This window comes from Primulina tabacum, chromosome 5 (assembly GCF_025594145.1).
Source record: "Primulina tabacum isolate GXHZ01 chromosome 5, ASM2559414v2, whole genome shotgun sequence".
NCBI classification, from domain to species: Eukaryota; Viridiplantae; Streptophyta; class Magnoliopsida; order Lamiales; family Gesneriaceae; genus Primulina; species Primulina tabacum.
This window is the reverse complement of record NC_134554.1, coordinates 42,151,146-42,206,500: the sequence shown is the minus strand read 5'-3', so window position 1 is coordinate 42,206,500 and position 55,355 is coordinate 42,151,146. Positions and strand designations below refer to the sequence as shown.

Genomic DNA, 55,355 nt, shown 5'->3' with positions numbered 1-55,355 from the left:
ATACCTCCAAAAATATATAAATTATTATTTTTCGTGTGTGTGTGTGTCTATATATATATATTATATATTATATATAGATAAAATGGGTGAATTCACGTATAGGACTAATGGATACCTCCAAAAATATATAATTTTTTCTTTTGTTTTGAAGAAGAAAAGTTCAACTTTACGGACCCTGCTGGACATATTAAAATGATTAAAAATATATTAGTTTGTTTATAGACCTCGTAATCGTATGTGTGTGTATGTGCGTGTATATATATATATATATATATATATATATATATATTCTGTATATGTAACAAAAGTGTGTCTCATAATACTAAATATGAATCTAGTCCATGAAATATATACACATATAAAATAAAACTCCCATCAATATTTGAGTTAATAGAATAGGTACGTGCGAGATAAATAGTCACGAATTCGATTCTAAATATAAATATTTTTTCAGTCGAATCTATCATAGAAGACTTATCTAGTGAAATTTGTCTGAATAACATAATTTCATGATATTGCTTTAAGCCTGATTTGCACATCCGAAGTCGTGTAGCGGATGTTTTAAAATAACAAAATTAAATATAAAAAAATCAAAATTAAATGTGTAAGCACATTGAAATAAATTGCAAGAATTTCGTGGAATTTTGATCGAAATCTGCATCATTGTTTTTTCGACCACATGAATATTTGTGTGATTCGAGACATTTTTATCTTTCCGTACAACTCAACTTGGATGATCACATCGCAATCATCCACACTGGCGTAATCTTTTAATGGATCTCGTGTGTTGTTTTTATACCGTGAGAATAGATATTTATGAGACGGTCTCACGAATTTTTATCTGTGAGACGAGTCAACTATATCGATATTCACAATAAAAAATAATATTTTTAGCATAATATTTTTTCATAAATAACTCAAATAAGATATTCGTCTCACAAAATACGATCCGTGAGACCGTTTCACACAAATTTTTATCTAACTTTATGAAACATCACATCGCAATGGATAGGTTCAAGGTTTAATCAAATCTGAGACTCGTTCCACCAAAAAAAATATTTAAGCTTTTAACTATTATTAATCGTACCCAGACTCGTCTTATTTCTTTTTTAGATTCATCTAGTCGCAAAATTCAACAAGTTCAACTCGAGTTACACCAATGAATCGTGTGTGTAATATGCAAAATATGTATATGTCTCGAACCGGTCAATGAACGAGTTGACTCAGACCTGTCCCGTCTTGTAATCCGTTCGACCGAGTTTTAATCCGACCGATTAAGAAGATTCTCTGTCACCTAAAATCTCGCATAATAAACCAGACAAATGTATACGACGATGAAAAAATCTTATGGAAATCTTGGTATTTATTTTGAAATGGAAGGAAGTGGCGGCTCCACGCTTTTGGGGACAAATAAATCAGAATCTTTCTTAGTCTTTAATCTTAAGATGATGATTATAAATTGATCGTCCCTCTCCACAATTGCATATTTCCATGCAACGAATCTTTACATGGGAAACAAACCAATCCTATTGATTTTCACAATAAAAAATAATACTCTTAACATAAAAATTAATATTTTTTCATGAATAACTCAAATAAAAACCTCGTCTCACAAAATACGACCATTGAGACAATCTCACGCAAATTTTTGTCTACCGCAAAAAAATGTATAATTTTTTGAATTGATTGGTTTATTAATATTATATTATAGAGCTTAATTATTGATTTATTAATTAATTATACATGTTGGAACACATATTATGAAACATGATTCTTTTATTGAATAAAGTGGAATGGAATTTCATATAAATTTATTCTCAAAAGTTCAACATATTAACATCAAATTTATGGGAAAAAAAATTTCAAATTCTTCATTTAACGAACATCCATACAAATCTATAGTTGTCCAAAAAATAAAAACAAACAGAGCAATAAAACAACTTATTTTCAAGAAGTTGCCACCCAAAATGGCAGGTTTCCAATTACTACACAACCCACCATTTTCATGCCTCCGCTCCTTACAGCGACTCAACATTTGGAACCCGAATTCTTCCGTCCCCGATTCAAAACCCCCTCCGGACTCGTCTTCCTCCTGAGGCGACTCCGTCGTGTCAAGATCCGAGTCAGACTCAGAATCCGTCAGATAACACAGCCTGAGCCTGCCGCCACCCCTCTCCACCTGCAGATAAGAAGAATTCCTCAACGGCCTCTCTACCGCCTCGATAATCAGCCTGCCGCCTTCGCAGTGTCGGCGGACCTGTATCGAACCTGTCCCACTCATCGTCGTCAGCGGCGGCGGGAATTTCCGACACAAACTTGCCTCTTCGTATCTCGGCGGCTGCTTCACTTTGTTCTTCAACTTTTCTTGGTCGCTTCCTTTAGAGCTCAACGAGTTCTCCTGATCGAAAGACGAACTAGAAGACGAGAAAATGCTGCCAACATCGGGAATGGTATCAGTGCCCGTTTCGCTCCCCAAATTTTCCGTGCACATTTCGAGGCTTTTTGCACTGAGCCTCGCGATCGAGGATTTTTCACTTAAAGGGTCTGGATAAAAACTATAATCGTCCAGTGATCCTTTTTTGTTCGTGGGATCATCACAGAAGATCCGGCGACAACCCCAGCTAGTGAACTGCAAATCCGACGTCGGCGTGGGAGGCGCCGCCTTTGAAACACTGAGCTTTATAGTGGTGGCGGCTGTTTCCGCCATGAGTTGAGGTTCAAAGCAAGAAAAAACAATATTTTGACAGTGTGTGGCTGACATGTGTAATTTGTTTTGGGTATTTCTTATTTTTTTTTTTTCTTGAAAATGAATCAAGGTTTTGGGAAACAGAGGAGAAGAGAGGAGAGGACGGAGGGTGGTGAAAGAGAGAGAGAAAGAATGAATGGACAGATAAGTGAAGGGGATCAATGTGAATTTATAGTCCACAAAAGTGCCGAGCAGATCTTGTGTGTGCTGTGGAAAAAGGTAGGCTTTTTGCACCACTTGATTTTCTATAATCATTAATCCTCCACACACACGCGTTTGGGAATAAAAGGAAAATAAGAGGAAATATTGCATTTTTTGTTTTATTTCCATATTTGTTTTCGATTTTTCGATTCTTGAGTTGATTTGGTACTAATCTAATCTAACTCCCTTGAGTGGATAGGAAAAATTCTTTAGATAAGGATGTTTAATATTGGGATTGGGATATCTTTTTAGATATATATATATATATATATATATGTATGTATGTTTGTGTGTGTGAAATATTTTTGTCCTCTACAAAATATGATTCATAAAAACTAGTGCCACACATGCAATGCATATCCTAGAACAATATAGAGGGAAACGAGCCTGTATTATAGGTATAAAGAGAGAAGTTATGTGTTTATAAAATAGTATTTTGATAAAAATAAGAATTATAGATTTGATGGTTGCAAAATTTGAAGAAGATAAAAAAAAGACGAGGAATACGAAATGTGAGCATTGTGGAGTGTAAGAAGTTGATAGCTTTTTTTTTAATTTTAAATCGGAAGTAAAAGTGTGAAAACGATATAGTTAAGCAGTTCAGCTCACAACATGCTCGACCCACCTTTTAGGCTAGTTAGAAAAACATCAACCTAACCCACTTATTTCAGGTGACGACACGAGTTAACCTGACATGATTATATGTAATTTGGCGGGTTGGGGCGAGCCAGCCCGCAACCCATTAGAAATCCAGAATCCATCATTAGGTGGAACGGGGTGGGTCGGGGTTAAGAAATTGTCGACCGACTTCGACGAGTCTAATTTATTTTGACATCTATATTATAATGAATTCAATCAGATGGTGGAGTGATTGTAATTTTGATTTTGACATCTTTATCCTTTAACAATCTTAGTGGATGTGCAACTTTCGAGTTAGATATATATTTTGATGTTGGTGTCATATTGACGGACAAAATCTGTTGTTACATGTCATAGATGCCTCAAGTTTAACAAAGTAATAGATAAGGAAAAATGATTTTCGACTGTTAATCTATCCAATTTTGGAATTTTGTTTGAGTAAATCAATTTCCAATTTTCGACTATTTTTGTCCAATTTTTGACATGACATCTGACAAGTCAAAAGTTTTAGATGTCACGTCAGTATTTTTCATTGTCACATCAGAATTAGACCAAAATAGCTGAAAATCAAAAGTCAATGTATTAAAATTAGAAACAAAATTTGAAAATTTAGTAGATCAAAATTCAACAAGTTAGTAGTAAAAAAAATCAATTTTCCCTTATAATATATATAGTCTAAATAAATTTACAATAGATCCACATAGATAGTATTTTATGTACAACAATGAAAGCTTATATTTGGAGGGATTGAAGTGACAAAATAATTCATTAGGCCATTTAATATAGAAATATCAAAAGTGTAAATCATTAACCTTAATTTAATATATATAAAAATAAAGTGACCTGTGTATATTATTTAATCGAGAAATTGAGATTTTCTCAGTCCCTAGAAAGATAAAAATTAATAATAGTTAATTTAGTGAAATAATTTTTTAATGGTTTATATGATCACGACGAGGATGGAGTTGAATAATAAAATTCACTTCTTTTAGGAAGCCAACGATTTCACGTCAACAATTTGTTTGATATTGACTTCTCTTTTCTCCAAAATTTGACTCACATCTTACCATCGTTTTATTTTATTGGGTAGGTCTTTGTTAGACGGTTTTACGAATTTTTATCTATGAGACGGCAACCCTACCGATATTCACAATAAAAGTAATAGTCTTAGTATAAAAAGTAATATCTTTTATGGATGACCCAAATAAGATATTCGTCTAACAAAATACGATTCATGACACCGTCTCACACAAGTTTTTACTCTTTTCTTAATAAATTTTACAAAACAAAAAGAATTTTTGAACAAACAAAATTTGTACATAGATCGTCTTAACTTAATGTAATTGAAAACTTACTTTTGCATTTAACCGGTGAGTTAAATGTCACATATATTAAATACATGATAGGTGAAATAAAAATTATGAAAAAACCGATCAAATTATAAATTTTAAAAACTTATAACATTGTTAAAAAAAATAAATAAAAATAAAAGTAAATTTTTTTTTTTGGAAAATATAATTTTGGAGTCAAATTCATACTTAGATGGCTTCAAAAAAGATATACGATGTTGCGTTTGTTTGTGAAATTGCTGGTGAAATGTGAACACTGACCAAAATAGTAGTAGGATCTCTCTTTGGTGAGGTGTGAGGATAAATAAATATTAACAATCTGTTAATTTTAAAAGATTATTTAATTTCTGCTGCTCGTTCTATATATTATACTATATTATATTGGAATTAGATTTTTTTGCGCATTAAATAAATTAATTGTTAGCTGTCACAAGCTGTTTATTTTTTATTTATTTATATTATTTATCATATCTTTTCCCAGCCATGAATGAAGCTAATCATATCTCATTGGTGTGCATGTATTAAATGTTTCATATATATTAAAAGTAAGCAAGAATTGCATTTCATATGATACTTTGATCAATTCCCATTTCAGTCTTTCAATTTTTTCATATGAAGATTTAGTCTTTTAAAGTTGGTCGGTTTAAAATAATAAGTGACGATAACTCGACCGTCGATAATTCATAGTTTGAACACATGAATTTCACGTAAATTATTTTTTTTTAGGCAAAAAAACTTGTATGAGACGGTCTCACTCATCATATTTTGTGAGACAGATATCTTATTTGGGTCATCAATGAAAAAATATTACTTTTTATGTTAAGAGTATTACTTTTTATTGTGAATATCGATAGGGTTGACCCGTCTCATAGATAAAGATTCGTGAAATCGTTTCGCAAGATACTTACTCTTTTTTCTAAGGCTAAAACCTCACGAACTCGTGTTTTTTTTTTGTCATTTCATCTTGCAATAACTCCTGCATTCGATTTGTGAAAGAATTAGGACAAAATGTAGCATATATATAACTTCATGTTTATCGGGAAACAAGTGTAGCATGTCGCGATAGGTCGATACCACATATGAAATTACTTGATGTGACATCTTTAATTTGTGAATTTTTTTAATTAAAAACATATTTTCCACACATATGAAATTACTTGATGTGACATCTTTAATTTGTGAATTTTTTTAATTAAAAACATATTTTCCACAAAAAGATGATAGTGAAAGTTCTTGCTCAACCAATAATTATTTTTTTAATAAATGTATTTTTTTTTTATCTTTGTATAAATCTATGAAGTTGCATTTTTTTTAAAAAAAAATATATGATGGGCCGACATGTATGGATGAATTAATTAATCACAAAAATTTTATGCCAGTCAATTTGTGAGATACATTTTCTATTTATTCATCCATAAAAAAATATTATTTTTTATCCAAAAATATTACTTATTATCCCGAGACTATCTTATAAGAGATTTAATATTAATCAATATATTAAATTAAATACACGTCTCACGATAGTTTTTGTGGGTATGTTTTAATGTAAGTCCAATTAAAAAAGATTTCACTCTGTTTTATGTGTTTTCTAAATAAGTAATATTCAAAATTTTGTGCTCCAAAGTAGTTTAGTGATTCTTGACACATGATGCTTATGTGTAACTTAGATTTTAGCATATGAATATTTTTGTCCGAATTTTTTTTTTAAAGTAAAGTTTTGTAATTGATTTTTATAGAAGTAACGTGAAAAATGAGATTTTTTGAACCAAAACTTATTATCTTTGAAAGACAATACTGATATTATCGATTTATAACTTATCTGATATCAAAGTCTCAAATTTACCGAGAAGTTGAAGACATGGTTGTGACCATTCATTCATCTAACGAAAAAGAACAAATGTTAGTTATAATTACAGTTTATTATTTAAATAAAATGAAAAACAATCAAATTGTATTTTTAAGTTAAATATTTGATGGCAACGGAAAAATATAAACTAAAGGTCCATGTGGTACTTACGGAGAAGCCCATTGTACAAACTTCTTTGTAAAACCCTAAATCACAAATTTAAACCCCCAGTAGAGGCTGACGGCTAGAAAGATAGTTAAAAAATGGGGAAGAAGAAGAGAGAATACGAAGCAGTGGGCCAAGATGATCTTTCTTCCGTAAACGGCGCTTCTCAATCTAACGAAAAGCAACGGAAAAAGAGGAAGAAAATCAAAGAGCAGCAGAAATACGTCGAAACTGTAGCAAATGAGATGCCTACAGTTAGCATTGCTGTTCCTGGGTCCATTATTGATAACGCTCAGTCCCTTGAACTAGCTACTCGTGTAATTTTTTCATTTTCTACGGTTTTCGTGCATAATTTTTTTGAAATGCTGGTATGTTTGATTTTTTTACAACTAATTTTCTATGCAGTTGGCTGGCCAGGTTGCTCGTGCGGCCACCATTTTTAGAATAGACGAGGTCAAGTTCTACACTTTTGGAATGAGCTTATCTGTGCTGTGAATATATTTCTGCTTTATTTTTTATGTTTAAGTTTTTATAGAGGTGGAGTATGAGGTTGCGGGCTGCAAGTTTTTTTAATTGCCCCCTATTACATAGGCTCGGTTGATCGATGAATTATGCAGATTTTGTTGTTTGGGTTTAGCTGTTTTTCTTTCGTACATGGGTTCAAGTTAGATCTTGCTGGATGAAGGATCGGTTAGAAGACAAGTTATGAAAATGCGTAGTTTACTTTTTACTAGTTCATTTAACTCCTATAGAGAAAAAGAGTAAATAGGATATCTATTATGTTTGGTTATGACATCCCCCGAGTCGAAAGTTGTTTCTTTAACCAGAATGTTTTGACTTTAGTTCAGATAGTGATATCTCATTATGTTTTTGTTATCCTAGTCACAAAATTAAACCTTAATGTAACAATTTTTATTTTTTCTACCTGACTTAATATACTCCATGATTTGCTCATTGTGCACGACACCATGTAGTCCGAGTGCGTGTGTATTTCAAAACAAGGAAGTGGATGCTTGTGACTTAAACACCACAATTGATAATCTCAATAAGTGGTTCTGTGATCTGGTTTTATCTCACTTCCCGCAGTTTCACGTCTTCCCCTCTTAAAATATTTGTACGATCTCATTTATTCAGTTTAAGCATTATGCATTATGAATGTTTGTAAACATGTAGTAGCTATGCAGATTTAGGCGTAGATATGTTTTGGTGTAGATGTGGTCACCATGTGGTTTTTGCTTTTGTCAAACAGATCATTGTGGTTGATAACAAAAGTATATCTGAGGACACATCCACTGAAACAGTGTTAAACCATTCAGATGACAATGAGAGTGGTGCTGCTTTTCTTCTGAGAATCTTGACATATCTCGAGACCCCACAGTATCTCAGGAAGGATCTTTTCCCTAAGCATAACAGTTTGAGATTTGTGGTGAGAATCTGGTGTTCACATTGGCAGCATGCTTAAACTGATTTATTATTTAATCATTATCATTGTATGTCTATGTCCAGGGTCTGTTATCTCCACTTGATGCCCCCCACCATTTGCGTAAGCATGAATGGTGTTCATATAGAGAAGGTATTGTCATTATTTACTTTCATAGTTAAAGAACCTCTATCATAGTTATATCTCATTCTCTCTTCTTTTTCGAGTCATTGCAGAAGCTGATTCACTGTGCTAGGTTTAATTTAGTGGATTGGATGTCACTCGACTCTCTACACGCTTCATTATTAGCTATTGGATCCGTGTATTTGCTCGACATTAGTATTGTTGGAATGAGTCAAGTACGAGCAAGGAAAAGTATAGAGATTGCAACATTTTTTGAAATAAAGGGTCCTCAGCTGATGTTTGAGTTCCGTTTCATGTAATTATCCACATACAAATTAAGGAATCAATTTGTTATTAAAATGATCGGAGTTGTCTCGAAGGACAAAAGGATTTGCAATTCAGTTATTTTTGTTTCTTTAGCATGTCTATGTATTTGGGGCAAATGATGTCTTACACTTGATCGCTGAACTTCAGGTAAGTTCATGTGGATAAATTATTTTTGCTGATGCCCAAAAATTTTCTCATTTTAATTTAAACATTTTTTTTATTCTTTTTACATCTAAACTGTTTTCTAAGTAGCTTCCTTTTTCAATTTTTTGACCTTTCTATTGTCATCTCATTATAATTTCTTGTAGTTTTTCATTTTTTTTGTTTGTTCTTCTTTTTCCTCCTTCCGGTTTTCATTTTTTAGTAAATATTTACCATTAATGAAATGTATGAGATTCTTTCTTCTTGGTAGGCATCACAAGGAAAAACCTAGTTGGAGGTTCTGTAGGGACGCTTGTTGATGTGGGTCTTAGCAAGGTAATATATAATCTGCCACTTTATCTCATTTCATGTTGTAGTTATAAACTTGTCTTTATTGCTCTACTAATTAATTATCTCTGATGACCTTGTACACATGCGATCATTTTTTTTGCATGATTTATTTTTAGCAAATTAATTTTATTTTGTCCGTCTGTAAATGATAGACTTTTGCCTACTGTTTTTGTGTAATGAATACATCTTATTTATCTTTTTCGACGATTGGTATGTTAGTAGAAGTTTATCTTTATCCCTAAACCCACATTATGAATATTTTGTCGTCAGTACCTGCCAAAGATTTTCCCAAATTTCTTCTTGCTATTTTATTCGCCAGATTGCTGCAATGCGATAGCTTCCTTCGTTGAGTGACATTTGGGCATGGATTCGACTTAAAAATATTTCACTTTGTCGCGCCTTGCACGCACTTATACTGTGTACTACATGGACTATTTTTCTCTTGCCATTATCTGTCTTGCTGAACACTCATTCCACATCTAAATTTCAGTTTTCACATTCCAGTCTTAAAATCCATCCTTGGTCTTGTCTACAATAGCTGAAACTTTTGATTGAATTGAATTTGGTTGCTTATGATCTAAAGGTCTTATTTGCAGAACGTTGTGGTCGATGAAGTAGTTGAAGCAGGAGAAAGAGTAACAGTAGCAATGGGAAGTAATCGTAATATAGATAGAGGTTTGTTGTCCATGGACCTCTTTTTTGAGGACAATAGAATGCACGCGTAAATTTTACGAGTTCTTAATTCTCAGATCAGCTACGGAAAATTGTCCCACCTTCCACGCCAAGAGAAGAGGGCATGTACTGGGGATATAGAGTTCGATATGCTTCCAACATTAGTTCTGTGTTCAAGAATTCCCCATACAAGGTGCCTAGTTATTGTTGGGGCCTGACTAGTGAGCATGGGCTGCATGACACAATCACTTTACCCTTTGCCGAAGATATCTGCTTATCAACTATTTTTTGCTCAATCACAGGGAGGATATGATCACCGGATTGGTACTTCTGAGCATGGTTTAGTTATTAATTCATCGGAACTTTCTCTACCGTCATTCAGGTACTTTTATGTTACAGGCATTCGCTTATTTTATCAGGAGTATTATCCCCGATGTTGATTTGGCTGGCTTTTTTGCCCGTGACACCAGTCGTCTTGTTTCTCGCCTCAACTCCCGAGAAAAAAAGACGAACTCAAAATGTGCGGAGCATATGTTACTTCACAATAAATCTTTAATTGGCTTACGGATAAATCTTGCGTTTAGGCACCTTCTAATAGCTTTTGGCGGTCTCGCGGGGTTGGAAGAGTGTGTTGAAGAAGATGAAAATTTGAAGGTAGTGTATGTGGGAACTTCTTACTGTTGAATGCGAGCCTTAGCTTCGCCAGCTTATCTCTTCATTTCATCCTCATATACAATTTTTCAGTATCACCTATTAAACTTATTTTTTTGAAAGATTAACTCAAACCACTGCCTAATTTTGCTATTTGAGTGTATGTTATACTTAGAGGTGTTCTAATTGCAGGGGAAAACCGTGCTCGATGTTTTTGATTTGTACCTCAACACATGTCCTCATCAAGGAAGCAGGACAATTCGGACAGAGGTACATCTACAGTTTTCATGTAAAGCTAGTGAATTGCACCACCTTCACTAAGACCTGTCTTCTGTAAACAGGAAGCAATCTTTATATCACTTCAGTATTTTCAAGAACCGATAAACCGTGTTTCAAAGAAATATCAAAGTTTGAATTAGAAGTCGAGACTCAAGAAGGCAAGATCCTGTTAACCTTTACGAATTGCTGCAAATCTCGAATATGATTTCTGAACTTTCACTTCTTTAACACTCTATCATAGGATCCGAAATCGCGGCATATGTAAAGTTTATTGTCCATTGTATGTCTAGGCATTATGGAAATATGGAAAATAAGAGAGAATTAGTGGAGGTTATGGAAAAGTTTTGAGTAAAATTGGTGTACTCAACTGGTATAGATTGAATACCAGTTACAAAAGTTGCAATCCATGCATGCCCCTTTTAATGGCTTTACTAAGAGGTAAATAATCTACTATGCTACAAATTACTGAATGTTTAGAATGTATTGGATTGATAAGTTGATACGGATGCTACAAATTTCGGAGAAACATAACTTCAGAGAGAATTTTTTTCACGATTATAATAAGTGTGAGATAAAAAGAATAAATTAAGGTCAGTTTGGCAAAGCTTATCTGGTGTTCGGTTGTATTTTACAGAGCTCGTGATTATGTAAATAAGCCGACCCTGTTGACACAAAAGTTTACGAATTAGGAGATCTGGTTGTAATAAAAAAAATGGTGTACGAATTGGCTGATAAAAAATCACTCTTGGTAGCGTGATAAATTGAACATGAATTGTGATACACTTTCAGTTGAATTTGTTACCTTTTAAAAGTATTTTATTTAATCAAAATAGCCTAAAATTTTATTTCCAAATAATGGCTTACCAATAAATAGTCCAGAATGGCAGCAACGAGGAATAATGACATGAATTTACAATCTTTTAAAAAAACACGATGATCGGCAGAAGAAAAAAATGGGCAATAGGAAACATTTCTTGATTTGTCAAAGACAAATATGAAGAAACAAGAATAGACGAGCAAAAACGGGACAGATTTGAAATGGTAAATTAAAAAATGGAAAAAAAAAGAAAAGAAAAGAAGAAGCTACTGGTTTGAGTTCAATATCTCAGATAATTTCAGCAAAAGTTTATAGGTTGCGTTTTTATTCCAATTCAAAACAAAAATGCGATATCTGCAAGTCTTGTATAGTGCACAAGTTGGGTATATTGACAAATTCAAAATCCCCTAGAAAACAGCTTATTCCAGTTTAAAATAAAGGCAAAAACTTGTTTTAAACAGTTTCACGGATCGTATTTTGTGAGACAGATCTCTTATTTGGGTCGGGTCATCCATGAAAAAATATTATTTTTATGTTAAAAATATTGTTTTTTTATTGTGAATATCGATAGGGTTGACTCCTCTCACAGATAAAGATTCGTGAGACCGTCTCACAAGAAACTTACTCTAAAACAAAAAACAAATATCAATCTGCCTGAGTGCCTTCTCGTTCATGTCTTTTTAATCACACACTCCCAAGGCTATATTTTAATTCCCAAATGGTTATCGAAGCACCAAGACTCGAGGTGCAAATTCAATTTTAATTGTCAATAAAATTATGTATAAAAGGCTTTTCCGTTATTTTCCACATGACGTCTCATAACTTCTTATAGCTCATCTTATACGGCAAACGAGATTCTCTAATGACTGAAGAATAAATTTAGCTTTAGATGAAAATTAGGTAAACAAAGAAATACAAGCACATACCAAGGGCTTTTTTGTAGTTTCTCACACGTTTGGCTAACCGAGGACTGGACAATTCTCCCAAATGTCACAGCGAAATAACGATAAAACTAATTATTTTCACAATTTTATTTTCTTTATTTTCGATTTTGTAGTCCCAGGACGACGACGCATCGCTGGCTCTCCTTCCCGCCATGATTGCTCAGCTGGCGGATCCCCGAGTTCCCGAGCCGCCACTCCACAGCGCCAAGACTTTGATATGCGTGCTCAATTTCCTTTCCCGTAATTTGCTTGCCCTTGCCGCATCAACTTTACGACGCCGTTTCATCCGTCGCCGCGCGCGGAGAAGATTGTCATGAAGTTGCTGAATGCGGTCCTGGTGACAAGGCGGCAGCGCCACTGGAGGAGGCTACGGATACGAGGCGGACGGTGAGTGGTTTTATGATACGTGAGTGGTCGGTGTCGAATTTCGTGTTCTTCTTATTGCAAAATTCTTGAATTTTTCTCCTTATCTTTTTTTTGGGGTGGTAAATTTGAATTGGCGGCTTGCTTTGATTGTTGAAGCTACTAGGAGCAACGCTTAATGCTTTGACACTTTTTTTTAATCGATTTTTAGTTTTTCGATATATGCGAGTTTATTTTCCTATAACATTGCTTTTGTTCTTTTTTCTTGATTCTTTTTCGTGATTTTAGAAACTGGGTTTGTCGAAATTGGTGCTATCTGATGTGAAATGAAGTCTTACTGGATTGAGGGGAAGGAGGACAACTGAAATTTCATATGTGAGCGTCCAAAAAGAATAAAATTAAAAAATTCTTATGTGTAGCTTCTCGTTTCCAGTTACATCAGACTATCAGAGTCTGCATCAAGAAATCTTTTATTATATTACCATTTTGCCTTCTGGTACTGGTAATAATTTGGTGGTGGACTAGCATACAGATTTCATGCGCATATTGTTTTCCGATATATCCTGTATTGTATACACTGATTCAACGTTTAATTGTCATGGCCAGGATAATTGTGGTGTTCCAAGCTATGAAGATTTAATGTTGGATTTTGAAGATGCTGTGCTAAAGCAACAATCGAGCTGTGTACGTGGTTCCAGATTGATCGAATTGAATGAAAGATGCCTTCAGAGCCAAATTCAACATCGTCTAACTGAACTAGAGGGTATATATTGAATTAAATAATTTTACAGAAACAAATTCACGAATTTATTACGATTTTTGGGCTCATTTGATATGGTTTTTCTATTGAAGTTCGAATTCCCTGTCCATTTACAGTTTCCATGTTACAAGATTCATGATAAGATGCTAAATAAAGTGTTATTGGTTGACCCTATTAGTGTATTGGTTCATTCTTTGCTCAAACTGCTCAAATCAAGGATGACGTGGTGCAAGATCAACGTATGGAAGGTTCAGAAATAAGGAATAACTTAGAAAGATTTTAGTATTATCTGCTATGAAGCACGAATCTTCCTAATTTTCTTTTCTGAAGTATCGGACACGGATACAACACACGGATACGGAAAAATTCATGTTGTTGACTTTTTGTAGGTTTGACGAGTCAGATACGTCTTGAACACGGCTAGGATACGCCATGGACACAACGGAGATACGTTTCGGTTGGCTTTTTCTTTTTAAATAACTGCTCTGAAGTTGTACATTATATACATTTACATAAATATGTATATATATTTCTACAATATATATATATATATATATATATATACACTAGGAATGTACACGTGCGATGCACGTAGGTGACTAATAATGAAAAATATAATAACGAGAATTAGATAATGTTTAAAGTCGTTCGAATAACATCATGTTTATAAGTATTTATCAATCTAAATATATCGAAACATAATACATAAAAGTACATCATGACAATAAATCATAAATATTCACTTATTTATATGACATTTTTCAATCCGCGACATAATACAACTCTCTTAAATGATAAATCAGCAAAAATATTTTTCATTCAAATATCATTCAAAATGAAAAAAACAATAAAAATAAAATTAACAGAATAGTGAATTTTACCAAAATCAAAACTAAAATTTACTCAAATAGAGTATACATAGACAAACGTCAAATAAAATTCTCTTAAATTACTAAATTATCATAATAATGTTAAAATAAAATCATTAAACTTGTTATTAAAGAAAATATCACTTTTGCTTTTGCTAACTTTTAACACATTGCGGATTTTATTTAATTTTTATGTTTTTTTAGAATACATATTATAGATAATTAATTTTATATCAGAATCAATCATTTATAAATTAATATTGGTGATTAATAATTTAAGAAAAATAAAATTTTAACATAATACCACTCAAATAAATATATATAGTAAAAAACATATATAAATAAAATCATATGTAATACTCAGTTAAAAAATTTTATATGTAAAATTGTAATATATAACAAATGATAATAAACTATCAATATAATTCATATTTATTATAAGGATTATATTGATTAAATTTTTTTAAAAGATTATATCATAAATTTAGAAGAAAAAATAAGAAGAATGTGTATTAATGTCCAAATATATTTAAGATGGACAATGAATCACAAAAATTGACTAAGAAATGTAAATAAATAATTTTTTTACATAAAATTTAGAAAATAAAGAAGAATGTGAATTAATGTTCAAATCTATCAAAGATGGACAATGAATCACAAAAAAACCCTTAAAAAGACATATTAATTTAATTTGCTAACTTAAATGAACAAGGAAATGTAAAAAAATAATTTTTTTGGCATAAAATTTAAGAAATAAAGAGGAATGTGTATCAATGTTCAAATTCATTTAATATGGACATTGAATTACAAAAAAAAAAAAATCCTTAAGATAACCTAATAATTTAATTGACCAACTTAAATGAACAAAGACATATAAGAAAATTCACAATTGAAGTGGTATATTTATATGTATATTACATATATATATAAATATGTATATTTCTACAGTTCTTAATACTAAATTTATATATATTTTAATAATTGTCGTATCTTAACCGTATCGTGTATTATATTTCAAAATTTTCCGTATCCCCATATCCGTATCTTATTGCGATACCCGTATCTGTATCTATGCAACATAGATTATCCGGTGTTCTATATTTCCCTGACTTGTTAAATTTTTCTCACAGTATTGCGTACGAGAGCCGCTTTATTGATTCTGTGGCTTCTTCTTTCTATTTGTTTGATCTTATTTCGTGAAACTTCTTATCTATCTGAAGAGTAAATAATTTGCTAAATGAAGTTATTTGTATTTCTCAATTGAAGTTCTATATGATATTCACATCCTAAATCTGTTTGATGCCTGTTTGAAACTTCAGTTTAATTTTTTGGCACTTGGAACATATATTACCGTGTAATCGTTCTATAAACTAGTGAAATATTTCTTCGAATCAAAGTTCTGATAGGTATTACAGTTATACTATGGTGCTGACAGAGGTAGTGATGCCGCCCATACATAAGCTGAAGTAGCATAATATTTCAAGAACTCAATGTGTATTGTTAAGTATTTGGCTAATAACTGATCTATGAAAGAGCTTTTGAACTTCTTTTTTCCGATAATACCATGTCTTTTAAACATTATATACTTTGTTTTGGACAGATTTGCCCACAAATAGAGGCGAGGACCTGCAGTCAAGGTGCTTGCTCGAACTGTATGGACCTAAGGTAGAGTTGATTTGTGAAATGATCAAGATATCTTTTTTAAGTTGATTAAAAGAAATCATAACAGAAGGAGGCAGAAAGGTGGCTGGTTGATACCCTAAAACCAATTTATCAATAAATATTTTGTTGATGAACTCCAATTAGAAGCTTCTTGTGCTGTTAGCATATGCTAAATGGATGCAGTTTCTATGTTTCTGTCGAAGTTGAAATTAGTTGAATTTTAAAAATCTAAGCAGTTGGTTGAAACTTTCCATTTGTTGCAAAATGGAAAAATTAAATGCAACCAAACAGGTAGCCCATATTGTACTTGTCCAGCATTTCCAAGTGAATGCATGCCATATAAAAAGCAGGAAATAATATGATTTTACACATAAACTAGCGCTGCTTCTCATTGTGAATATGATTGTTAAATAGTGAACTCTATCAAGATTTTCACGCCCATTTGTCTGCTTCAGATTGTAATAGTTAGTTGCTTGACTAGTTGACTATTAATTCTTCGTATCAGTTAGCTGAGTTACAGAACAAAGTTTGCTCAGAAGTAATTTCTGAATATTGGCTTCGCTTGCATTGTGCCAATCCTGATAAGCAATTCTTTGATTGGGCCATGGTGCAACTATGTCGTCCTTTATATGGTATTGGAGATGATTTTGCTGTAGAAACCGGTGATCCCCTAAAGAAGAAACAAGATGCTGAGGTAAGTGGCGGTTTTTGTGACCTCTAACTGGTTTTGAGTTTCTATAAATGAACATCTTTGCCTATGTGTATCTGGCTATCTCCTGACAGATTCCAAGTTCTACTAATGGCTTTGGGGGGAAGTTGGTGTATTTAATTGTATGGGGAAATGGGAATGAACTTTAGATGGGATTCTAAAATATGTTATGTCAAGATTTGAGGACGAAGAAAAGAATCGTGTAGAGAGTGGGAAAAGGAAATTCTTTGCAGACTTACTAAATGCTGCCCGTGAGCTGCAATTGCAAGTGCAGGCTGCACAAAAATGTCGGAAACAAAGGAATGATGGTGTCCAGGTACCATACTTTGTTCTAAGATGTATTTTGAAACCTTTCTTACATTTGTGTCCAAGAAAGTAAAAGTTTTTTTTTCGGGCGTGAATATCTATTATCTAAAAGATAACATGGAAAATAATGGGAGGTAGTGTTTTTTTCTCCATTTTGCTCGAATTCCCTTTTTCATTCGTTTTCAAGTTTAAAAAGGACAATTCAGTGTTTTACTGATATTATGGAATGTGAAATTGCAATTGGGGCTTTTATTCTTAGTTTGTGGCTGTCTCAGTCTGCCTGATGGTCATGTAATCAAATGGCTCAATATGTGTCCATGAAAGAATCCATATCAAATTAAGTGGCTATTATACCCTTGAGCTTCTTATAAATCATAGAGATGATACTATTGCTCAAGATTTTGTATATTGTCTCCATCCTCACAGGCTTGGCATGGAAGACTAAGACAACGAGCTACACGGGCTGAAAAACTGAGATTCCAAGCTCTGAAAGCTGATGATCAAGAAGCTTACATGAAAATGGTGGAAGACAGCAAGAATGAAAGATTGACCATGCTCCTTGGAAAAACCAATGATCTCTTTGGGAGCAGCTGTGCAACGTCAAAAAGATGCTGCTCATGACGGCGTGGAACCCTTGCAAGGTTCAGACGCTGACATACCTGAATCATTGGCTTCAAAGACCGATACACCAGCACAATCAGTTCCAGAGGAAGATGTCTTGTTTGATGATGAATCTGATGATAAAATAAAGACGGGTGATTTGCTAGAAGGACAGCAGAAATATAACTCTGTTGTTCATTCAATACAGGAGAAGGTATTAATTTTATTTCTTGTCCTGACTTTTTTATATTTAATAAGTCTAGTTATCAGTTCCCATGACAAGGTTTTCACCACGTGTCAATGAATGGGTAGTTGGCTCTTGAGCAGTTCAATTCTACCAAAGTCACGAGTTATTCCTGACGAAAAATTTATGTCACGTTTATAAGGTTTTTACAGATTCTTTTCATCTTACCATATCTTCTTTCCTGCACCCACTAGGGATTGTCTTGGTGATCGGTAAGAAGGATATCTTATTTTGTTAGGAACGTACACTTCCTTCTATCAAAGAACTAACCTTTTTAAAAGGGAGTATCCGAGAGATGTTGATTACTTTTTATGTTTTTCATTTCTTTTAAGAAAATAAATGTAGAAATGTATTCTCCCATTCAATTAAAATGTAAATTGATGCCCCAACTAGTATTACAAGCAACTATATGTTAGTTTTCGGGCTATGACTTCAATCCTTTAACGATTCTCGGCTTAACCTGGTGAGAACTTCCATAGGTGACTGAGCAACCAACTACGCTTCAAGGTGGAGAGTTAAGACCCTACCAATTGGAGGGGCTTCAATGGATGCTGTCTTTATTCAATAACAATTTAAATGGAATTTTAGCGGATGAAATGGGTGTGGTTTAAACAATCCAGACCATTGCTTTGGTTGCATTTCTTCTGGAAAACAAGGATGGGACTGGGCCTCACTTGATTGTGGCCCCAAAAGCTGTTCTACCGAATTGGATGAATGAGTTTTCGACATGGGCTCCTAGGTATGTAACATAACCTCTTCCTTCATGTTTACTTTTTGTATAAATTCTTCATAGGTGGACTTTCTGTGTTTCAGCATTTCTGTTGTTCTTTATGATGGCCGTCTTGATGAAAGGAAGGCAATGAGAGACAAGTATTTAGGGGAAGGGAAGTTAAATGTTTTGGTCACCCATTACGATCTTATCATTAGAGACAAGGCATTTCTCAAGAAAATACACTGGTACTACCTGATTGTTGATGAAGGACATCGTTTAAAAAATTTCGATTGTGTACTTTCACGTACTCCGGTTTCACGGTATGGGCTTCACTTAAGTAGCTTGTAGTTAGTAGGTTATACATTGATATCATCTCAGTGGTATTAGATTGCTGACCTGGCTTGTCCAGCTATTTACTTGATGGAAATCAATTGCAAATTTATTGTCGATTGATTTGTGGCAGATATCGAATTCGGCGGAGACTTTTTTTGATTGGCACTCCTATCCAGAATAGTTTGCAGGAACTGTGGTCTCTGCTCAATTTTCTCCTTCCGAACATTTTTAATTCAGTTCAGAACTTTGAGGAATGTTTTATGCTCCTTTTAATTTGCGGACAAATGTGAAGTCAGCTTGACAGAAGAGGAACAATTGCTAGTAATTCGCCGTTTGCACCATGTAAGTATTTGTTTTTTCATGTGTCGTTCCATAAGTATGAAACTTTCTGATAACTAGTTAATTTGTGTACCTGCAAAATGATCTAGGTCATAAGGCCATTTATTTTGAGAAGGAAGAAAGGCGAGGTGGAAAAGTACCTTCTGTAAAATTCAGGTTATGCTAAAATGTGACATGTCAGCATGTCAAAAAGTATATTATCAGCAAGTAACAGAGATGGGGAGGGTTGGTCTCGCTAACAGTAAGCTACACACTTTTGAATAACTTAATGCTGCACATACCTTTAGGTGGGCAATATTTAAGTCTATCTTTGATTATGATGTGAATTTGTAGGAAGTGGCAAGTCCAAAAGTCTACAGAACCTGACAATGCAGCTTTGAAAATGTTGGAACCACCCATACCTATTTCTGGGTGAATATTATTTGCAGCGGAATGAAGAGATTGTTCGGGCATCTGGAATGTTTGAGCTTCTTGATCACCTACTCCCCAAACTTCAAAGAGCTGGGCACAGAGTCCTTTTCTCCCAAATAACACGTCTCATGACCATACTTGTAGATTATCTGGAATTAAAAGGTTATCAATTCCTTAGACTTGATGGCAATACCAAAACTGATGACCGGGGAAAATTATTGAAACAATTCAATGCCCCTGACTCACCTTACTTCTTATTTCTTCTAAGCATTCGTGCTGGAGGACTTGGACTGAATTTACAGACTGCAGACACGGTGTTTATGTTTGATAGTGATTGGAATCCTCAAATGGATCAACAGACAGAGGATAGAGCTCATCGCATTGGGCAGAAGAAAGAGGTGAGAGTTTTCGTGCTTGTCAGTGTTGGATCGATTGAAGAAGTAATTTTAGAAAGAGCTAAGCAGAAAATGGGCATTGACGCAAAGGTCATCCAGGCAGGGTTGTTCAATACAACTTCAACAGGTTTTTCACTTCCCTCGAACCTTTTAGATTGTTCCCTTTATATGGAAACACCATTTTTTGAGGCAACAATATCGTGAACATTTCAACTTTTTTTCCAATTTTTTATCAATACCCAGTAGTTCAGTGGTTGTAATGCTATTAGTTTTAAATTTATGGTGGAGATGACCGCTGTTTCGCTATTTCTGTGAATCTATAACTGGGTAGATACTTCATAGCAAACAATTTGCCTTAAACATTCTTGAGTTAATGTCTTAGTGGACAAGTGCTGATGCAAGGTCTTTCTTGTTCATGCAGCCCAAGATAGGAGAGAGATGTTAGAGGGAATCATGCGCAAAGGTTCTAGTTCGCATGGAACAGATGTGCCAAGCAAACGGGAAATCAATCGGCTGGCAGCTCGTACAGAAGAGGAGTTTTGGTTGTTTGAGAAAATGGACGAAGAGAGAAGACAGAGGGAGAATTACAGATCTCGTCTAATGGAAGATCATGAGGTTCCAGATTGGGTATACACCATGCCTGATATGAAGGATGGCAGGGAAAAAGGATCTATGAATGAAGTTGCTGTCACTGGTAAGAGGCAGAGAACGGAGGTAATTCGTGATGATACAGTTACTGATTTAGATGATGTAACTATACATTCTGCAAAACGGGTACTAGAGAAATCACTGTTCTTGAATAATGAACTACCCAAATATAATGCTGGAGATAATCTTGTGGGAGAGAAGAGGGTCCCGGACTTGAAAAGCGAGACAGTTTCCACAGCGAGTGAAACGAAAAGTGAAGATACATTTGGTTGGGCAGCTCAAAAGAGTAGGAATGAAGTTGAAAGTTCTCCTATAAACAACACAGACGAGGGTTTGGAAAGTGGGTTGAATGGATTGACATGGAGAGCATACAAGAGGAAGAGATCAAGCTTAATGTGATTGATATTATTTGCTAGTCTTAGAAGAAATAGAAACATATTATGTAGCTATATAAATAATTTGGTAACTTAAATTGGTGGATGCAGTAATGATCTTGCATCCACGTAACCCTCCTATGATTCAGAAGCCTGAAAGTGTGTAAACAACATTTTTCGGCCCTGGAAAAAACCCAAAGCTTCATTGTTCTTCTATATAATTATTTTTATTAGTGTATTTTTATTTGAATCTTAAAAAGTAATTAACCTCGTATTTATACTTCTTTCCCATGACTGATTGAATAATTACGGTATGTTAACAGAATTACAGCATGTGTTAAGTTTACCCATTCCCAAATCTATCCTCTCTAGGTTTCTTCCCCATTGCATCCCACAACTCAGCCATTCTTCTTTATTACTTGGAACTACAAGAAGTATGTGTTCGATATTAACTCAAATCGTGTCGACGTCTATAAAAAAAACGCATGTTCTTAGCATGGAAATATGGGTTTTGAATTTTTTTTTTATTTTTTTTAAGGGTTTGGAACACCGCTTCAAATATTAAAGCTAGAATAGGGAAAGTAAATATGATAGGAAAAGTATGACAGATACCATAAAATAGCCCCAAAATGAGTTATATCAAGAACTACAAGTCTGCATGCATATATCATTTATCAGTGGACGATCTGATAAAAAAAGATGCATAGCCCTAACTAAGCTCATGCTGAATCACAGTAAAAATGCTGCATCGATCGCAAACTACTGACGGTGCGATCGATTAGCTTCAGCTGGGCGAGAAACATGGCAATAAAGTTTTATCCACCAAAGCTAATGTAACTAAATAAGTTCCAGAAGGATTAAGTTACTCTTCTTGATTGACGTCAAGATTTTTGAGTTTCACTTCCAACTCATCCTGCCCACCTTCATCTTCTTCATCTCCAGAATCCTTGTCATCAAAATCTTCTCCATCAGGATCATTTTCATCTAACGGGCCAAGTTTATCGGGATTTTCTTTAAAGATATCCTTCAATTCATCGATCCCTTCATCAGAAATGAAGTTTCCATTAATATTCAGTAACTTGAATGCGGGCTTATTAATTAATGCCTGAGCCAACGTCCTAGCTGCAGCCCTTCTAAGAGAGTTCTGACTCATGTCGACTTCTTTCAATCGATCATGCTCTACTCCAAATACTTTGCTAATAATAAGCACACCATCGTCCTTCTTTTTCATGAAAGTGTGCGTGAACAGAAACACCAAAAACCCTAAACGAAAAGCAGTATTCAGGGAAAAATTAGACAGATATAGTGAAATCAAAGTACCTTCTTTTTCAGTTTCTGAATTCCCCCAGTGGGTGGCGGCGATTCGATTTATGATTTAAGAGAGGCGGGGGAATTGAAGACAGTTTGCATTTTACAGGCTAAATTTCACTTTTAAAAAGAAAATCTAACGGTTGAAATCTTTTCTGAAGAAAATATAACCATTGGATTTTTTTTAATAAATAAAAATATTTGTTTGGTAACCATAGATTGGGAAGGTTTTTGGTTGTATTGTCTCAAGTCCAATACATATTCAACGGTCAAAATTCCAAATAGCAATTTAAATAAGCCTAAAATTTGTGTGAAACGTGGTATTTTTTGAGATGGATCTCTTATTTGGGTTATCTATGAAAAAGTATTATTTTTTTTACTAAGAATATTATTTTTTATTGTGAATATCGGTAGGATTGACAAGAGAACTATATTTTTTTAAAAAAAAAAATTTTTTTTTTTTAAAAAGAAATTTAAACATATTATTGTCATAAATTTGATAATTCGAAATAATTCGGCCGGTTGTCCCACAAGTAAAATCTTGGACTCATTATGGGAAATTTGAAATATCTTAGAAAAAAGTGGATTCCGTACCATGAGAATGCTTAAATGAATGGAAGAAGGCTGTCTTTTGCCTATTCCATTTACAGTCAAAGTGCTTTAAATAATATCTGTAAGACATGTGGCTTCAATAGCACCCTACCCAAAAAAATTGTAACAATATCAATTTTAAAAAAAATAAAAAAAAATTGGTCTCGTTATCGACCAATTTATTATTTTAACGACTAACTTGCATTTTTTATTTTCAATTTTCATCGGAATGTCTACGTGACATCGAACGAGACATCGAAAACTGTTGACGTGTCTGATTTCACACTCAAAATAGTAGATTGGACACATACACCGATTGGTTTTGATTATTGAGGTCGATAATCAGCAATCACTCCTTTAAGAGATAGATAGCTTAAAGTAGATGGTTTTGTCCCTAAAGGCAATTACGAGAGTCGCTAGAGTTTTTGAAAGAATTCAATACATAAAGGACGACAATTACTCGAATTGTCTATAATTATTGGGATATATAATATGTTATGCATGCAAATTAGGCATTAATGTAATCTAAATTCAGACATGATCCCATCATTATTAGAACTAAATTCCAAAATTTATCTTAATAAGTAAAATGTTAATAATTAACGGAAAATAAAACACAAAGAATACAATGATTTACAGTAGAATAAATAGAGATTTTTTCTAGAGTATGTGCCACTTTATTAGCCGATATTTTGACGTAAAAAAACGTAGAGACTGCCTAGCCTAACCTCTTAGAAATTCTTTAATTTCAGCCACATCCCATGTTACGTAGACATTTTGTAAATCTCTTTTCAATAAAAATTCGTAGTCCTTCCCCTAGAGCTAGTTAGTTATATATATATATATATATATATACCCCATAATATTTATATAATTTCGACGCTGTAATAAATGAATGACGTGACTAATTGATGCAACATATTCTTCAATCAATCTTAAAAATATATAACATAATAAAATATATACATATAAGTGAACTTTATTTTATTACAAGAAACAGAATTTCTTATATATTCATGAACTTTAAGTGCACTTTTTTAAAACGCACAACGCTTTCCCGCGATCATGCTACTTCCTCAATTAATTAACAAATATATATATATATATATATATATATATATATGATCTCCCCAAAAAATACACATAAAACCGTGAAATAAAAACGGCAATTTTACAGAAAATGACGACCATCTTAATTTTTTTTACCTCTCCCAGCTCACTTTTCTTGAGTTAAACAAGGGAGACACATTGTTCTTCCTTTGTGTGCATACGGCCAGATTAAACACCGGCCTTATTCTGATACTGTTAACAGATCTTGTTCTCTCCGATACTCCCTTAATCCTCTTCACAACTACTTTCTCTTTATTCCCACCCATTTCTTTGCCTCCATCTGCCGACGAAGTTTCGTTTTTCGAGCTTCGCGAAGAAGATGAAGAAGAAGAAGAAGGCGAAAGAGGCGAGGCACGCTGTTTCCTCAAACTCAGCAACTCTTTCCAAAGAACGGTGCATGTGGGGGGTCTAGGGGAGGGACCATCATCAAGAAACCAGCTGATTCTGCTAGCCTCCTTGTCGACTTGCTCGGCTTTTCCAAAACCCTTTTCGAGATTCTCTGAATGTATGCTGATCTTGTTGAGTTTATAATGATCTGATCGCTGCGTTTGCCAAAAGGGCAGCAGCTTCCCCTCGCAGAAGAGTTCATCTGCGGCTCTCATGTTAGTCAGGCCACCGGAGAGAAACTCGAATTCTCCATTACTCGGTGTTCTTTGTGGTTCGGAATCATTACTATAACCTTCGTCTTCATCCTTGGGATTTGGATATAAGGAGGAGTAGTAATTTTTCCCAACAAGAAGCTCCGTGGAAAAGGAAACACGGGGGCACGAATTCGAGCTCGAACTCGAATGGATGGATTTTTCGGGGGTGGTTTTGAGGGTTTTTAGGGAGACCATTTTCTTGTTTGATTTGTGAAGAAAAGGGTTGGTTTATGGGAGTTGGCCTGACAAATTATTTATACAGAGGTTGAGCTAGTACTAGACTTTGTTCATTTTCACTGTGTGCAGTAAATGTTAGGGCGTTGATATTTTATTATCTCATAATTTTTTTTAAATTAAATAATATTTGTTAGAGAAATTGAAAGATTATATTAAAAGTAAATTTTTTTGTACAAGTTTTTATATATTCTGAAAAAAATATGGTGTTTATAATAGTTTTTGGGACAAGAAGTAGTGATATTGTAGGATTGAGTGGTTGCCGTTTTACCAAAAGCTATAGCTTTTGGTAATAGTGCAACTCAAATCTTTTAAACCGCACAGTATTCACCCTTTAATATAATATTTAGACACCCTTCATCAGTTATTAAATTTCTATGTTATTTTTCAGTTCTATTCAAATTTTATTACCCTTTTAATTTTTTAAATAATTTCCCATAAATAAATTATATTTTAATATTGGAAATAATTATAATTAATCAATAATTATATTTTAAAATGATTTTACTACTGATTTAAGAATATCAAATATATTCTACACATTTAAAAATATTAAAACAATTCTTTTAGATAATTATTTTTATTGAAAAAAATTTCACTTTTACTTTTTATAATCGGGAAAGGATTCAAACTAAAAATATAAAAAAGAAAGCAAAATATTGATTGAATTTGATTTAATTTGATTTGAAGGTGAAATCTGCCAAAAAAATTTATTTTTGTTTTGGAGGTTGAAAGTTGACAATTACCTAATTTAAATTTGGATGAGATTGAGATAGTTTAGTGTGTTAGTGATTTTAGTATAATTATGTTTTTCTTCACTATTTAATATTACATAAAATAAAGGTTATAAGAGAAAATTATTTTTATGGTCTTTGTATATTTGCTTAGAGTGTGATTTTGGTCATATATTATCAAATTAGATTCTTAATCTCTTTTTTTTTTATTTTTGACGTGATGTTGATGTGACGTTTAAATGTATAGTGTCACATCACCACTCTCGATAAAAAATAACTAATATTCCCAAAAATTAAAAGATACATATATAAGACTGAAATTTAATAATTTTGAGGAATAAAATCGTAAAAAATCAAACACGTGATATCTTATTTTGTGTGTATATATAGATAGAGTAAGTCTCTTGTGAGACGGTCTCACGAATCTTTATCTGTGAGACGGGTCAACTCTATCGATGTTCACAATAAAAAACAATAATCTTAGCATAAGAAGTAATACTTTTTCATGGATGACCCAAATAAGAGATCCGTCTCACAAAATACGACCCATGAGACCGTCTCACACATGTTTTTGTCATATAGATAAACCAAAACAAAAGAGATATATAAGATGAACATTGGTTCATGTGCCAGAGACAACGTACACAATTTGGATTAGAGAGATTTTTTTAATTGAATAAGTAAAGAATTAGAGAGCATTTAGTGTAATTTAAAGTGCACTTTATTGTAATTAATTAAAATAAACGAGGTTTATAATAAATTTACTCGAGATGCTTGTTCTTTATTGAGTCCACATGTGCTTGGGTTAAATGACATGATATGGCTTTTTCATGATGAAAATTGCATATTGCCCGTAAGCATTATTTGTTTTCAAATTAAGTGTTTATTTTAATCGAATAAAATTTGCTTCTTCTTCTTCTTGTTTTTTTTTAAAAAAAAAAAAGAGAATCAAAATTTTGGATATTAGGTCAAAATAAGTGATAAACCAAGATTTGGGATTTAAAAACACCAATTGTGACTTTTATAATTAATTAAGTTACTGATTTTATATCGACAATTTGTGAGAATTAACATCGCTTCATAGAATATGACTTTGAGGTGCATAATTATATCATGGAGTCGATATATTTTTGCATGGCACTGGTATCATATCCGAAAGCGAGTATTTAAACGTACATTCATACACGCAATGTGTGTGCACACACGCACGCATACGAACCACCCAAAACATATGAGGTTATTACTTCTAGTGTAGCATATGTGCAAATCCTAAATGTTTTATTATATCTTTCCATAGTTAAACCAATATATAAAATTTGACTGACTTTCATTGCAAAAATATATAGCTTAATTTTTAAAAATTTAATAAACTATTTATCTCTTAATTAGTGAATATCACATCATATTTATAAGTAAAGAAGTTTATATATATATATATATATATATATATATATAGTGGTAACATGTGATGGCATTAAATCTCATTACAAGCCATGTGAGTATACAGTTCCAAGCTCTAGCTAGCTTTGCATTGTGTCTATCGTCATGGTAAAACATTTACATGTCGAAGGATGTTCTTGTCATTTCACAATGTCCCAAATCTTGTAAAACTTGCCTAAAATGTTTTCCTAAGACCAATATTGTTACATGCAAGGGGTGATTTAAGTTCCATGTTCTCAAGTCTCAATGGTATTTTCGTTTAGGGTCAAATGTCAAGATTTGTCTAGAAAAAAACATTTGAAAGACCTTTGTATTGTATTAATCAATGTGAATATTTATTCATAAACAAACCCAAAAAAAAAAAAAAAAAATACTGAGTGTTAGATGAATGACAAAAACTTGTGTGAGACGGTATCACGGTCGTATTTGTGAGACTGATATCTTATTTGGGTCATCCATGAAAATGTATTATTTTTTTATGCTAAGAGTATTACTTTTATTGTGAATATCGGTAGGGTTGACCCGTCTCACAGATAAAGATTCGTGAGACAGTCTCACAAGACCTACTCTAGATGAATGAATATGCTAAATTCTTTCACAAACATAGCACACACAACACGACTCATGATCACAAATTTTTGTTGGGAACTGGCCTTTCTAAGCCTAGCTAGCCTTATTAAAAGTTATAACTATTGATAATAACGTGACTCCAATATTTTAAATTGTACAACAGCCAAATATCAAGTATTTGGCTGTTGTATCGATTGACTTATTGACGAGAAAAATTATTGCATCCGATAATGCATAAATCTTAACATAGTACTAGTACGGATCTGGCGCACGTATTTGGAGTAAGATCATATTTGTTTTATTATGAATGATATCTAAAAATGGGATTATATAATCAGATAAAAAGAAATAAACACTTTTATAAATTCAAAATATTTTTTAAAATATATGATATTACACCAAAAGACACAAAAATTACTTAATCTAATGCTCATATGCTTTATAACATAGACAGTAATATATATAGACTAGACATAAGATGCTAGTCAAATTTTAATTTTATTTTTCTTATATTGTGAGTTTTGTAATATCTCAAATAAACAAAATATTAATTGTCTCACATCAGTTGGATAAATAACCTGAGAGTTGTATATATGAATTTGAACAATCCTCCCCCCTTGAGCTAGCTTTTGGGGTTGAGTTAAGTCCAAGTTCCAATCTTAATATGGTATCAGAGATGTATGAGAAAATATTCTTCCAGAATTTGTCGGTCTCCTTATTTCTTTACATGGTATCAGAGCCCGGGTTCCACCGTTATGTGTTGGACTGCCTATAATTAGGCCACCTGTTCTGCCCATAATTGGGTCATTTGTAAACTTCACGCTCCAGATGTTCATTCCTGAACGTGAGAGGGGTGTGTTAATTGTCCCACATCAGTTGGATAAATAACCTGAGAGTTGTATATATGGACTTGGACAATCCTCCTCCCTTGAACTAGCTTTTGGGATTGAGTTAGGTTCAAGTTTCAATTCTTAACACAAAAGGATATTTTTCTGTATAAAATAAACCTTATCTAATTCAACAAACTTTTGCGGTGGCAGCTATTTTATTAAATGTAGATGTATCGTGTGGCTATTTCCAGTGATTCGAATAAGTTCTTAATATTTTAGCATATATTTTGTGCAATGTAATGTTCGATTTTGTTTAGTTTAATATTTTTCGAGAAAATACGTTGTCTTAAATCAATTTCTTATGTCTTGTCTTGTCAACAAAATTAATTTTGATTTATGTCGACGTGACATTTGATTATTTTCTTTAAAGAATTAAAAGTTGGGAGGAGGGAGTATTCGTAATTACGTGGCTTTGTTTCTAAATATATCAACTAACAGAATACCAATGTTGGTGCATATAATAAATTATATAGTATTTTTAAAAACTTATTATAAAATTAACTTAAATAAGAAGATTAGTCTTAATCATCTCTATCAACTATGATAATTTTATAATTCATTCAATTATTGGTTCTCATATTATTTATATTAATCAACATAATATTGTATAGATAAAAAAATTTAGCACACTGATCAAATCATATGAATCACGTGTATTTGAAAGTTCTAATTAATTTCTAAAAAAAATTTTGAAAATTAAAATTGATAATGACTTTAAAATAGATCAATCCCATGCATCAATCTAAAAATTCCCAACGATTTTATTATTATTTTTTGATTATTAAATTGTATTAAAACGAAGAGTTTAAATCTTTAGATATAATTTCATAAAAACAAGTAGGATAATCGCTACTAACTTTTTTTAAGTTGGCAAAGATTTGTGTGAGACGGTCTCACGGGTTATATCATGAGAGACGGATCTCTTATTTGGGCCATCCATGAAAAAGTATTACTTTTTATGCTAAGAATATTAGTTTTTATTGTGAATATCGGTAGGGTTGATCCGTCTCACAGATAAAAATTTGTGAGATCGTCTCACAAGATACCTACTCTTCAAAGTTAGAGCACATCGAACCAATTGATGTGCCGTTTCATTAGCCGCATGTGTTGAATTGATATATCTCCTAACAACGAAAACCCGATCGAAAAATGTCCAATGTATGATATTGTACGTTCTCAAACACCATTTATCAGTTTGATTCGATAATTAAATTGAACTTGAGATTAATGTTAAATAAATTATATATTTTTAAATTCATTTTATTTAATTTATCATATAAAATTTGAATCAATGAATTTTATGTATGTCTAATAAAATCTACATATTAATTAATTGGAGTGAAATTAAAGTTAACTCATCGATCGTTCATAATTCGTCAAATGTAGGTTTAAATTACATTAACGATAACCATTTATTTCGAAATATAAAGTTATGGGGCTAAAAATAATTAATTAAATGACTATTGCTTCCAACTACACAATGACATGCATTGAATAATAATTAATTCGTTTTAATTGTAATTTATTGAATGGAAATTGACATTTACACATGCAATGTACCTAATCTCCAACATTTTTGTCAACTGGAGTTTCTCAAAACCTTTAATTTTCTACTGTTATAACACGTTGTATAATATTGAAATTGGTTTTTTTTTTTTAATATAAAATATATTTTCTTTCGTCTATATTTCAAAAAAATTAATAAGTAATTTTGTTTTCAAGGCTGATATTATTTTTTTTAAATTACTTAAAACCGATACAATACCTTATATATTTATGCAAATTCTAAATTGATAATACCTAAATTTATACATTTAATCGATCTTTTTTAGTTTAGGCACATTGTTTTTTATTTTTGTTTTATCAAATAATCTACATCAAGAGATGTGAACCAATCGGCTTAGATGGACCCGACTAAGAGAGAACCATAAATTCAAATGGGAGCCATTTTCTCCCCAAAAACTTCGTCACATCCATCATTATTAATTAATGCGTGGGAAATTACATTTGTGATCATATTACTTGTACGATTGCCAAAGTCGAATCGTGATTCTATTAGTGAAACAAATTCAATAAAACAACAACTAATACCACAGAGAGTCTTGACCAATTTGAAAGATCGTTTAATATAATTGAAATAACTGAATTTTCGGTTGCTTGATCAAGTAAAGGAAACTCAATGTCCATTAATTAGCACCTTGTTTTTATACTTTTAAACATTTTTCACCAAAGCGTTAGTGCAACATCAAAGACATTAGCAATGTCTGATTTTTAGTAACACGTCATCATTTTCGACACCAGCCAACATCCTAAAGAAAAATTTGTGAAATTGAAAAAAGTAACAAAAAAAGAAAATATGACAAGTTCATATCGATGGAGGCGAAGCCAGCTGAAGGAAGGGCGTGTTATTGTAATGCGTTCCAACATTTTCGCCTATCTCCCTACAAGCACCTCTTTCTGCCGCTCTCCTCCCAGATGTAGGGCCAAGCCCCGAAGTCACTTTACTCTCTTGCAAATTAGTGAACTAAGATCTTAAATTTTGGAAAATAAGTCAAAAATAGAAAACATGCTAGTTATAGGACAAAAAATATAATCTTACACAGCCATATCGTCTTCGTCTGAGCCGAATTATGTGAAACCGGTAAATTAACGTTTGTTTCTGTATAACAGTAAAGCCTAAACGCTGGTGCTCTATTATTGATTCCGGGATGCCAACTGTGGTAGTCCATTCTCTGGAATTTTAATTCTTTATGCTACTTTTCGTTCGTTTTAAGCATATGTATCTTAGTGTATTAGGATTCTGCATAGGCTTTTTTCTCATTGTTTACATAACATTAGGCCTTTTTAATAGCCCACTGTACAAAAATTGGGCCCACCCCATATGCTCGCTACAAGAGGGCATCTTTGCGCTAAACCCATCAATAGGCCTATCAATTTAAGTATGCCATGAGCTCTTAACGCTTTCCCATCCATTCTGTTAAATCTTTTAGTTTCGGTAACAAACGATAATTCATTATATTAGAACAAGCTGTCATTATTTATGTATTTAGGTACTCGACCGTTGTTCAAAAGTTGGGTAAACGGTTGCAAGTTATTTAGTCTCTCTACCGATAAAGCTACTCAACAACTTGCACTTACTCATTTGTTACTCGATCGGGCTGCTAAGAGATATGCTAAAGTAATTATTGATCGGACATAGTTAAAGATATTTGCGAAAATCAATAGATCGATCGTTAATTTAAAATAGAAAAATTGCACGCAATCTATCAGTTTTCATATGACATAAGACACTACATCGGTCTGTTGTCTGCTAACTTTTGTACAAAGAGGACTTTTAAAAGCACAAAAACATGAATACATTAATGGGCATTTAATGAAAGGTACAACATGTGACAATGATGTGTCTATATCGTCGGATTACAATACAAAGAGTCGTTGAATGGAATAAAAGACTCCAGTACTATATATAGAGAATGAAAGCAAGAAATCGACAAAGATACATTCGAAACAACAAACTCAAAAAGAAGGCTTGCTGGCATACTCAAAAATTTATGAGCACACTTCTCATATATATCATACACTGCTTACCAACTCCTTTTTCAAGATATTATAAGATCTACAAGGATCAATCAAAGCTTGGAAACAACTATTCGACCATTTTCTGCCAGAGACAGTTCGAGGTATTGCAAAAATTTTGAATCTTAAGATTAATTCTTTATTATATATGTGAAGTTTTGGTTGTTTGATCGAAAGTCTCAACAGCTGTAAAAGTTACTTTGAGTTTCAACTTAGGCAATCGATAAGGCCTAAGAGTGAAGCAAGTTGTTACAAAAGATTTGTAAAACCAAATTCTTTTAGTAAATTCCTTCCTAAGTGGAGGAAGATGATATGTAGGAAGATTTTACCTTTGAACTTCCATATATTCTGTCATCTGCTTTATCGCATTTACTTATCTTGTTGACCATCTACATTTAAGTATATAATAATCAAAAGAATCATCGGACCATTCTTCCGAATTATTTTTTCAGCCAAGTTGATATTATATTTGTTGTATGTATGCATACTTGTTTTCAAACTGATCATAAGCAATCACATTATTTAACTGCTAAAAAAATACTTAAATGTTTGAAAGGAACTCGGAATGTAAACATCTGATATCCCAAATACCCATCTTTCAATTTAGTTGGATGCTATGATAGGACAACTCGATGAGACTAAGTTTTTTTAATTTAAAAAACACAAGTGCAAGTGTTTAGGGAAATATATCGAGTGGTTTTGTGAAAATATCCAGTTTTTGCATTCTCGGTAATGATTCACAAAACCACTCGATGAGAGTAAGTTTTCTTACTTTAGAAATATATTAGGTCTTATTTATTTGTCTCGGTAATGCATGTGTTTAGGGGGAAACAGTAATTCAAAGAGCCTCACTGATAAGACAACTTTCAATTAGACTCGGAGCCTGGTTGATTGTCAGGACCCTAGCCCAACTGATCTTATCGTAACGCCCTTAATGTCTCATTTATTTTTTCTTATTCCCCACTCTACCTATGTTACCAGCCATCACTTTCTTGTTTCTCTATTGGTTTAATGGACTTGGTCGTTGTAGATGTAGCTTAAAAATTATTGTTATTAATTCTTGCCCTATCTCCTACCATTGCTACATCTTACAAAAAATACCATGGCTTCACTAATTCATTCAAACAACATTGATATATATTTCGCTATATTTACGACGCCGTCGATTGTCAAAGATTATTATTCAAGATGGTCGAAGGAGAATCATTCGCATCATGGTGCTTTTCTTGCGCATCGATTGATGGAGGATTGCGTCGTAGAATCCACACTTACATACATATTGTGGAGTTAATATTTTGTAGCACACACTACACTACCTATTGAGTCGTAAAATATAAGTAGATTGTATAATTTCATCGGATATATATTATACATTGTATTCGAATTCTAAGCAACGCTAATTGTTCCTTCATTTTATTCTCCAAACATTTTATAATTACAGTACTTTGTCCAATTTTTTTACGCCAATCGAGTGGAGAATAACTATAAATAAACCCCTAAGCTCGTAGAGAAATAGTATAAACAAGTAAATAAAAGATTTCTGAAAATTTCAGTTTATTTTTTTTTATGATACATAATCGACAACAATAATTTTTTAGATGTTTAAAAATATTTTCTATCAAAAGTCGAAGGCAAGGTGAGAGATCCAATATGTGACATTACATGATATAAAATTCGAAATTTCTCTCTTTTTTAAAAAAAAAAAATTGGTAATCCCATGTTCAAAGTAAAGAATAATATTAAAGAATTAACCATTTTTTACCTTTAAAATATTTTCAACTGCATTCCCATGTTGAGGGTGTCTCTTTCCCCTTTTTTTTTTTGTGTTCTAACTTTATAGCCATCACTTCTATATGCTTTTAAATTTCACTTTAGCCACTTTTTTCCTTCAGTTTTTCTTTAATAATAATAATTTACCATTTTGAATTCAAAACTAGCTAGAGTCTCATATTCTTACCATTGTTAGCAAGAAAAGAATATATTAATTAATGTTGTCGATTCCTAGTGCTTTTGGTCAATGTCGAATTAAATGTCTTACTTACATCGCTAGAAAACTACTAAAATGACTAAATATAGAAACCCGAAAAAATAAATCGCATTTATTGGAAAGCCAAAACTTAGCAAACATTGTTCATAATTCATCAATCCATGTAGGAGAAACGTAAAGTAGGAATTTAGGGAGAAGAAGAAGTAAAAAAGGCAATAAAAGTAATTATGAGGAATATGAAGTAAACTTTGGAAAAATAACGATTCTCATTCTCGCTTTCATCTATATAGTCTTGGTATGTCGCTCGCTTATCATGTACACCCATGTGTTCACTAATGAGATGAGACTTATATATTTGATGTAAAATTTGGATATGCTTCATCATATCGAATAGATGAATATTATATTATTGTATGGGTAGGAGGTGTGCTCGATCTAAATGTTTTTTGTAATTATTTTTCGAATGATTAACCGAGAGGATACTATTAATTATAAAACATTTTATAGATATTATTGAACTTTCCTCATACGGTAAGCAAATATCAATTCATCACTTTCTTATCTCTCTTTTCATCGTCTCTTTGAAATTGAAGGGTATATTTTTTTTTATGCTTTAAGACTGCATGTTTCAATGGCTTTAATTTACAATTTCATGTTAAAAGCTTGGGCAGATAAATCCTTATTATTATTATTATTATTATTATTATTATTATTATTATTATTAAATACATAAATTTTTTATTTTTATATAATTTAAAATAGCATATATAAAATATTATTTAATTGAATCCTTTTAAGTAGTTTAATAATCTTTTTTTTTTTTGCAATTTCTGCCACACAAAAAAAAACTCATGTTTTTATTTTTAATAAATTAATATTTTTTAGGCCAAAATAATTTCTTCAATAAGTGTAAATAAATAAATAAAAAATAGTAAAAACCTATTATTCCAAACAGCCTCCATATACTTTTAGACTTTAGTCCAAATCGCCATCTCTAGCCACATGTACAGCACAAAATTTATCAAACACTTACACTTTATTGTACTTTATCTATATTTTAATCACTTTGTGATACGGTTTCACGAATCTTTATCTGTGAGACGGGTCAATCTTACCTGATATTCACAATAAAAGGTAATACTCTTATCATAAAAAGTAATATTTTTTCATGGATACCCAAATAAGAGGTCTGTCTCACAAAATACGACCCGTGAGACCGTCTCACACAAGTTTTTGACGACAAACAAAGCAACCCCCACAATATATGCAATTAGCTAATTAATCACTAGCATACTTATATCAAACAACAACCACTCGTACATATTAACCATCGGGGAAACTCTACGCCCAAATGGGTTTAACAAAATATGCATAGTTTCGGTGTGAGTAGAGAATTCGATATTGATATTTTTGTTTCGATAAATTTTAAATTTTTTCTGTGGTCATTTGAACTTTCTTCAGTAAATCATTGTTTTAGATCCAAAAATTTTATTTAAAAAAATTTGCCCCTTCAGCCTTGAATAATTCTTTATACCCCCCCAAATCATATGGTCATATAAGTCTTAAATTCAGTGCTATTAATTAGCATGATAATTAGTGGCATTAATTAGTTTATACCCAAAATTCCCTTTGATTAATTTTAGAAAGTCATAAAGAAAATCATTAATTTTTTTTTTTACTTTTTGACAATTATATATGTTACTTACACTAGAATCAAATACCAATAATACTTGCAGCATAAAATTGTAAATTCCACGAAATCAAGTTTTTTCAAGAAAACAGTTCTATGAAGGAAGAACCCTTGGGCAATATAATTTGTATATTCCTCAATTTTCATTGCTTTTCAAGTTTCAACTAAACACATTAGTAATTTTCACAGTTTGTCTTGTTTACAATAATAGTGATTCTATCTCAGAAATGCTGGAGAAATTCTTTGAAACTGTATGCGGAACGTCGAGGGACGGTTCAAAGATTGAAAAGAAGAAGAAGAAAATCAAAGGCACGGTTGTGTTGAAGAAAAAGAATGTGGTGGACTGCACTGATGTTTGTGCTTCAGTTCTTGATAAAACTTATGAGATCTTTGGTAAAGCTGTGTCGTTTCATCTCATCAGTAGTACTCATGGTGACCCTGGTAATTTGTTTCCTATAAATCTTTTGGCTTACAATATTATAAATTTTACATGTAAATTTTCTTTATATTTTTTTTACATGAATAGGAACAAGAGATAAGCTACATATATATTCCATCTATTTTTTATATATAGTTTTATACGACGTTGGGTGATTAAATCTTGTAGCAAATGGAGGAAGAGGCAAGCTTGGGAAAGCAGCGTATTTGGAGAAATGGGTGTCAAAAATAACTTCACTTTCAGGAGAATTCAACGTTACATTTCATTGGGACATTGAAACTTTGGGAATTCCAGGTGCTCTTATCGTTAAAAATAATCATTACAGCCAGTTTTACCTCAAGACTGTCGAATTACATGATGTTCCTCAACATGGTACACTCCATTTTGTGTGCAATTCTTGGGTTTATCCAATGCGTCGATACGAATACAACCGCGTGTTCTTCACAAATAAGGTATTTTGCTTGAATATATATTTATATATATCGATGAATAATGTTGTGGTGATGAAGAAATTCAAGAGTGGTGATCGATCTATTGCGCGGCTTGGTCCGTAACTTTGTTGAGAAAATGATAATTTAGTGCATTTTGAAGGGAACGACTACCCTTTTCATCCTACTAGATTGGCGGCCCCTCACTCTCATATATAGCAATAAATTCATTTCATACACTGATCTGTTTTTCTTTTATTTTCAGACATATTTGCCAGGTGACACACCGGAACCTCTACGTTTATACAGAGACGAAGAACTGATCTATCTTCGTGGGACTGGTTCGGGCATGCTGAAGCCTTGGGACCGAGTATATGATTATGCATACTACAATGACTTAGCAAGTCCCGAAAAAGGGATAGATTATTCTCGCCCGGTGCTCGGTGGATCAAAGGAATACCCTTATCCGCGTAGAGGAAGAACTGGTCGACCACCAAACGAAAAAGGTCTGAAATGTTGTTCTTTGCCATGTTTTGGGACTGTGGTTTTTTGGTTTTACACAATACAACTCGGTGTAGCAATTAGCATTTACATTCCCCGTTGATATCTAGTTGCTTTCGCAGCTTAATGTATTTTGGGGTCTGGAACTGTTTACAATGTTCTGTCAATGCATAATAATTCAACAAATTCTTATAAGTTCATCTGACATGCATTGCAGATCCCAACTCTGAAACCAGATTGCCTCTCCTGAGTTTAAACGTTTACGTCCCGAAAGATGAGAAGTTTAGCCAAGTGAAGTTCTCTGATTTCATCGGCGATGCATTGAAATCCCTCGGTCAAGTGCTGATCCCGGAGATCAAATCCTTATTCGACAAAACTTTTAACGAGTTCGACACTTTCCAAGACGTGCTCAACCTATACGAAGGCGGGATCAAACTCCCTGATGGAGTTTCACTGCACAAAATCAGGAAACGCATCCCCTGGGAGCTGCTAAAAGAGCTCCTCCATTCGGATGGGGAGAGGTTCCTTAAGTTCCCTATGCCGGATGTAATAAAAGGTGTATAGATATCGCTTAACACTTAAAACAACATTCTTTTATCCTATTTTCTAGAATCTCAATCTGAAAAAATCAGTAGCTGATTCTCTTCATTTTAATGCAGAGGATAGAACGGCTTGGAGAACGGATGAAGAGTTCGGGCGAGAAATGCTAGCTGGAGTGAACCCTGTGAACATACGACATCTTGAGGTTAAAGGGCGTTTTTGTATTCGAATGTATATTCAAACTGTGGTACAAGAAAACGCTCACATTAGCGACGGTTTTAATAGCAACTGGTTATTTACATTCATAATAGCAAGTCCAGTTACAATAAAAACTTCTTGCCCTTTTTATCATCCAGGAGTTTCCACCTACAAGCAAGCTAGATCCCCAAGTGTACGGTTACCAGCACAGTACTATGACAAGAGAGCACATAGAAAAACACATGCAAGGGTTTACAGTTGAACATGTAAATTCCTCATGGATTTTAATTTCTCGAGCTGTATAACTTTTATGTCAACGATTCGCTGATTCCAGTTTGTTGATTTAAAACAGGCAATAGCTAGTAACAGATTGTTCATATTAGATCATCATGACGCAATGATGACGTATCTCAGACGGATTAATACAACGGCCACGAAAACTTACGCCACTCGAACTCTCCTACTGCTCCAAGAAAACGGCACTTTGAAGCCAATAGCAATTGAATTAAGCTTGCCACATGAAAATGGAGACAAACATGGTGCTGTAAGCCAAGTATTTACTCCTTGTCAGACTGGAGTCGAAGGCACAATTTGGCAACTCGCTAAAGCTTACGCAGCAGTAAATGATTCGGGATACCATCAGTTGATAAGCCACTGGTAAGCTTGAAAACCAGAGAAAAATCTAGAAAATGAACGAGAAGGTATCAATGTTTTACTCGAATTGGGCTCAATCATGTTTTGTTTCAAACTGCAGGTTGAATACACATGCGGTGATCGAGCCATTTATAATTGCAACAAATCGACAGCTGAGCGTGCTTCACCCGATATACAAGATTCTGAAACCACATTTCCGTGATACAATGCATATAAACGCATTGGCACGGCAAATCTTGATCAATGCTGGTGGTGTGGTTGAGGCAACTGTTTTCCCAGCAAGATATGCCATGGAAATGTCTTCTGCTGTTTACAAGAATTGGAACTTCACTGAACAGGGACTTCCTGAAGATCTTCTTAAAAGGTGAGTCATATAGAACGACGGGTACCAATAGCTCACCCTCAAGTAAGATTATAAACGAACCACAAAGAGAATTGAATGATTCTCATTTTTCATATTCAAACTTGAGATCAAATTGTAATACAGCTCGTAGTTTATTCCAAATACGAAATATTTCCGGTTAAATCCAACTCAAATAGCCAAGGAACTCATATTCATGCACGCATTCACGTCGTCTCTTTATTAGAAATAAGCAAAAATGTGCATTTTTATTGATATAGATCTTACTACTATACCACTATTGGTCTTGATTTCACTACAGAGGAATGGCGATAAAAGATTCAACCAAGCCCCACGGCCTTCGCCTCCTAATAGATGACTACCCTTATGCTGTTGATGGCCTAGACATCTGGTCAGCAATCGAAGCCTGGGTCGATAAATACTGTCGTTTATACTATCCCTCAAATGAAACAATTCAAGCAGACTTTGAGCTACAATCCTGGTGGACTGAGATACGTGAAGTTGGCCACGGAGACATAAAAAATGAGCAATGGTGGCCGAAACTACAGACGCAACAAGAACTCATCAAAACATGCTCGACCATAATTTGGATTGCTTCAGCCCTTCATGCAGCAGTAAATTTTGGGCAATATCCCTACGCTGGCTACCTCCCGAACCGTCCCACAGTGAGCCGACGCCTCATGCCGAAGCCAGGAACACACGAGTTCACAGAACTCGAATCAAATCCAGACTCGGCATTCTTGAAAACAATCACGGCCCAGTTCCAAACTCTTCTTGGTGTTTCTTTGATAGAAATCTTGTCGAGGCATTCCACGGATGAGATCTATCTCGGGCAGAGGGATGATCCAGAGTGGACAGATGATGATCGAGCAAGAGACGCATTTCGAGAGTTCAGTTGTACATTAATGGAGATTGAGAAGAGAATCTTGGAGAGGAATAATGGGAGGAGATTAAGGAATCGATGGGGTCCGGTTCGGCTGCCATATACATTATTGTATCCGAATACATCGGATGAAAGTAAGGAGGGTGGACTTGGGGTTAGGGGGATTCCTAATAGTATCACTATTTGAAGTCCAGTTGACTATTAGATTTAGAAATTGAAGGGAAAATGATTTTGGCTTTTGAATTTTAGGATCATGTCTAGATTTGGATTGTAAGATGTTTAATTCACAATCTTTCTCAAATTTAATATTTTCCTACACAACCGGTGTCAAAAAAACGTTAAGCTAAATATAGAATTATCTCAACTTTTGGAACAATGACATCGATCGATATTTGGACATTTTGGGACACAATCAAACGCATTTTTCGTCCACATGAGTGTACAAGAATTCAACTCATGAATGAACTTGTCCCACTCTTTACCATACAATCTTGTGTTAAAAGGAAAATGACTATGAAGCAAGCATGACAACTACATGTATTATGTTCCTTTAGTGCACAACAAAATTTGATTGCATCTTGCAATCTAACTCCAGAGGCTCCAGCGCGAGTCAAGTTTGCTTCGAGTCGTAATAGTTCGTAAGGATAGCATGCATGATGTAAAATTGTAAATAGTTGAAAGATACTATTAATATCATCTATAACTTTTTGTCGCGTGGCACACTTTTTGTCCTAAATTTTGCGTACGAGCTAGCACTTCGAAACAAGGTACGACATGCCGATCTAGTCAGATGCATGGAGTTGAACATATAATATGATTGAATGAAAGGAAGAAACCTTTAGTTTTTAGACAAATCATATGTAAACTTACATTTTCCTATTTGAAGGTAGGTGATCATCTCGTCGCATCTACTGGATTGCCGCTTATCTAAATTCTTCCCAGCTTATTACAAAGCATTTATTCAACTGGCATTCAAAGCCAGACAGAAGCAGATAACAAGTCATTTTATGTAATTAAGGGAGTCGGCACTCGACAATGGACGAGAAATACACGATCCCAGGGTACAAAACATCAGATTTCACAGCAAGAAAATGGTCCACGATTAGTAGAATGGAGAACACTTGGTTCTTTGAGTAAAGGAAAAACTAATAAGTACTAAGGTGGGTAAATATTATACCCGTGTGTAATCGATAAAGCTTCCCTGTTTCGATCTCCGTGAAGAAAAATACTTCCTTTAGCAACACAATCACATAATCACTATCTCCAATAAATGATTTTATCAAATCATTCAACAAAAAGTACCCGAGAACCAAGATTAAATCTTGACCAAAACCGAAGGATAGATTTCAATTCAAAAGTTGGCCTATTTTACGCGAGGAAATGAAGTGCATTTGAATGGCGAATAGTCCTTTTTAAGAGAGCAAATATTGGCACTGTATATCTCAAGAAGGCTGTTCTACATGAAAAGTACATCTCCATTAACAAAACTCAACCAAAGGTTTCAAGAATAGTAACGACTAGCGGAGACATATTGTTAGTTATCAAGGAATCAAAAAAACAATCTCTATTCATTCTTCCAAGCATACAAAAACAGAGAAAAACCAAGACCTGATGATTTAGATTCCCTGAAACTCTCCGAGCAGCTCCAGGAATTCATAGATGAATCCGAAATCGAGGGGCTAGCCCACAACTTCTCAGCTGATGAACTAGTTTGAAACATGAACACAGCATTCCCTAAACTCTGCCCGAAAAACCAATTATGAACATCCCAAAAGACTTCAACCGGAAGCCCATCAACCAAGATCGTGTGATTCCCTCGGAATTTCCACTTCAGATGCTTGATCTGCATCACAGTTTTTGCATCAACACGAACGAAAAGGCACGGATCATCGCTCAAATCCATGTCATATTCAATTCTCAGGTCATGAATCTGCCCATTATCACAAAATTGTGCCTTAGTACCAAAAACCCTCTTCCCATAAATGTGTTCTCTCTTAGAAATGAAAATTGCACTAGAGAGGGAAAATTTTGCCCCAGTTTTCTGGAGCGCCTCCTTCTTCAGATCCCCAATAACCAGAACCATCTCCCCTTTACACACAACTGCAATATAATATCCCTCTGTTGGCTCAAGCCCAGATCCAAATTTTGCCAAAGAAAGATCCCAAAAAACTTCAAGTTTACTCGAATTCACTTCAAAAGACTTGGACCCTTTCTTCTTGGAGAACAGAGAAGATCTCACGTCTACTTTACACATGAAATTATTCGATACATCACCTATTTCAACACTAAGACATTGACCCATCAAGTTTTTGCCCCACATAATGCTGATTAAACAAGTTTTAGCAAACAATTTACATTTATAAATAGAGGTAACAGAATTCTGAGAGATTTTACTCGCCCCCACACTTGAGCAAGAAGCATCGGCAACTTGAACTCCATTTTCCCCAAAGCAAGACGGGAAATCCCTCATCTTCAGTACATTCAAGAAATTCCACGATTTTTTTGCAAAAATCTGATCTTTAACCCCCCTTTTCAACTTTAAGCCAAATTCAGCCGGAGAGATCGAGAAGCACAATGAAAAACTAAACAAAAACGAATAAATGGAAGTTAAAATGAAGAACCAATGTCCAAACCAGCTTCATTATCAAACTTCACAGCTGAAAGCTCCCCTTTTTAAAAAAAAAAAATTTGTGAAAGGGAACTGCATTATAGAAGAACAAGAGAAAGATCTTGGATTTGACTGAACTAGCCATTGAATTTAAAATGCCAATAAATCAGCTGTTTTTTAATGGTAAGGACAAGTGAAAGCTCAAGATTGGAGGCAATTTTTGCGGGTGAAAATTAAAAAAACAGCAACAAAAAAAGAAAAAGCAGAGGACTAGAATCACTGTGATAAGTAACAATTTGTTTTTATTCCAACAGAAGACCATATCCGAAGCGATGAGTTTTCATTTTCAACTTTACCTGTAAAAATTGTAAAGAAAATGATGGTCACATGATAAAGCACTGTGATTCCATGACAGCCTGCGTTAGTGATTGGGAGTATTAAAAAATGGAATCCAATAAAATAAAATTCGAAAATGGCTGCCAATGCCAATCTTTATGTATATATGAAAACCCGAAAAAAAAAAAAAACAAAAAAAAAACACCTCCCGAAAATTGGAAATCAAACAGTAAGATTCCTTCTTCATACTGACCAATCACATTTTTAGAATTTATATGTCCATATACTGTATTATATTACATTCTTCGTAATCATACATACTTCTCTCTTTCTATTATCTAAAATATATAGTTTAATATATGATTTAGTATTCACCCATGAAGCGTTTATTTTATTTAGATTTACGAATCGACAAAAACTTGTATGAGACGGTCTCACGAGTCGTATTTTGTGAGACGGATATCTTATTTGGGTCATCCATGAAAAAATATTACTTTTTATGCTAAGAGTATTATTTTTATTGTAAATATCGGTAGGATTGACCCGTCTGATCAAGATTCGTGAGACCGTCTCACAAGAAACCTAGTCATAGTAATTTAGAGTAAATCTTTCGGTATGTTAATCTATTTCTTTATTATAAAAAAAAATCCATGTGTTCAATTATATTTAAAGATTTTAAAATTATTTCTATTTTGAAAAAAAAAACATTTATTTATTCAAATGAAGCCCTTTTACAAATTGTTACAAGTATGTATGGATATGTAAAAGTCTTTACAAAGTTAAAAAAATCGAACTATGAAAAAAATATTTTAGAATTTGTGTCTTAAAATATTTTTAATAATTTTCCTCAAGAAATATATTTAATAAAATTTAAATACATAAATTTGAAAAATCAGTCAAACATTCCTGCCGGCCGGAAAGCATATAAACTGACGTGTAAACCACAGAGAATGCATCATTAAAAAATAATAAGAAGAATAAAATTTCATTCCAAAAGTAAATAATAAAAGTTTTGAAATTCTGACATCTCAGTATTTTAATTGTTCATTCATTGGTATCTGAGCATTCCACGAATTTATTATCGTTACTGGTTTCATGGTATTTGTTATTAGATAAATAGCAAAATGCTGAGCTACAAATGGCAAATTTTGGCCAGTATATTGTCAAAGGTCAAAAAGTAGCTTTTGTATATATCAAAACACAAAAAAACTCCGAGTAAATCTTGTGAGATGAATTTTTGATCCGATTTAATTCATGAAAAAATTATTTTATGTAAAATGTATTATTTTTGTTGATAATTATAGATACTCACGGGTAAAAATTTGTGAGACTGTCTCACTAGATAAAATACTCTTATCAAATATTTGTGTGTGATTATTTAAATTTATTTTGTTTTGTTATATTTATTATATAGCCATTTCAAATTTCATTGAAAATCATGTCACTTGTCATCTCTCTTTTACCGCTGTATAAATTAGTTTCTATTTATAATATTAATTGGATTTAAAATTATTTTATGTATAAATTTTGAGATATTATAATGAAATCTGGAATCTTAAAAATGATTTTATACTATTTTTCGATAATTAATCAAAAAAATAATTATTTAAAATTGGAATTTCTGTTAGTTTTAAAATTTATTGATAGGCTCATGATAGTTGGCATTTTTTGTTGTCATATATCTCATTGTTACAACTTTCAACGTGCTTAATCGACACATTTTTTTATGATTTTATTGTAGGATGAATTTTTCTGCTCTTGCGATAAGTTTGGGCTAAAAAGGGTTATTTTATATCACAATTAAAGTTGCCGATATGATCTTAGTGGAAGACGTGGAGCAGAAAAATTCAAAAGATGTTTGTGCATAAGGCGTGACCACGCCGTGTGACGATTTCTTGGCTGCCTAGTGAGATAATAAATTTTTATATCAAGGAAGAAATACAAGATAGAGTTTTTTCCATAAAAAAACTCTATATTATTGGAGGATATTTTCTAGTATCTTTTAATTTTTAGGTATTAGGTTTTTATTTTTAGTTTATTGAGCCTTTTATATTTTTTTGGACCCTAAAATAAAACACACTTCCTATTATTTCCTTCCCCAATCTCATGTAACAGAAGAATCAAGGAGGCGGCATTTCTCCAACCTCTCACGTGAAAGAAGAAGAAGAAAATGGTTCAAGGATTTTCTCTTTAATTTTCTAGTCTGATTCAAGGGATAGTCTACTATTTTAATTTTATCATTGTGAGGTTTTTGCACTTTAATTTATTATTCTTGTTTGCCCTAATATTCATTGATTTATGCTTTAATTATATGAATGTTATACGTCAATTAATATGACAATTTAATTTGATGTATGATTTTTTAATGCTAACCATGAATTCGGTGATCCGTAATTGTCATGAACGATTGGTACGTGAGTAGCAATAGGTTATATGTGTTGTGATGTCATAACATGTGTAATCTAAATAAATCGATGGAACTAAATCTTTCAATTGCAGCTATCTCGGTTGTTAGATTTTAGGATTAACAGTTTTCACGAAACTAAAATACTATCTTTAATTAATATGAAACGCTATCGTGCCCAGTTGATTATTGGTAAGTTTTGACTAGATGCTGGGTTTGGTCAATTAATTTAGGAAAACACAAGAATTTTAGCGGCTATCCCTATTATTCTAAAGTTAATTCCTTGGAATTACATGAATAAATGATTGGTTTTTATTAAATTCATATACAAAAATCCCCCTTTTAATTGCATTTTGCTCGAATGAAATCATCCTCCGTTCCATGTGGATTCGACCCTACTCACCATTACACTAATTTTATTTAGAAAGTAGGAATTTAAGTTTGGTGGAACAACGACGGCGCACCATTTATGATGTCTAAAAATAAATATTAAATATTTTAAATCAAGGATGATGTTGTTATTTTATGAACAGATAATGACACCGGGTATGTTGCGTGTAATTTCATATTATCGAAAATATTAATTAAATAATTTTTCCAATTATTCATTTACTTTATAAAAAAATAATCATTTTATTTTCATTTTTGTGGCCAACATATAAAAAGTACGAGTAAGTGTCTTATGAGATGATCTCAAGAATCTTTATCTGTGAGACGGGTCCACCCTACCGATATTCACAATAAAAAGTAATATTCTTAACATAAAAAAATAATTTTTTTTCATGGATGACTCGAATAAGAGATCCGTCTCACAAAATACGATTGATGAAACCGTCTGTTTTGTTTGCCAAAAGTACTAGGGAAAACAAAAGGATGTTTTGCAATGAAAGCAACTGGCTGCACTTTACAGCCCTTTTGCACTGTGCAATACTACTCTTTAATAAATATTTATGTCACCACCAATTGTAACTCTAAATAAGGACAACATTAATAATTAATGTTTTTTTTCCTTGTAAAGACAACAAAAGAAAAGCTATCCTAGGTTGATATCGTTTCGAAACTTTGATAATTATTATGCTAAGCATTAATGTCTACAGCATTAATTAAAAAAAAAAGTGTTTGAAAAGTTAAAATGTGCATGAAATTGATGCATGTCTTAGCTTATATATTGTAGCAGAAATTTGTTTATATAATGGGGATGAATATATTACCTAATATAGGTATTATTTTTGTTGGTGCAATAATTATTTATGTCGGGTAGAGAGATCGAAACGTATTGTTTGAATTGTTATACGATTTAAAACATTTGAGTTGTACCGTTATCATCATCTATAGTTTTTTTGTAATGCAGCAAAGCGCTCGGTCATACAATTGGTATATTATAGTCAAAGTCACGGGTTTACAAAAAGAGAGAGATTATCGAGTGCAGTGATTATCTATGTCACGTAGAACAATCAAAAAACATATTGCTTAAGCTGATGTATGATTTAAAATATTTGAATTTTATCGTTAGTATCAGCTATATTATTTAAGACGTAGCGGATGTTAAGTTGTAAAATAACAGGAGGACAATGAGAGCAATGTGGATTTGAAACTATTTGGTGCCTTGGAAAACCGAAGTATTTTGGAAGGCGTAATCAAGTCGAAGGAGTTGTGTTTGATTTAGCCCCCAAACATCCATTTTGAGTGTAAATAGACTGGGACCACATTCATATTTATCCAGGCACGAACGTTCTCTCCTAAGATTAATAGGGCGAAATGTTAAAAAAATAATACTGTTATTATTAAAGTATGTCTCTTGTGATACAGTCTTATGGATCTTTATCCGTGATACTGGTTAACTCTGACTATATTTACAATAAAAAAATAATATTTTTTTATGAGTGATCTAAATAAAATATTTATCTCACAAAATTTTTTGTAAGATCGTCTATCATGAATTTAAATAAGGGCCGTAATACTTTATTGGGCCATCCAAAATATCATCCTGGGTCTTAGATTAGAGGGGCACCACATGCATATAAATAAAGCCCATGCATAGGTTGATTGATATCAACATAACAATTTATTTTTAAAAATAAAAATAATAACTTTCTTATATTATATGATTTAATATTCTAACTTTCGAAAAGATATTTTATTTTATTACAATATATTATATCATTTCTAATAATATAATTTTTAAAATAAATTAAAAATGGGTAAAATAAAAATTTTATATTTAAAATTATTTTTCCTTAATTTGTACGAAAAACAAATGAGTATGTATATTTGGGTCATATGAACTTGTCAAAAATTATTTGATAATGGTGTCATAACATAATATAAGATTATTTAAAATAAAAATAATTTGTAAGAGGAAGTAAAAAAAATTCAAATAAAAAATAATGATTATAATGAGAGCATTAAAGGAGAAAAATATATTTTTAAAAAAAGAAAGAAAACGAGGGATATAATAAGAGATGTTAATTTCTTTTTATTTAGAGTAGGTATCTTGTGAGACGGTTTCACGAATCTTTATATGTGAGACATGTCAACTCTACCGATATTCACAATAAAAAGTAATACTCTTAGCATAAAAAATAATATTTTTTCATGGATGATCCAAATAAGAGATCTGTATCACAAAATATGACCCGTGAGACCGTCTCGCACAAGTTTTTACCTTTTATTTAATAGGAATCTACTCTTTTTCGATGAATGTTGAATGTGTTAATCATATTATTTATTGAGACGGTCTCACGAATCTTTATCTGTGAGACGAGTCAACCCTACCAATATTCACAATAATAAGTAATACTGTTAGTATAAAAAGTAATACTTTTTCATGGATCACCCAAATAAGATATATGTCTCACAAAAGATAACCCTTGAGATCGTCTTACACAAGATTTTAGCCTTATTTATTTGTTATATTCAAATAAATTAGTTGGAAAATTTATTACTTATATAATTTCCAAATTTTGAATTGGTAATGGTGGTCCTCGCATTTAATGGAGAAAGTCAATTATTGTGATATTACCCTACATTTTCAAATTAAAGTATTCTAAAAGAGTATTATTTGAATTGAATTTTCAATATTATTTGATTACGAAATCCCATTTCACTCCATCAAAAATTATTATGTCCACATTTAATTTTAGTTCTTCAAATTTGTACTAATTTGAAGTAAAAAACTACGGATATATGTTAAAAGTATGAGACTATGTTTATATCATCTATGTCAAACTCGAGTTTTGGATGTAGTGAAACATATAAAATTTGTATATTAGACAGTTTTAATATATTACACGCTCACCGTAAACAGTTATGTGAGCATCGATGAGGTGATATTTACTTATTGGATGTGGTGAAACATAGAAAAATTGTACATCCAATACGTGAGTGTCACGTCATCCGTGATCACTTAAGAGTGCACAGTGGGTCACACAGTTTTGATATACATCACACCTACCTTATACACTTATGTGAGCACCGATAAGGTGGTATTTACCTATTGGATATGGTGAATTATAGAAAAATTGTACATCCAATAAGTGAGTGTCACCTCATCGATGCTCATATAAGTGTGCACGGTGAGTGTGCAACATATCAAACTGTCTACATAGATATCATATTATATTATATGTATCACAAGAACTTATGTATGATCGTCTCACGAGTTAACGTGAGACTAATCTCTTATCCGACTCGATCCGATCTATGAAAATATTTTTTTAAATATTCAAAGTATTATTTTTCACTATAAAATAGCTTTTGATATTGCGACGAACACTCGATCCAATGAAAAATTTAGCTCAAGATCATATTATATTCCAAAACTTGTTCATGAATAAGCTCAAACATGATTTTTTTTCCTCATAAATTCGAGCCTTCAAAAGCTCAATACCGATCATGGTGATGATAATATTTTTATATAATAATAAAATTTTATGTACATTATTGAAAAATATTAATTTTTTTTCTTCTTTTATTAATATAATAATAAAATTTTATGTACATAATTGAAAAATATTAATTTTTTTTCTTCTTTTATTAAAATCGAACAACTTTCAATTCAAGCTCTCCCTCAAATAATTAAGCTCATCACCTGAGTTTGGGTTCAGGAACTCGAATGAACTCAAATATTGTACTTATTGAACTCTTGACATTCATTTTATAAAAAACGCTAGCAGTTGGTAACAATGTGATTCAAATATTATAATTCATACAATAGACTTTGAGAAACGTTTCAATTGTTTTGTATAGCAAAGACAATTACTATTCCCCGATAATATTTCCTCCAATAATTATGCCCTCTATAATCAATAAAAATAAAAAATGTAACACTGACTCTCATTGTCATTAACGTTAAATCGAGCACTTGTCACTCTATTAAAAGCTATTATTGGTGATAACAGTACAATTCAAATCTTATATACCAAATAACAATAAAATATCATGTTTCGATTATCATCTTTTCAGGTACAATAGTAATTGCTCCCAACAAACCAAGTTGATTTTACTCAATTAAAGCTGATATTCTCACATTCTTCACATTTATTCAGACGAGTAAAGAGTTGCAACAACTTTTGGTACAAATAATGTAAAACAAAATTTGAACGGATAACTTTTTATTACCAATAATTGTATATTACGCAAGGGACTCCGACAAAACACGGTTTGAATTCGAGTAGCTCAATTTTCCAGTTGAATTCGAGTATTGAAATAACTGAAATACTATTTTCGAGTTGAATTCGAGTAGCTCAATTGAATAACTGAAACATTATTTTCGAGTTGAATTCGAGTAGCTCAATTTTTTTTTTTAAAAAAATCAAGGTTTTAATATCATTAGAATTATTATTTTAAATTCAACTTTGTCAAGCTTGAACATAAGGAACTCATATCGAGTTCAAAAAATAATTTTTGACCATCCTTAATTTTGTGGAATAATCAATATAAGATTTTCAAACAATAAGAAAATCCACAACCCATTTGACAACAAGTTCATAATTAATTAATTTTAATTTTTTTAAAAAAAAAATTCTTTGGACGATTTTAATTAATTTGTCGTAGGCAGCCTTAAAGTTGAATCTTATCAAAAGAAATAGTGTTTTGGGGTTGGCGGAGCCATTCAATAATATCAAGTCGATCGTGTGATATATGTCACATTTGACCATGTGAAGGCACATTTCAGCTTGCTTTTTCCAATATTAGTATTATCATTCTCTCTAGAAAAAAGTATTATATTTGATTAAGATTGGTCAAATTAAACCAATTTTTAATACAAGTTACATGTAGTTCAGTGGATAAAGTATTTGTTTCTTAGACATCAAATTGTGGGTTCAATTTTTACTTGAATCTTTTTTTTTTCTATTTATTTTTGACTGGCATAGGAGTATTTTGACAATGTCTGAAATTGCTATTCTTAATATAAATAATTATTCAAACAGGAAAGCGGGTAGGCTCGCAACTTGCTATAACTCGTGATGTCGTCTCATAATTTTGTTGGATTGAGAAATTACCAGCACAATTCACATTTTAGGAGGCCAGCTAGGCAGACTTGGTTGGCCTAACTGATTTTTGTGTGTAATTTAGTGGGTTGAGAAATTGACATTCCAACCCGATCGACATATTTTATGTGATGGAGCGAACCGGTGCGACGGAATTGCATGTGCAATCTAGAGCAATTACCACATTGATGTTTATTGCTTTCGTCTAACCTAACTTGTCAGATGCGATGGACGATATATATTATTTACTTTTAATTTTCAAAAATTATATTGTTGTAAAATATATTTCCTATGATTTTTATGAGGAATGATATTCACACTACTTTTTTATTAAATGCACAAAATTTGATTTTTAATTTTTTTTTGATAATATTACCTTCATCCAATACTTTCCTTTTTTTCTTTTCTTGATTCATACATTTTGTTACCTTCTTTTATTACAAAATGTTGATTTATAAAAAAAAAAAATTGAAAAGCCAGGCATGAATTTTTTGTATATAAAATAACTAAACTATAAATAAAAATAAAGGGGCGTTAAAAAATTTCGCTAATTTTTAACTTCAAAATATTTAATAGTTTTAAGGTGTCAAAACTTTTACTTATAACAAGCTGAGAATATAATATGAAATAAGTTAAATTAAGATCTTCTATAATATTATATTATTTCTAAAATATATATAATCTACCCTCTAGTAATTAATTTTATTTTTTTATAAATTAAAGTCATTATTTTTACTCTATTTATTTTATGTTGATGTACACTAAATCTTAAAAATTAATTGTTAGATTTATTAAATTTTGGTGATGTAACAAACTAAACCAAATTGAACTGATAACGATCTAGACTGAATTGAATATGAGCAAAAATGAAAGTATGAGACTAACTGATATCAATGTCTACTAGACTTGATAGCTGAAGACCAATTGCACTAAAAGATAGTTGAGTAAATGAAGAAACATTATCTGAATAATCAATTAAACTATTTAGAATTAAAAAGCTGAATTATGAGATAAAGTCACTCTGATTTCTCAGAAATCCGCTAACACTACCTACTGTATACGAAATGTCAGAAATGACATTGACGTGAAAAAGACGGGATTAACAACTATCATATTTGGAATTGGTACAATATTTGATTTTACTGACTATTGAATCCAAGTATATAAATAGAAGAACTTGTAAATCAGTTAAACTCTCTAGAATCATTACATAAGTTCAGGTATTCAAGCTTTCAATAATCAATCTGCTTTTATTACACCCCAAAACCTAGACACGTCAAAGGCATTGTTTACAATTTAAAATCGTTAAACAACGAGCTATGTTGTATATAAAATAGTCAAAATCTAGTCTATTACATAAATCAAGACTGTTTATACGGTGCATAATATAAATACGGAAGCGATAAGATAATGGAAAATAAAATTAATTTGATCCTTGAAACTTCATGTCTCCAACTTGATCAACAACCCCAAAACATGTGTTGTTCATCATCTGCTAACTGATCTTCACCCTTATTTGGGGAGGGAAGTAAGGAGGGTGAGTGTTTGGGGAAACAATCAACATGTGGGGGTCCATCATACACAAGAATATCGAAATATACAAATAATATGAGTTCAAAGTGACATGTCGCAGAACATGTAGCAAGAGACAAATAGAATTTGAAACAAGGCATCATATCATAACTGAAGCATAAACTTATACAAGACTCAGTTATTAATCTCTTTATCCATGGTATACTGATCAATCTCTAATTATTACTTCTCTAAGAGAGCGATGCCATATACCGGTTATTATAACCTACCGCGTTAGGGATTCTAATAGTGAATTTTCAAAATTTCACAGTATAACAAAAGAAAATATGCAAAACAAATATATACGGAATCAAAGGACATGAATCGAGTAGTATACGGTTGAATTTACAAAAACAAGAATGTTATTGTTTTAAACTTATATATAAGCTCACTTACCTGATTATTATCTTCAAAAACGAGGGAAGAACTAAGTGAAAAGTTCTTGTTTTAAACTTATATATAAGCTCACTTACCTGATTATTATCTTCAAAAACGAGGGAAGAACTAAGTGAAAAATCCGAACATGAACGCAGCTGGAATGCCTCAAACTTGGCTATTTGCAAAGCTTCGCGATGGCAAAAACTGGGCTTCAAGGAATTTGCTACACAGTTTAGCCTCAAATATGGCTGCTGAAATGGCTCGATCTTAGACAAAAGATTTCCTACTGAAAGGGCTTCAAAATGGACATTGAATGGAGTTTAAAACTAATCAGAATTATACTTTGAAATGTCGTAACATTGGCTTCAAGAGGCCACTGAAATATCGTAATTCCCGCAAAACTTCTTGTTTGAAATATAACACACTCTGATGCTCGACAATTGCAAGAATTTGATGATGCTTTAGTTATGTTTTCCCTCAACCTTAGGCCACTATTTATAGATGAAAATAGTCAGCTGAATAGGCAGGTGTTACCACTCAATAATGATTGTTAATAGATCTTAAATTAACTGTTACAACTCCTCCAAACCAGCTGCATGTGTCTTATTTAAATTTTCTAATTTGAAGGTTACATGCTTGTATTTTTTTTTTTGGTTGCGAGACTGCTGAACAATGGATCAAATGAATTTTAATCATCTTTTATTTTATTGTTACAACTTGGTCAATTCAATTTAGAATAATGGTGATTAAATGGAGAGATCACATTCTTCCCATTTATTCCTAATGCTTGAAATATTGCAAGGCTGAATTGGTTCGGGTTTCCACAGCTTTCAAGATTTCTTAGCACATGCTTAAGTATTATACCTGATCATTGAATATCAATTTGTGCTTAGTATTTTCATTTTGAAATACTTGTAAACTGACATTTAGTGTACTATTTAGCGTTGTTTATGTAAGTAAGCTAAACTATGATTTTCGCTTAGGCGGTGATAAAGTCGTACTGAATCGAGTTGTTATAAAAATTATAATTTCCAAAGTCTTCTAATGACATTACTCCTACAAGGAAGAAGAGGGCGATGTTGGAGTTAATCAAATCTACGAAAATCTAGAAAAATCTTTGTATTATTTACATTTCGGTCAGCTCATCCTTGATAACCTGTTTTTCTTCCTTAGCCATTTTTGAGTATTCAATCTGTCACTTTAGCTTCCTTACGCAAGAACTTATCTGATTAGCCAATTGATATTGACTTAACGAGAATCACAAATTCAATGTTGTTAACCCAACCAAATTTTTGAACAAACTAATGTGATTGTTTGTTCAATATTCTTCTAATCAATCACACGATCTTAACATTAATTAATGTAAGCTCATTTTTAAACGAATAATTTTACAAAAATATTTAAATAATAAATTTGATAATAACATTTTATTTTAAGATAGTCTTCATGTTTCTTTATATTGGATATTATGATTAATTGAAAGAATTAATTTTTCTATCTTACAGAAAAGTAAAAAGACATGTAATAAATTATAAAAATAATAATGAACATCTTTTTATTTGAAAATTTTAAAATAATAATGCATATATTAAGATGAAATAATAGTAGTGGTATTCAGTTTAATTTACAATTTTTCTTATTTTTTTATTTGTGTTTTATTTTATATTTATTGATATTAAAAAAATTAATGATAATCATTGAGTAGTTTTTGTTAGAAATAGTTTTTTAACAATATAATTTAGGAATTTGAGAGTTATGAACAAAATAATTTAGAAAAAACCAAAGAATATTATCAATTTATACACCAAAGGGTAAAGATGAAACACATTTACAATAGACTTTAAATATCATTTATTTATTTTTATACCTCAATATAATAATAATAAATTTTTTGGAAACAATAATTATTATTACTTTTTACTAAATCATATCTTTACCAGAATAAACATCATATTATATAATTATTCAAAATATCCTTATTTCACAATAATTATTTAATTAATTATAATAATAAAAATGTATTGTTAGAATATATTTTTTACTTTAAGTTTTGTTGATTGACAAAATAACAATATCAAGATGCTACAAAAAATCAGTCGATACATTGTTTTTCAGGTTTCTGACTGCTGATGTAAGATCTAGTCGTTCCAGTGCTGTATTCATCACCAACTGCAGATCATCTATCTTCTGACCTCTTTTTATTAAATACAATCCATTTTTTCAACCTATCAGAGACTACCAGTTTCAGTAAAAGTTAGGGGTGTTGTGAGGCTCATTTACTCTAATGACAATTAATGATCAAACAATAATGGTTTGACTTAAAACTGCAGCGAAAAAAGGTTTAAAATACTTTAAAACGGACCTCAGGGCCTAGAAAAATTTCGGCATGACCTC

At 32.3% G+C, this 55,355-nt stretch overlaps 4 protein-coding genes, 1 non-coding gene and 1 pseudogene across 6 annotated transcripts; 4 read left to right on the top strand and 2 right to left on the bottom strand.

Moving 5' to 3' along the window:
• Positions 1 to 1,810: 1,810 nt before the first annotated feature.
• On the bottom strand, positions 1,811 to 2,970 carry LOC142547770 (protein FANTASTIC FOUR 2-like). The gene has a single exon (XM_075656219.1). The coding sequence runs from the start codon at positions 2,759 to 2,761 to the stop codon at positions 1,826 to 1,828; it is 936 nt and encodes a 311-aa protein (XP_075512334.1). The 5' UTR covers positions 2,762 to 2,970; the 3' UTR covers positions 1,811 to 1,825.
• Positions 2,971 to 6,977: 4,007 nt separating this feature from the next.
• On the top strand, positions 6,978 to 11,341 carry LOC142547768 (uncharacterized). The gene is made up of 11 exons (XM_075656218.1): positions 6,978 to 7,263; positions 7,352 to 7,399; positions 8,196 to 8,372; positions 8,453 to 8,519; positions 9,229 to 9,293; positions 9,905 to 9,983; positions 10,058 to 10,173; positions 10,283 to 10,362; positions 10,565 to 10,634; positions 10,824 to 10,901; positions 10,973 to 11,341. Exons 1-11 carry the CDS (start codon positions 7,045 to 7,047, stop codon positions 11,048 to 11,050), a joined length of 1,077 nt encoding a protein of 358 aa, XP_075512333.1. The 5' UTR covers positions 6,978 to 7,044; the 3' UTR covers positions 11,051 to 11,341.
• On the top strand, positions 8,937 to 8,999 carry LOC142547911 (small nucleolar RNA snoR101). The gene has a single exon (XR_012820806.1). It is a non-coding gene; the product is annotated as a small nucleolar RNA snoR101 (small nucleolar RNA).
• Positions 11,342 to 12,746: 1,405 nt separating the features above from the next.
• Positions 12,747 to 21,680, top strand: LOC142547769 (putative ATP-dependent DNA helicase CHR12; annotated as a pseudogene).
• Positions 21,681 to 36,276: 14,596 nt separating this feature from the next.
• Positions 36,277 to 40,461, top strand: LOC142547767 (putative linoleate 9S-lipoxygenase 5). Of its 2 annotated transcripts, XM_075656216.1 has the most exons (10): positions 36,277 to 36,294; positions 36,393 to 36,608; positions 36,775 to 37,058; positions 37,300 to 37,540; positions 37,753 to 38,091; positions 38,195 to 38,280; positions 38,432 to 38,539; positions 38,626 to 38,930; positions 39,028 to 39,291; positions 39,590 to 40,461. In XM_075656216.1, exons 2-10 carry the CDS (start codon positions 36,395 to 36,397, stop codon positions 40,356 to 40,358), a joined length of 2,610 nt encoding a protein of 869 aa, XP_075512331.1. In that variant the 5' UTR covers positions 36,277 to 36,294; positions 36,393 to 36,394; the 3' UTR covers positions 40,359 to 40,461. The 2 variants fall into 2 exon arrangements, with proteins under 2 accessions (XP_075512331.1, XP_075512330.1); XM_075656215.1 differs by lacking the exon at positions 36,277 to 36,294 and having other exon boundaries at positions 36,302 to 36,608.
• Positions 40,462 to 41,574: 1,113 nt separating this feature from the next.
• LOC142547766 (uncharacterized) lies at positions 41,575 to 43,204 on the bottom strand. The gene has a single exon (XM_075656214.1). It carries the CDS (start codon positions 42,639 to 42,641, stop codon positions 41,736 to 41,738), a length of 906 nt encoding a protein of 301 aa, XP_075512329.1. The 5' UTR covers positions 42,642 to 43,204; the 3' UTR covers positions 41,575 to 41,735.
• Between the last annotated feature and the right edge of the window lie 12,151 nt (positions 43,205 to 55,355).

Coding starts and splice junctions, on each gene's coding strand:
- LOC142547770 (XM_075656219.1), bottom strand. CDS start 2,761: ATGTCAGCCACACACTGTCAAAATATTGTTTTTTCTTGCTTTGAACCT.
- LOC142547768 (XM_075656218.1), top strand. CDS start 7,045: ATGGGGAAGAAGAAGAGAGAATACGAAGCAGTGGGCCAAGATGATCTT. Junction 7,400..8,195: donor CCATTTTTAGAATAGACGAG/GTCAAGTTCTAC, acceptor TTTGTCAAACAG/ATCATTGTGGTTGATAACAA. Junction 10,635..10,823: donor AAGAAGATGAAAATTTGAAG/GTAGTGTATGTG, acceptor TTCTAATTGCAG/GGGAAAACCGTGCTCGATGT.
- LOC142547767 (XM_075656216.1), top strand. CDS start 36,395: ATGCTGGAGAAATTCTTTGAAACTGTATGCGGAACGTCGAGGGACGGT. Junction 36,609..36,774: donor TAGTACTCATGGTGACCCTG/GTAATTTGTTTC, acceptor TAAATCTTGTAG/CAAATGGAGGAAGAGGCAAG. Junction 38,281..38,431: donor TGAACATACGACATCTTGAG/GTTAAAGGGCGT, acceptor TTTATCATCCAG/GAGTTTCCACCTACAAGCAA.
- LOC142547766 (XM_075656214.1), bottom strand. CDS start 42,641: ATGAGGGATTTCCCGTCTTGCTTTGGGGAAAATGGAGTTCAAGTTGCC.